The sequence below is a fragment of the Dioscorea cayenensis genome, chromosome 17 (genome assembly GCF_009730915.1).
Source record: "Dioscorea cayenensis subsp. rotundata cultivar TDr96_F1 chromosome 17, TDr96_F1_v2_PseudoChromosome.rev07_lg8_w22 25.fasta, whole genome shotgun sequence".
In the NCBI taxonomy this organism is placed as follows: Eukaryota; Viridiplantae; Streptophyta; class Magnoliopsida; order Dioscoreales; family Dioscoreaceae; genus Dioscorea; species Dioscorea cayenensis.
In genome coordinates, this window is record NC_052487.1 from 19,181,715 (window position 1) to 19,242,662 (window position 60,948).

Sequence of the window (60,948 nt, forward strand, 5' to 3'; positions counted from 1 at the left end):
TTTTTGGCTTTATTGCAACACTTGGATGATGGATTTTTTTTTTTTTTTGGGTAGAGAAATACTATGAAGAAACCATGTGAATGAGATATTTAAAGCTCTTTTGATCTGTTTTATCTCAGCAGTCATATCTTGTCAATGAATTCAAGAGTTTGTTTCTAAATCTCTATGTTTATCTACTAAATTCATGTTTGTGCAAGAAGAATATGTTGCTTCTTATAATTCAGAACTGGTTATTAGTCTTTGCGGTTCGAATTATACAAATTACTTGATTTATTAAATATTGGGAAAAAAATCATATAAATCAAATGTTTAAATTGGGTATGAATATGTATTTTTTCTCTAAGTATTTTGAAGATTAAAAAATAATGTTTAAAATTTTCTCCAAATTTTGAAAATAATGAGTTACTAACCATGACCATAAATTCGATTTTTATACTCATTTTGATTTTCTCAATTTAATTTTTTTATTAAAGAAAATTATTTTATTTTATTTTAAATTGTATTTTTATAAATTTAATATTTTTTGGACAAACCATATCAGAGACGTGTATAAATATGGAGTTATTACTTCAACATATTTGTGCCATCATCCTATATAAGTTGAGGTTTGAAGATTTAAACATATGACTTAATACCAATAAATTAAGAAATGTTCGGTTAAATTTAATATGTTAAATTTTCAAAATAAATTTTTTTAATAATTAAAAGGTAAATATATTATTTATTACATCAATAACTATACCTGCAGGTTGAACCAGTCAAAATGGTTAAATCGTGAATAATTGAAGGTCCATTTATTTTACTACTTACAATTTTATCTCAATTTCTCAATGAAATTATGACTGCATTTATTTTTCACTGCTGAGCTGTTATTTGCTTGTTTTTTTTCAAGAAAGTTCTGCAGTTAATATGGTTGTGTTGCATGTGATATATTTAGTACATGTCTTTATCCATTAGCGATTAAATTGTTACCATGATCTTCAGCATGTCATCAATTACATGTATAGACAATGGGTAAATTTTTCATGTGATAACCGTGTTATGTATGATTTTTATTTTGGTCATTATGTTTTAATTTGTATTTTTTTAATTATTAGATATTAATTTATTTTCACCGGGAGGTCATTTGGGGGTTTCTGGTCAATTTGAAATGACGTGGCAGCCAGAAATGCCACATCGCTTTATTTTAATATTTTCTCTCATCCCAACTAGAGAGAGCAGATCAGCCGGATGTTAACTTAGCTTATTTAATCGGAAAATAAAGTAAGTGACGTGGCATTTTTGGCTGCCACATCTTTTAAAATTGGCCAAAAAACCTCAAGTAACCTCCCGGTGAAAATAAATCTATATCTAATAACCAGAAAGATACAATACAAATTGGAATACATTGACCAAAATAAAAATAAGCCATAACACGGTGACCACATTAAAAATTTACCCTATAGACAATATACTATGCTTTAATTCTAATTGTGTTTGGTTGTTGATAGGTTTAATTGCAAATATTGTGACACCCTTGCAACTAATGTTCCAAAAATAGAACATGGGGCCCAACAGGAACCTTAAGCTAATTTTTCAAATTTAAAATTTATTTCAAACTGAATTTAAATTTGGGTCAATTTTCTCAATTTGAAGTTATAATTAAAATCAAGCTAAATTTGAGTTGATTTCTCATTATGAAATTATACTGATTCAAACTTGATTAATGATTAAAAAAATTGAGCTAAACTAGAGTTTAACTTAATTATAGAAAACTAACTCAAACTTGAGTTAATTTATCAGTCTCAAAATAATTGAATTTGAATTGATTTCTTATTTCTTTTAAAAATAATTCTAGAACCGATTTGATCGATGATCCAAAAAATTAAGTTAAACTAGAGTTTAATTAACTTAATTATAGGAAACCAACTCAAATTTGAGTTAGTTTATTAGCCTCAAAATATAGGTTTTTTGTTTTTTTTTTATAAAATGAACAAACTATGTGTCAAGGACATAGTGAATTTTTTAATTATATCATACCTACATGCTCACCTTATACAATAAAGATTTCAATCTCAGCTCTCACCCACTAGCAGTGGATTTTAGTGCCCCCTTGCTAGTACATGTCTTGATCCATTAACAATTAAATTGTTACCATGATCTGTAGCATGTCATCAATTACATGTATAGACAATACACTACACTTGAATTCTAATTGTGTTTGGTTGTTGATAGGTTTAATTGCAAATATTGTGACACCCTTGCAACTAATGTTCCAAAAATAGGACATGGGACCCAACCAGAACCTTAAGCTAATTTCTCAAATTTATAATTTATTTCAAACTGAATTCAAATTTGGGTTAATTTTCTCAATCTGAAGTTATAATTAAAATCAAACTGAATTTGAGTTAATTTCTTATTTATGGAAAAAATAATTTTAAGACCGATTCAAACTTGATCGATAATTAAAAAAATTGAGCCAAACCAGAAGTTAACTTAATTATAGAAAACCAACTCAAACTTGAGTTAGTTTATTAGTCTCAAAATAATTGAATTGAATTGATTTCGCATTTTTTAAAAATAATTTTAGAACCGATTTAATTGATGATCCAAAAAATTGAGCCAAATTAAAGTTTAACTTAATTATAGGAAACCAACTCAAATTTAAGTTAGTTTATTAGCCTCAAAATATAGGTTTTTTGTTTTTTTTATAAAATGGACAAACCATGTGTTATGGTGAATTTTTTTATTATATCATACGTACATGCTCACTTTATACAATAAGATTTTGACCTCAGCTCTCACCCACTAGCAGGGGATCCTAGTGCCAAGAGATTATTGCATCATTGATATTTTTCTCGATATTAAAATTACTCAAATATTAATTTCAAATAAAGCTTGATAAATGATGATAATAACCCTGGAAAATGATCCTGCCTTAATTTGCGGCTCATTATAGATTCTTAATATTAATCACTGAAGCATTTCAACATCAAACAGCAACCATGAAAGGGAAATTTCTCCACAGTTTTGTTTCCATTATATATATATATATATATATCGAATGGATTAAAAGAGTGAGTTAATGGTTGTTGCCCCCTAACAACCATCACAAGCTCATTAATGTTCTGAAACCACCACTGTGTCAAAACTCCCAACTAACCCCTGCCATGTCACAGCTATTCATAGTTCAATGCATGCAATAACTTGCTTAGCTAGCCCTGGGCTAACTGTCATCTAGGGTTGATTGCTTAGGGCATTCTGCCATATATAATTATACATGAAGACATGATATCTGTGGATGTGTAACTCTTCAATAGGGATATTTGTTGATGATGGTTGGATCTTCATCATCTAAACCTAATATTTATACAGACATGGTGTAGAGTTACTATATTTGATCATATATTTAGTACTGTTTGTAATTATTATTTATCATTTAATACCGTATATTAATGGACTGTAGTCATTGAATGAATTCATTAATATATGAAGACATGTATCTGTGGATGTTTGTAACTCTCAGTAGGTATATTTGTTGATGATGGTTGGTTCTTCATCAAAGCCTAATATTTATATAGATACTGTATAAAGTTACTATATTTGATCATAATTTAGTACTATTTGTAATTATTATTTATTATTTAATACCGTATATTAATGAATTGTAGTTATTGAATGTAAATTCAATGACTACGATAAACATCCCCAATGATTTTTCTTTATTTATATATAATATTTATTTTTATATTATTTTGAAGATGATAAAAATATGATGAAAATTACCTTTCTCCCTTGTACATTTCCGTGTAATGAAATATATAACTATTTATCAATGCCCCTAGTTAATAGAATTTAGTTGTTTATTTATATTATAGGCAAATAAAAAGGAAAATTAAAATCATATTATAAGTTTATGTTTTATATATTTCTCAATCCTTTTGTGTTTTTGTCTCCTATGGCTATTTGAGTTTATAACAAATTAGAATTTAGAGTTTGGTGGATAATTTTTAGTGAACACATGAAAATCGAAAACCAACCATTTTTTTTTAAATAATTTATTTTAAAATAAACCATTTTAATTTTCATTACGAAACTATATACATTATCTTGATTTTCCACTCTCTTATACCACTATAAATATTTATCCCATACTTTACCTAAGTGGGTGATTAGAATTTAGGGTTTATAGTTTAAAATTTATTGTTTAGGATTTAATGAAACACATGAAAACCAAACACAAGCACAAATAAACTAGAATTTTTTAGGGGTTGATGTTTAAGCTATAATGAAGTACATGAAAACGAAATAAACAAAAACTTAGGGTTTATTAGTGTTTAGGGTTTAAGTTTTAAAAAAGCATTTGAAACCCAAATTAAAAAGAAAAAAAAAATGTTTTATGAAACATATGAAACCAAATATAAGCACAAATAAGTTATAATTTGTTACAGTTTAAGCTTTGATGAAGCACATGAAAACCAAATAAGCATGCATTTAGGGTTTAATAAAACACATGACCAAAACCAAACACAAGCCCCAATAAATTAACTAGAGTTTATTTGGGTTTAGGGTTTAAGCTTTAATGAAGCACATGAAAACCACATAAACAAGAACTTAGGATTTAATGAGACATATGATTAAAACTAAACACAAGCACAAATAAACTAGAAGTACTTATTGGGATTTAGAGTTTAAACTTTAATGAAACACACGAAAACCAAATAAACAAGCATTTAGGGTTTAATGAAACACATGAAAACCAAATAGAAGTACAAATAAATTAAACTAGAATTTAGTAGGTTTTAGGATTTAAGCTTTAATTAATGAAGCACATGAGACCCAAACAACCAAGAATTTAGCCTTTAAGAAACATATGATCAAAACCAAATATATATAAGCACAAATAAGCTAGAATTTATTAGGGTTTAGAGTCTAAGCTTTAATATATGAACCTCATGAAAACTAAATAAAGCAAGAATTTAGAGTTTAATGAAACACATGAAAACCAAATTAACACAAGAGCAAATAAATTAACTAGAATTTATTAGGGTTTAGTGTCTAAGCTTTACTGTAACACATAAATACACACACAAAAAACATGGCACCTTGAAATGTTCCCCATTTAGGTTGATGCAATGTGGAATCACTATTCACAAGACCAGCAAGCCAGCAAGCCAGCCATAACTCCTCAAACCCTTTCAAACACTCTCATTCATGGATGAGACCCTACCACCCCCAACTGCCATCTCCTCTCTCTCCATTCTCCATTAATATAAGCTTTCCAAACCATCTTCATTTCATGATCACTAACACTTCATATCTCCCTAGCTAGCTAGTTCCAAAAACAAAACAAATGGCCAACAATATTATTCCATCCTTTCTCTTCATGATCAATATCATCACCATAATCTTCTTCTTCACTTGTTTTCCATTATCTTCTCAAGCAGCTCTTGATGTTGAAGGGATGTTTGTGTTTGGGAGCTCATTAGTTGATAATGGAAATAACAATTACTTAAGGAACTCTAGTGCTAGAGCTAATTATGTTCCTTATGGGATTGACTTCCCTTTAGGACCTTCTGGCAGGTTCTCTAATGGAAGGAACCCTATTGATGTTCTTGGAGAGCTTCTTAAACTTCCTTCTTTTATACCACCTTTCTCTGATCCTGCTACTAATGGCCATAGGATTTCTCATGGTGTCAACTTTGCCTCTGGTGGTTCTGGCATTTTAGATGAAACTGGCTCCATCACTGTAAGTACTTCTAATTAGTTTAATTAAATTTTTATTATAAATTCATTTTTGTTACCACTCTTGATTACTAGTGGAGTTATTAAAGTCTTGTTTATAGTTCTCTTAAGATAGTGAAAATTAATCTTTTAGTGATTTTTTTAATAATTGACTGAATTGATTTATTTTGACTTGTTTGGCAAAGATATATATATATTTTTTTTAATTTGATTAGTTCAGTTAAGATTCCTTTTTAAAGAAAAGTTTGTTATTTGGTTCATTATGGTTTTTCATAGTAAGATAAATGATAATATAAATTATTTTTTCTTTAAACTTTTGTGTTTTGTGTTTTTAATATATTTATATTGATAGATTTTTATTTATATTGTTTTATTTCAATAATAAGATTTTTTACCATATATATATATATATATATATTTATATTTATATTTACTTTTATTATGATGATATAGGTTAGTGAAATTGGTCTGGCTGGTTTTGTGTTTTATATAATTATAATTTTTTAATTATATAATTTTCAAACAAGCGAAATAAACCAATCACAATCGAAACACTCCCTATAATAATAACTTAGAATTAAATGCACATATAATTAACAAAGCCAAATAAGTAGCTCATATGCCCCTTACTAATTTATTTAAAAAAGCATGCAACACATAACAAACAATAAGTAACTCTTGTACTAACTCTCTCTCTCATTAGAAATAATTGGCTTTAATAGTTTCATATCATGCAAATATCTAAGCTTTTCTCTTTTAATAAGTTTGACTTCTTCAATTCGGTTCATTAATCAATCTAACACTTATCATGATATCAAAGTTAATTAACTTATCATAATTAGAAAATTAATTAATATGATTTATAAATTTTTTTTGTTACTAAACATGATTAATCTATTTAAATATAATTAATAGGGGGAAGTGACAAGCATGAACCAACAAATAAGGAACTTTGAGAAGGTTACACTTGCAGAGATGGGAGGCCTTTTTGATTTGAAGAAAAACTCTGACTATTTATCAAAGTACTTGTTCATTGTGGGAACTGGAGGAAATGACTACTTTTTAAACTACTTCACTTCCAAGAAGAAGACTACTACTCTTCTCAAGTTCACTCACACTCTCATTGCTACTTTATCTTGCCAACTCAAGGTAATATATTCTTGTAATTTTTAAAACATTTATATTTTGTAAAACTATATATGTTTTTTTTACTTTATTATTCGGATCTCTTATGCAAGTATATTTATAAGGATATGCAAGGAATTACAAACTTGTATAGGGACTTGGAAATTTAAAAAAACAAACACGTAAAGGGTTTAATTAAGAGCATGTTGCTAAAATTCATTAAACGTGAGAAACCACACCTCTAATCTAGTGGTAATTCATCACAAAATACTCAAGGGAGTGCCCAAGGGTTGAAAACCCTACTCCGATAGGTACTATTTATCAACACCGTTCACACACTCGTATATTAGGGTCATTACTACTTATAAGTATTGTTTATTGTATATTAAGATTTAGTACTATTTATATATTAGCACTATTTGTTATTGTTAGTGTAGGGCCCTCTGTGTGAAGAACAGTGTTGTCTTTTTTCTAGAGTTGTATGATAGGGAGATTTATCATTAGGGAGTTGTTATACCAACATAATTGGCGTACTTCTATACATGTCTATCCTTTTAACAACACTTGTAATCTTTGTTAAAAAAAAACACTCACACTAAAGTCATTAATTAATTAATAATAAGTAAAAACAAACTCCAACTCGTTAATCTGATCTATAATAAATAAACATTTTTATAAATTAATAATTTGAAAATGCATGCAGAGATTATATGATTTAGGAGCAAGAAAGTTTGTATTGTTTTCAATTCAAGCCATGGGATGCATTCCAGCAGTGAGAGACAACCATAGAGTTAGCATTAATGGGAGCTGTGTAGAAGCCATGAATGAAGCTGCCATTCTCTTCAACAACCATCTCAAAGCCTTGGTCATCAAATTACCAAACTCTTCCATGCCTCATGCTTCAATGATCTTCATCAACTCCTACAAAATTATTAATGACATCATCACCAATCCAAAACAACATGGTACTTCTCTTTTAACTCTCATTAAATTAATGATTAATATAATGCAAAATTAATTTATATTGAGTGAGTTTGATTGTTTTGGTTAATGTTTAGGTTTTAAAGAAACAAGCAAAGCATGCTGTGATTTACCATCAAATGGGATACTTTGTAGAAGAGGAGGAAAAGCATGCAGAGACAGGAATAGCCATGTTTTCTTTGATGGTCTTCATCCCACTGATGCTGTTAATCAAAGGATTGCTTACAAAGCTTATGCTTCTAACCTTAAGACTGAAGCTTATCCCACCAATGTTAAAAACTTAGTCCATATGTATAACTCACAATAAAATCCAAGCATATTAATTAACTAGGACTTAATTAATATGATATATATATTCTAAGTTTCCTCTGTAATTTTCTTTTAATGGTATATAGCTAGCTAGTACTTTATCTTTATTGGAGTCTTTTGTAAGTGCTTTTCTCAAGGCACATGTTAGAATTAGAGCGAAGAGTTTTGTAAGTATACTATTAAATAAGTATATATAAAGTGTTAACTTTGTCTATTTAGAAATTAAATTATTTTCTAGATTTAATTACCATATAGATTCTATGTACTTTCTATCTTTTTAATTTTTTTAATATTTTAAAATACAATTAAGTCATCAATTAATTTATTGTGTAAATAATCAAGTGTTAAATGTCAAAAAATATTATAAAACTTAATTATACTTAAAAATATTATCATAAATTAAAATAATTTAATTTGATTAAATACAAAAATTTAATTATACTTAAAAATATTATAAAAAATAAAAAATAAAAAATACACAATTATAAAAACTTGTAAAACCATTAAACCTATTTTCTCCATAGCTTGAATTCACATCCTAACCAGCTATTCATTGCTCTATTTAGAATAGTGGTATATATATATTGAGTACCTACACTTATTAAATAGGTATTATCACACCAAATTAACACGTGTCATTCATGCAACACACATACTCACACGTGCCATGCACACGTAGCACATTTCCCATGCAAAGTTGGCAAAACCCTTTCCTCTCTCTTTATACTCTTCAACACATACATCTCTGATCTCTTTTTATCTAAAGAATGGCTGAGAAGCAGCATAGATATGCAAAGAGACAAATAACAACACCATGGACACGCACACGCCAAACGTTCAAGTTCATAACCGCAGGAGCAACTGGGGCGATGCTGCTCTTTCTGGCCGGGCTGACGGCGACGGTGACGGTGATGTCTTTGGTGATGGCCACGCCGGTGATGGTTATCTTCAGGCCGGTTCTGGTCCCCGAGGTGGGTGTGCCGGCGTTTTACTTGGAAAAAACTAATTGAATAATTTGAAATAAAAGTAGGGAGTAATTAACTTAATTTCTCTTGGGTCATGGACTCATGTTTGTGATATATTATTTAAATAAATAAGGAAACTTTGAATTATTTATATGATGTTTTTTCTGATCCCCTAAAAAGTGTATATATTTGTCACGTCCCAGCCCCACAGCCGGGCCCGCGGATAGATCGGCCGCATCCAATGGGATTGGGCTCCACTGGGTGCAAGGCCTCAGCTAAAAACCTGGTCAGAGTCAACCCTAACAAGCAGATATGAACAAAAACACAAAAGACAACATGGATACTTGGAAATTTAAAATACTACAAGTACTGGACTTTTAGCAGACCCTCTACGAATACAAATACAACCCAACAGTTCGCAAATTACAAATACAATCAAAATACAAGTCTTACACTCACAAGCAGGTAACAACAAGATACTGATAACGCAGACAATACGACTCTCTGACACCCCCTGCACTCCAACTTGATCTTCTCCTCGCAAACATGAATACACAGAGTGCATGAGCCACAGGGCCCAGAGGGATCGCAGAAAAACAACATGTATAGCGGATATTGCGTAATAATAGCTCATGCTTCATACAGTAATACGAAAATACGTGAATACTCGGAATAATCCAAAAAACACGAAAAACACGCTAAATACATCTCCATGGCTAATAATCAAATCAACAAAGACGAGGCTCGGGATCTTCGACTGTAAGTCTGAATGTAACGTAACGAATATCAACAATCAGTAGCTGGGATCTTCGACCAGCAATGGGGGTAGCGCATTTACTACGTAAAAACATGTGCACATGGCTAGGGACTTACTCCTCCTAATCGAGGCGAGTCGAAATGGAGATGTACTAAAAACTCCCGCAAATACGGAATACTGACATGAGGAATTCATCAATAAGTAATGCAAATAAGAAAAATAAATAAATAAACATAAATACCACGCAAATAAATAAATAAATAAAATTATTAAACAATGCAATAATTAAATAATAATTATTGCGTAAATCTAGTATCACACAAAGTCGAGAGCCTACACTGGCTCCGAGCTACTGAGTTGGGTTCACCAAGTCCCGCGAACCACGTCCTGTATGGATCTACCCGCAGTAACTATACTTAGATTACAACTTTAGATCGGGCCTAAACTTACAACTAACACCCAAAGAATGAATATGAAAAGAAGATAATAATCTAATTTTAGAACATCGACTTTACCACTTAACTTAATAATGCAAAATAACTTAACAAAACCAAGCATTTAAACCATGCTTTAAAATAACATGCTTTAAATAACATGAAACCAGCCAAATACCTACCCTAATCACCAAAATGAAATTCAGAGAAAATAAATAATTAAATATATAAACATATATATATATATTTCCATATTCTATGGTAATAAACCAGAACATTTTGCATCAATATTTAACACACAAATATAATATATAGTTTCAGAACATCATGCATTAATATATACACATATACCAACTAACTAAAAGCATGATTAAAAGATGCTATACTTACAAGGTGGATAGGTTAAACATAGATAAAGAACACAATTACCATTAAGCATAGCAGGACACAAGATTCATGTTGTTAATCCCCCAACCAAAGTTTCAGAATGCTTATGCATATTTCAAAATATACATGAACATCTAAACATGGTGGCATGCATACAATACAAGTTCACATCAATTTAATCATTAGAGGCAACATGTTTACTAAACATCTGCTAAGCATGGTCAAAGCCAGTAATTAAACAAATAAGATTCACCAACCGACAACAAATTAAAAACTAAAAGAAAAAATCTCATGGTGACTTAATTACATACACCAAGACTTCAGAATATACATGCACAATATATATATATATTTAAATTAGACTAAACAAGAAGCATGTTTGCAGGATGTCAGGTTTACATATTTGTATCAATTAATATATAAATTAGACTAAGATAACATGCTTACAGCATTTTCAGAGCACCTACACAAGTATAAATAATAAACTATACAATGATTGCATGCTTACAAGAAGAATGAAATACAACACACTGAGATATTCATGCATAAGTGAATATGTGAACAAAACAACCAAATCAATGCCTTAAAATTACACAAGCATGGACAGAGATGTTCATGGCTTGCCAAACTAGAACAAACATCAAGACAACTACAAAAAACATGGATTCACCTACCTCTAATCTCTCCGAGGATCCGCCGGTGAAGAGAATCTCCCTCCAACTCCAAGCTTTAAGAGAAGAAAAAGCTGGAATTTCGGCCTCCTGAAGATGCCAATCAGCAAGCAAGCAAGCTTGAGTTGCTCCCCTTAAAACTAAACAAAACACCACAAGCCAATAATTCACTCATCAAGATCCGGTTTTTAAGGGCAAAGAGACAAACAATGGGGGCCCGCTCACCAACAACTCAGTCAACCAGTCAAAGTTGAAGAAAATGAAATTTTACAAACCTTACAATATTATAATTTATAAAGTGGTAAACTGGATAACCGTATGACATTTGTGTAAAGGAGGGCAAAGTTTGAATCTTTCCCCATATAATACAATACTGTATATTTGGGCTCACTACCCGTATGCACACTATTGTTTATATATTATATATTATTTAAACATATTGTTTACTATCTACAGGTCTGGGTGCAGTTTTTTTGAGATTTTTTTGTGAGATTTTTTTTGTGAGACAGAAACAGTGGTTTCATCCTTCTAAGTGATTTTAGAAGAGTGTAATTTCTTTATAGGTGTATAGTTTTTATTAGGAGAAACAGTGGTTTTATCTTTCTAACTGGTATGGTCTTTTTAGAAAAAGTAGTTGCATTTTTTTTTTCAAGTTATAAGATAAGAAATTTTCTTAAAAGATTTATAAGCTATCAAAATTGGTATATTTTCATATTTCTATATATATCTCTGTATTTTCAGATATATCTGTTTTTTAACAATCTTTTTAAGGGTGGGGTGCTTTTTAACCATCTCTTAAATAAAGTGCTTGTCTATTAGTCAAAAAAATATATTATAATATATATAATATATATACATGAATTCATCACGCATATGCATTAAAAGTAATGAAATTTTTATTTACATAAAATTTCAGCATACAACACCTTCAATTAAATTATTTAAGAGTGATAAAACTTCATCTTAATGTGCTCATGTAATCAGATACTATAATTTCACATACAAAATAACAACTTTTAAGTGGTTTCACCCTTTTAAGTTATAAGGTAAGAAATTTTTTTTAAAAATCTATAAATCATCACTTTCATATATGTCTATTCTTTTAATAATCTCTTTCATATATGTCTGTTCTTTTAACAATCTCTGTGCTTTTAACAAATTTTTTTAACAATTCTCTTAAATAGGATGCTTGCTTATTAGTCAATATATATAATATACATATTATAAAGTTTATAATATATATATACATGAATTCATCATGTATATGCACTTAAAAGTAATGAAATTTTTATGTACATAAAATCTCAGCATACAACACCTTCAATTAAATTATTTAAGGGTGATAAAACTTCATCTTAATGTGTTCATGTTATCAGACACTATAATTTCACACACACAATATAACAACTTGATGATGATGAAGAATTGAGATTAGTACATATGTATATAGACAAAGTTGATGCTACCTTTGGTTTATTACATTGATTGAGATGCTCAACACAGGATAAATAGAATGAATGAATACTCAGGACATCATGGGTCACATTAATTTGAGATGATTATTAAGAGAAGATAATAAAAGAGAAAAATAAAAATAAAAGGGAAGATGAGTTAAGAAGATCCTCCTATCAATCCATCCATCTCTTAAATGTCCCAAACTGTTCTTGTTGTTGGCCAAAGTTTGTGAAACTTCCAGTTGCCCCCATTCATCTTGGAGATTTTTTCTTAGCTAAAATGGAGAATCAGAAAAATAGTACATTAATTTCTTTGTCAAGAAAATAAGGTTAATGAACTGCAGCAAAGTAAGGAATTCCATCAAGTTCTTAATTGGTACAATTTATCTACAACATGAGAAAATAGTGAGTGCCATTACTCAATCTAAACACAAATTAGTTGTTAGAGAGATGAGAATAATAACATACATTTATATATATATATATATATATATAGGCTACCAAGATCACCTTTTGTTTTAATCATTTAAAACAAATATGTTCATTTTGATTATTTTGACCTCTTCACCTGATGTGTGTGGAACAAACAAAGAGACCATATTTAAGCAAAAATAAGCAGGATAAGGGTGAAACAGTTAATTATGTGTGTGCCATTCATCAGGATATCTTCAAATATGCCTTAAAAAAATATATATTGTTGCTAAAAGATTTGATGAAAGTAAGGAAGAAAGATAAAGGTATTGAATTTGTAAAGAACTTACGAGAAGTTATATTTAAAGTCAATGAGTCCCCGACTTAATGAATCAGCCCAAATTGCAGACTTAATCTGAGAAGTATCCTTTTTTGGTGTTGGCTTTGATACTGGTGATGAAACCTGTTCTGAATTGTCCATAACTTTTGTTGAAGAATTCTGAGTATGCTCTGAAGACACAGGATCAGAATGAGCAGTGAAGACACCAAATAGATCAGATTCTTCCGAGTTATTCAGGGGAACTGCAACAAAAGGATCGAAAATATTTGCAGTTTCCAATTTGGATGACTCATTATTCTTAGTAAACACATCGGGATTGGATGCTGCGAAAAAGTCTATGTTTTGGTTGACAGCATTGTTGAAATCAGACTGACAGGCAAAGAAATCAACATTTCCCTGCAATAACATGTACAAACATACAGAGTCAAGCCCAAAAAGAGTAATGTATAAGAACTATTGTCCTAACATATGCAAAGGGAAACCAACCTTTTATTTCTGCATCAAATTTGTTGAGAGAATTGGATTTCAGTTGGAAAACATTAAAGAAATTAAATTTTTAAGTGATAAAAACTCGATAACTTCTTGATCCAATCGATGGGAAATCTGTAGCATATAAGAAGAAAAGAAAAAAAACAGGCACAATTGTCTTTCAGAAACCTGTCACATACCTGACTATGAGAAACACTTGCTGCTTCTGATTGAGGAGAGGCTGATATAAAAGTTGCTTCTGCAAAGAGATCAACTTCAAGTGTGGCAACATTTCTGACAGAGGTTGTTTCTTTTGGAATAGCAGCAGATGCATCCATGAGATCGCCAATCATGCTTTGTGCAAATAAGTCCACCTGGTTGCTATTTGAGCTAGTTGATGCTGCAAATTCAGTGGGATGAGATACAAATATCTCTGGATAAGGATATTATAATTTGTATGACATTGTCATGCACCGAGTTAGCAGTGCCACACCTATTACTCACCAGATGCAGAATATCCACGAGGGTCAAAGTCATCAAAATCATCCTCATTACTGCTTGGTTGTGTGCTTGAGCTTTTAGGAGTTAGAGTTGGTTTAATCGATGGTTTTAATATTATGGATGGTAAAGAATCTTGATCCCTGTTGAAAAAAATGCATGATTAAAAGCATAGGAAACAATGGCTGCACCTGTATGCAAATATCAGGTTCAGAAACAATGTTACAATTGCAACCACTATTTCAATTGTACCTTTCTGCAACAGAGAAACAAGTCTTCACTACCAAGAATTAATTCTTGGAACACAGAACAAAAAATGCAGTCCAGCAGTTTAAAATAAACAAATAATTATAAAGTTGTAGCTTTACACTACCTTGTGATAAACAGTATTCTATCTCAAGGTAAGGTACCGAGTTTACAATTATCTTAATTTACAGTTGCATGCAGGCATTTAGATGAAAGAACATATTCCTTTATGACAATGGTCTTTATTGCTATTTATAAGACCAGGATTCCTTGTTTCAAGGATTTATCCTATGAGCAAATATAAGTGGATTTGGCTACTACTAGACATTTCATGCAGCAACCAGGACAAACCAAATTCATGATTAATTAAATCAAGAAACAAAGTAAGAAAGTTAATCAGACATACCTCACGCGGCCACTAACTACCTTTTTCACTTTAATCCCTTCATTTTCTTTGGACAAGCTACTATTTGACTTGTTTTCGCCATCTTTCTTGTGATAATTTGATACAGGATAACCATATCGATCTCTATCAGGAGAACTACCTTTGAAAGATCCAGTTTCTTTACTGCCACTTGCCCCTCCATGGTAAGTACCATAAAAGCCATCGCTACCATATGATGCTGAACTTGACTTGTATGTTATTCCAGTTGAGGACAGTCCAAAATATCTGTAAAAGTCACCATCTTAAAAAAGGTTAAATCATTTTGTCTGTGTCGGGCTATATTTTTCAGATTCATAAAGCAAAACGTTATCATCAAAGACAAATAAACTCACTTTTCACGGTTAGCAGTAGCTTTGTCCCTGGCTGCTTGTATCCTTTCCCTATCATCCAAAAGAGCTAGAATGGTTTCTACCTTCTTTCTCACATTGATTCCAACATCCTTTCCATTGGGTTCAACATATTCAAAACCTGAAATTGACTTTTAAGCATATAAAATATATTAAGGAAAAATTTTGCAACATTAAACAAACTACTTTAAGTGTTTCATAGATAGATGGTTTACTGAAATTTGATAGCTATGCTCGAGAATGTCATTAAGTGCACTTTCTGAACCATTTGCCACTAAGTACTCAATGACAGACAGTGCCTGAAATGAATTCAAGACACAAGTAAAAGGCCATGGCTTAAAGTTATATATTTGCAAATTGCAATTGATAGAGAAAAGCAAGTATGTTATGAATTCAAAACATCATACTTTGTAAACATGTCGCCAATTCTGGCCAGTATCCATCAATCTATTCCATAGGACATTCATGACCAGTTGACATTCAGTGCTGCATGGAAATTCAAAATGAGGATTATAAGAGAAACCTTATCTATTTCCACAGAAAGCATAAGTTGAATAATTGTAATATATCCACAGATGGGTTTCAGCTATATGTTACAATTTTTTGGTGGCCTGAGCAATTTCAGACAAAGCAGTTCCATGAGGACCCCAAGGTTCATCACTGGTTGCATCCAGCACCTACAATTTACAAAATGTATACAAAAAATAAGACAAATAAATTGGGAAGAAAAATGAATTCTATTTAATGAAGCTACTCTAACTTCAAGCAAGACATAATTTATTGAGTGAAAACTATAATGAAGCAATCAAATCAAAGTTGCCCAAAGAAATAGCACAGAATGAAAACTATGCCTCAAGAAATACAAAAAAACCTACATGATCATTGATACCAAAAAACCATGTAAATGCTAACAATGTCTGAGATGGCCATCCTAGAAATATCTTCAGCTGTTAGCTCATATAACACAATCAAGTCATTTTTCTCGAAAACAAACCCATGGGGTAGGGTTGTAAGCAGGATGTCTTGATTGGGTTAAGCCTAGCTAGAGTTCTCAATGTTGTTTGCTTGAGACTGTCTTGAATCAAAAAAAAAATTCATTGATCCTGAAACATGATGGAAAATCTAAACAAACATCGCCTTCTATCTCACATTGTAAAATTCACAACACAGAATGAACCGATACTAGTCGTAATTGGGGAAGGGTTGGTGGTGGTATATCAACTAGAGGGAAGCTTCTCCCATAGGCAATGTGAGACTATGGTCCTGAGCCACTGCGTCCCAATACCCCCGGGCCCACAGCGGATGTGGGACCCAAGATCTTAGCTATAACTCTGATACTATATTAAGACAGGGACCCACCACCCTAACTTCTCCATAACCCAAGTTGCAGGGAAGGGTTAGTGGTGGTATATCAACTAGAGGGAAGAGTTTCCCACAAGCGATATGGACCTATGGTCCTGAGCCACTGCGTCCCAACAATAATAACCAAAATTCTAAAATTTCATATCAAAGTAAATCCATAAACCAAAAAACATGATCCAAAGTCGATCCAAAGCCTAAATAAAAGTCTTCTATCTCACATTATCAAATTCACAACACAACTACCCAAATTCAGAGACTTCATATCAAAGTAAATCCATAGACTCTAAAACATGATCCAAAACCTAAACAAGCGTCTCCTTCTATCTCACATTATAAAATTCACAACAATAAAATATCAATCCTATTCATAATAACCCAAATTCAGCATCGCAATATTCAACAAAATCCATATGCCCTAAACATGATAAAAAATCTATAAAGGCATCTCTTTCTATCCCACATTATTAAATACACGAGACACAAAGCCAATACTATTCACATTAACCCAAATTCAGATTTTTTTTCATATTAAACAAAATCCATATAACCAAAACATGATCAAAATATTGCAGTTCATCTCAAATTATCTAATTGACAGCAAATAAATAATAAAGAACCACAAAAAAATCAAACCTTTTGCTCAATCTCCGGGACTTTGAGGACCTTCAAATTCACCTCCCTCTTTCTGCAACACAACATAACCAAAATAAAAAAAACTCAGCATTAAACCCAAAATCAAAGACGCGAAGGATCATACTCACATCTCCCGCACTGCTTGATCCCAAACCTTCATGAAATCCATTGACGAAGCTTCTGAAACGAATCGAAACGCTACCGAGATTTCTCTGGGACGATGGAACGAAAAGAAGAGGCAACGATCAGGTGTGCCTAGGGACCGAATCAGTGCGCCACGTGTAAGATTGGCGCTGCTTCAATCGAACGGTTAGGGTTTGATCAGGTGTGCCTAGGGATCTGATTCAGTTTGTGGGCCCACCCTAATTTCATTTGTTGGGCTTATGCTAAAAAAACAAAGGAGAGATTATGTTAAAGAGGGTTTTTCTTATTTGTACTTTAACTCAATGTTTTAATAATCGGGCTAGTTGTCGACTCTGTTAGACAATCGGTTTCTGTTCAACCGGTTGAACTAGTTACACCTGCTGGTTCAACCGGATTTAATATTTTTTAAATAAATAAATATTTAATATTTAAAAATTAAAAAAATAAATAAATAATAATTTAAAAAATAATAAAAAGATACAAAATTATATATTGCAAAGTTAATTTATTCACAAAGTCTCAACTTTACATCAAATTGAATTTTTCAAAATACAAATTGTTTATTAGATTTTTCCCATATGATGTTCGTTTGAATCATGGAAATATTGTTACTAAACTTGACCCCAAGATTAGCCTTCAATATCTTCAATCATAATCTTCAATCATCCATCCATGCTTGGATCTTCAAATCTTCAATCAAATCTTCAGTGATCTTCAATCAATCTCCCATATATGATTTGTCTACTTGAATAGCTTCATCCAGAATTAGCCTTCTTACTATCTTTTACTCCATAATGATCTTCTATTTTTACCAACAATAGATTATTCCTCTCTTTCAAAACTAGATCTCTCATAAAAGGAGTTTTACCAAATATATGATTTATTATCCCGGATCTTAACTAGATAAAATCACACCTAAGATAAAACTTACCTTTTTGATGAGATCCATTTACCTTGATCTTCCTTCCAAAAATAGTTCTTTTCAAAAATGGTCCATTGAGAGAACTTTCTCTAAACATAGTCTCCAATATGATCTTCTAAGTCTGATATCTTCATATGACATGTTACCATGCTTTAGCCACAACATCATCCTAGTCATTTCTCCTTTTTGCTAAGTCATCATAGCCACGTCATCTTTCATTGCCATGTCACCCCTTGGCATTTGTCATATAATACCAACTTAAGTCTTCAAACCTAACAGACAAGAAAGAGAAGAGACGGAGACAGGACCTTTGAAAGGGAGGAAAAGGAGATTGACGAAGGCAGAGATGAGTGCAAAGATGGAGAAGAGGATAGAAGGAAGGCCAAAGAAAGAAGGAGAATAAATTAATCGACAACAAAAGTATGATCTTCTTCCTCGTTAGAACACATGTATCTAGATGATGAATCGATGAAATATGTAGGGATGAATAATGCATATATTGTTGTGGCTTTGCTGGTTTATATTACACTTGACGTTTATGTACCATGCATGCATCCATTGTTGACCCGTTTATGATATATGTAATCTAAGTTGCATGACTTTCTTATTCTTTGAGTATACTGACTTTGCTTTGAAATCACTCATGTCATGTAAACGTAGGACCCCTCATCTTTTATGAAATAAAGATGTATTTTAATCTTCTCTCTCCTTACCCCACTTAGTTAGTAATAGACATGGGGTTGTTAATATTAATCATAAATGAATGATGGCTCTCATCTCTTAGTACATCTATAGGATTTATTTATGCTGCAAATTGCTATGTAGCTCATGCTTCAAATGTGATAGTGTTTGTCAGCAATGCTTTCATTCTTTTAGAGATGTTTGCTTTCATAAAAAAATTAATGATGTACAAAAATATCATGAGAGGGGTTAAAATATAAAAAAAAAATGAGATTTAGTGAAAATCGAGGGTATTTTTATACATTTACAGGCCCACTTCTACAAACTCATGCTGAGTCCAATGTAATGGTAGAGAGCTCTCTTCGAGAGTTTTCTCATTACCTCTTGAGACTCGCTTGAGCGAGTGGAGAATATTTTCAAGACCACGAATCTCATGTTGCGGCCAATGTAGTGGTAAAGAGCTTTTGATGTAGAGTTTCCTCATTACCTCTTGAGACTCTCTTGAGTGAGTGGAAAATATTTTCAAGATCACAAATCTCATGTTGAGCCCAATGTAGTGATAGAGAACTCTCATTGTAGAGTTTCCTCATTACCTCTTGAGACTCTCTTGAGTTGGTAAAAAATATTTTGAAGACCACAAATCTCATGTTGAGGCCAATGCAATGGTAGAGAGCTCTCATTGTAGAGTTTCCTCATTACCTCTTGAGACTGGCTTGAGTGAGTGGACAATATTTTGAAAACCACGAATCTCATGTGGAGGCCAATGTAGTGTAAGAGAGCTCTCATTGTAGAGTTTTCTCATTACCTCTTGAGACTCTCTTGAGCTGAGTGGAAAAATATATTGAAGACTATCAACTCATGTCGAGGTCCAATCTAGTGGTAGAGAACCCCCATAATAAGAGTTTCTTCATTACCTATTGAGACACTCTTGACAAAAAATAAAGGAAAAAATATTTGAGTGAGTAAAAAAACCTTCTTAAGTAAAATCTCTTATGATCTGCATGGATAAATAGTGGTCTTTCTAGAGCAAAGAAAATTACTGAATGATGCTCACACCTCACATATCAAGGGAAAAAAGAGCTCTCTCAAGTTGACTAAAAAAAGGTCCACTAGTAAAAAAAGTTCCCTAAGTGATGTCTTAAAAAAAGATTTCCCGAGTACAAAAAAAAGCTTTGAGCAGTAAAAAAAAATGTTTCAAGTGAATTGACAGAAGAAGAAAGCTTCCTTGATAATGATAAAGGAAGAAGGAAGAGGCTTTCACAAAGCGTGAGACACTAGAGCCTTCAAATTCTAAAGCTAAAAAAAATCAAGCTTTTGATTCACAAACAACTAGGGATTACCACTCAAAATCCACAAAATATTCTTTAAAAAAAAAAATCAAAACAATCAAGTTAGTGATTGAATCATATGAATGGTCATGACCTAGAGATGCACAAGCTAAGGCTCAAAAGCATAGGAGAGTCGAGGCTTGAAAATTTTAAATGATGAGACAAATGAGTTCAGGAATCTCGAGACATCAAAAGTCAAAGAGTCAAAGAGTTTCATGAGTCGAAGACTGAAAGTTTCACAAGCATGAAATGCCGGAGTTTTCAAAAGTCTAAATCAAATGAAATCGAGTTTGTGATTCACAAACACAGAGAAATCACAACTTGAAATCCAATTGATATTCAAGATACAAGCAAGAAAAATAAGACCAAGGTTAACAAAGTCAAAGAAGACATCCTCAGCGTGATCTTAGGTGAAAAGTTGGGATAAAACAAAGTCAAAATAGACTCAAATTATGTAAAGCTAGAAAGAGTTTAGGGAAGTAGAATTATGAGAGTTAGAGTTTCCTAATCTTTATATTTTTAATTAAATTTATGTAATTGATCAAATTAATTTCTCTCATGTTTTGTTGCTTCTCATTCACACTTTGTTCTTATTCGGAGGTTCTCTGCATTAGTTTAGAGTAATTAACATTAGAGGCTTGACTCTTATGAAAGTCATGAACTCACAATCCCATGAAGTCTAAAAAAAAAATTAAAATTTGATTTGTGATCCATGATTTTTTAACCGGACAATCTTAATTAAAGGCCGGGTAAAAAAAAAAAGAGCCCACACAAATATACAAAGATATAACTATACAACAAATATTCAAAAATAAAGAATTAAATAAAATATAAGTATACAAGTAAACACACTACAACAAAAGACACTTATTGTGACATTTTTTGGCAAATGTCACTGCAAACCATTAAAATGACTTTTTAGCGATAATTGTAATAAATGTTTGTATGCTTTTATTTATTCCTACATTTATAATGGCATTTTTACTTATAGTCACAAAAGGTTTTTATTTTGTGATATTTTTGAAGATTTTAGCGATATTAAAAGAAATGTCAATACAATATTATTTGTTAAGACGCTTGTTATGACTTATGTAACAAATGTCATAATCCAATATGACTTTAATTGCATCAATTTATTATGATATATTTGAAAACAACATTTTAAGTTAGGATATGTATATATTTATATTAAAAAATATGAACGATAATTTAAAATTAAAAACAATATTAAAGGAAAAAAAAAAGCATAAATATTTTAATTTTCAAAAGTACCAAAAATTAGGCGGCAATTTTTTTATGAGCGCCATAACCTACACGGCTTATAGATTCATGATCTATATATATGACAAGAAAAACCCCACTAATAGTGCAAAATGGTCAAAAATAAAGTTCTTGTCATGACATAAAGTAAGTATTTCGATTTTTCTTTATTTCATAATATTTTTAGCATTGTTTTTCTTGCAATATTATTTAAATATTTAACGTGTTATTCATTTTGGTAAATGACTAATAATTGATTAATTTTTTAATTAGTTTTTATTATGAAAACAAGTATGAGAATTTAATTAATCTAATCCTAGGAGTTGAGAATATTAAAAGAAGAAGAAGATTGAATTTAATTGGGATGAGATCTCCAAAACATCCCCTTTTTGTTGAAAATTAAAATATGTTTTGGTTATTCTCCTTGCCGACAGCAATGATGGGTGGTCATGACATGGATGCGAGGCTTCAATCCTTGAAATTGCCTTTTAGTTTTTTTTTTTTTATTTAATCCTAGTTTTGTTGAAGTTTTACAATTTGTCTCTTTTTTTTTATAGGGTTCTTGCTATACTTAAGGGGGCACACATATAGTTTTGGTGAAGTTTTACAATTTGCCCTTATATAATTTTTATTTCTTATAGTGTTCTTGTTACAATTATGGCTCACGCATAGCTTTGTTGAAGTTTTATATTTCATCCTTTTATTCCAAGTTAAATTATTTAAAGGTTATTATTATGGTTATGACACACATATACATAAACTGAGACAAATTATATATTCTCCTTCAATATAAAAATAGCTTATTTTTATTATTTTTTTTTATGCAAATTGCATATGCTCCACATGTTTTTATTTTTTATTTGTATTTCAAACTTGTATTATTGATTCTAATATATCATACATGTTTATATTTAATTTAACTTTTACTGTTATATTACCTTTATTTTATTAAATGTTAAAATTTTTGTAGGCGGAAGATGCTACAAGTAGTCCTCATTCTCAATTAGCCACTCCATTTCATTTTAGCGGCTGGTACAATTTTATAATATCATCTTATTATATTTTTAAATTATTAATTATTAATTGATTTAGATAGGCACTGATGTATTTGTATATTTTATTTTACGGATAAGAGATCACTATGATAAATTTAAAGCTATGGATAATATTTGAAAGTTATTTTTTAAAGATTTGTAGATCATGTTGACATTGTTTTAATTATTTTTAGATTTTTAAAATTATAAATTGTATTTTTTTTCTTTATTAATTGATTTAGATAGACACTAATGTATTTGTTTATTTTATTTTGCAAATAAGAGATCATCATGACAAATTTAAAGACAATTATACGGATTGAAGCTTTAGCTTTATTATAATGTTTGAATATTTATAGATCATGTTGACATTATTTTAATTAGTGTTTTAGTGCTACGTGGGATTTTTAAATTTTTGATGAATAATTTTTATTAATATTTTGTTAAATTATGCAAATTAATTTTATAGAATTTAAATTATATCTCATATCTTATTTAATTAAATCATATATAAATATTGTTTAAATTAATATTGTGAAAATTATACAATATTCTTATACCAACATTTATAAATGACATTTAATTTTAAAATTAGATAAGATGAATAACTTTTACCAATATTTACAAATATCGACTTAAATTGGTATTCATGTATATATATATATATATATATATATATATATATATATATATATATATATATATATATATATAATTGTTATTTTATTAAACCAATGTTTACAAAAAGTCGATATAAGTAATTTAAGAGATCTTTAACAAATGTTATTATATAACCTCTATAACAACAATTATAAATATTTCAATATTTCAAAACTAATGTGATAAAAACTTGTGGCGACATCTACAAATGTTATAAAAATAATAATAATAAAAAAGTGTTAAGCCATATACAAATGTTGGAATAAAATCCATATTGAGACTATTTACAAATGTTGGGAAAATATCACAATAAATGTTGGAATATATAGGTACCGAAGTTTCTTGGAAATGTCACAACAAAGTATACCGACTGTTGCAATTGTGACATATAATCTACATTTGTTACAAAAGTCGATAGAGTTATTCCAATTATTTTTTACTATTTTACAACATATGTCAAACGTCACAAAAATTCTATTTTGTTGTAATGACAACAACAACAACAACAAAAAAAACAATAAAAAATGAGGAATTTAGACCGAGTTTATCATAATAAATCATAATATCTTGAATTAATGAGGATGTAAGGCCATCTCCAACCCAAAACTCTATATTTAGCGCTTCAGTACTCAAAAATACAGCTTCTACAGTGAAAGTTTCTTCAACCATCATCTCTATTTTAAACTCTAAAATAGAATATTCTATGAATATTCTTTTTTATTTCACAATTTATATATTCATACTATCCACAAATTTAATCATCTTTAAATCTTTTGCACTTTTAACCAATGAATTATTTAAAATATGATTTTAATTTTTATAATTATTATAAATATTTATTAAATATAAAATAAAATTCAATTGGTTAAAAATGCAAATACAAAAACAAATATTACATTAATTATTTAATAAAAATATAACATACAAACAAGCACCATTGGTAAAAACAACACATTATTGGAAACTAGAGTAACACATAATCTGAAAAGATAATGTCATGACATCTAGACAAATTTCTCGAAAGCATGCATTTGACTATTTATCGTCAGAATCTGAAAATCCCACGCCAGAATCGCATGCACCGGAATCTCCTGGATGATAGTGTTGGTGGCTCACCTTCTGAACGCCCAATCGGACAGAAGAAAGCCAAACTGAAGAAAAAAATGGATGACGAAGTGGCAACTTCTCTTAGTCGTCTAAAAGATGATAACTCTAAGATTATGGAGATGTTAGAGAAGACTAATGCTGATCGACAAATGTTCATAGAAATGCAGAATAAAAATCTTGCTTTTCAACAAATGAAATATGAGGACAAAAATCTTGATGCAGATTTGAATTCTATCATCGATCCAATATTTGTGCTTGTATACAAGCACAACAATAAGAAATTTTACGTAAAAAGAGGGCATTTTCAACAACCACCTCCTTCCCGGATCTAATATGTTTAATGACATCTTCGGCAATATTGGTGGAAGTGGCGATAACATGCCGGACTATTAGCCCATCTACTTTAAACTTTATTTTGGGTGTTGTAGTTTTTTTTAATATATCGCTAATAGTATATGTTTTAAGATTATTTTCTATGTTTTTATCTTATCGTTTATGTAATTTTCGTTAATTTAATGAATTTGTAATTCGTAAATTATTTTCTTTAATTTGATATGTCTTTATTAATTAAAAAATATAAAATTAAATTATAACTTTATAAAATTAAATTATAAAGTTATAAATATAAATTGTAAAGAAATACAACTAAAATTCAAAAAGAATTAAAAACAGAAAATCAAAACCGAAAATCAAAACAAAAATAAAAAATAAAATAAAACATATAAATTTAAAAAATTAAAAGCAAAATTAAAAATAAAATTAAAAAAGAATTAAAAAAACTGAAAATCAAAACCGAAAATCAAAACAGAAATAAAAAATAAAATAAAAAATGAAAATAACGTTGCTACAGTGGCGCGCAGGATAGCGCGCCTCTGTAGCAGAATCTCATTTTGGCGCCCAAAATAACGCTTGGTTGGAGAATTTGGGGGCCAAATCCAACCCAGAGCGTCAAATGTGACGTTGGGTTGGAGATGCCCTAAGTTAATCATAATGAATTAATGATAATAAATCATAATATCTTGACAATTGACATCTTGCTTTCTAGTTTTTGACTTTTTTGCCTTTTTGGAATTTGAATCGAGTTTATTAACTTTATTTAAGTGTTTAATTTTAAAATAAATAAACCAATTAGATAATTTAAATTTTAAATTAATAAATCAGCCAATCCGGTTATTTAGTGCTTTGTGTGACTAATATGACCGGGTTTTCAGCCGGTTCCTGTTGAATCGGTTGAACTGCCAGGTCCGGTCCGGTTTTTAAATCATTGTTTTAACAAAGGAAATAAATAAATATAACTTACGTTCATTTCCGGAAGACTCAGGATCAAAATCTACCTAAAGTGAAGGCACGGTGTGTTGAGCTTATGGATTCACTCTACATTGATGTACGTCTCTGACTATAAATTTTAAATAAAAGTGCTTGTCGCCTAGTGTCAAAAATAAATAAATAAATAAATAAACATATCAATCGATTTCAGCTTAGTTTTTAGCTTACATAAACTCATCTAATTAATAAACGAATTAAACTCGAGATAAAATTTCAGGTTTGATAAATAATTAGTTTGCCGAGTAAAATTTACTAGGATGTGATTGCATAAAAATAAATTACAAGTTGGGTGTAGTTGTATTATATTTATAAAAATATGTTTTTTTATTATTTGATCCAAAAAAAAATGGGAAAAAATAGTTATTATTCTTTTTTTAACAAATTGTTATAAAATTTTTATGTTATTGAATAAGGATCATAGTGTAGATTTTAATTTTATTTTAAGAGAAGCTTACTAAAATTTGTAAACTATTAAATAAGAATCATATTGTAAATTTTTATGAAATTTTACTTAACTAGATAAAGACTAAATATTTATTTTATTTTATTTTTATGAGACGCTTAAATTAAATTTTCCTTCAAAATTTCAAACCTTATAAAACCAATTTCATTCACTAATATTCTTTGTAACTTAAGTTTAGAACATAATATTCTACTAGGCATTTTTCCCGGTCTCGCATCGAAGATTTTAAAATTTTGTGAGGAGTTCTAAAACAATATCATATATAAAATAATATAATTAAACAACTCCTACCATATAAACTATTTTATATCTTGGATTTTAAAGGTTTTATGGACATTTATTATATAAATAATTATGTGTAATTAATGTTTTTCAATTATTAATATTATAAGTAATAAAAATAAAAATTTAAATGTTATTAAAAAAATTTAAAATTGTTCCTTGAAACGCTCTCACGAGTAGATTATACATCTACTTTAATAGTATGTATAGATGTATAGATAATAGCATATAAATAGTCTCGTCTCAATTGATTATTATTATTAATTTAAATTTAAATTTATTTATTTTATTTTATTTTTACAAAGGAACCAACACTACTTCATTTAAGAGGTTGTCAGGGACAAATAGGTATAATAGTGTAGTTCACCAGTTATGGTGGTTTATCAATCATCTAAAAATTTATTAAACTGGCCAAGCGTTACGTGGTGCAATGAAAATCCTGTCATGTGCGGGCTCAGAAAAATTTTCAGGAACTAAACCGAGTTAATAAATTTTATTGCCAGACAATCCTCGAGGAGGATACACCACCTCCCACAAGGTCCTATTGGACCTATTTAAATAGTAAATGGATCCGGTGATAATGATGAACAGTATTATTATAATACCACTACAATACTATATTATGACAATTAATGTCGTTGGGCTACCGGTGGCTTGTCTTAATTAATTAAAATTTTCTATTAACTTAAGTTTTTGAGATCGAGTCAAATTCGTTAATATATAAAAAGGCATCTATTTCATATTTAATTAAAAAACAAAGTTTTTTCATTTTCTTTTCTTGAAAGCTAATTTAAACAACTATTTTTTTTATCATTAAAATTAACCAAAGATCATCATAAGTAGGTATTCATAGCTAAGTTGTGACGTACATGATTGACAATTCTTAATTAGAACATAAATTAACCATATAATTAGTTAACCTCCATGGACACGCTTCAACTTAGTGCCATTTTAAAACCTTAATTATATCAGCAAAACTAATTGAAATTCAAATCAAATTAAAGAAGAAAAGATCAAATCAAAGAGAAATATTTACCCACAAATTAAAACCTATATATAAACTCTCTTTACCATATAATCACATTTCTTTCGACTTGGTCATATATTGAACAAGTTGTTTAATTGATCAGTAGAGTTAATATTAATTACTTCTAACTTTTTACTATATTTTAATTTGGTTGAAAGAAGACAGCCAATTTTAACTAATCTTCGAAATCATTATATCATGATGTACATCAAAATAATATAATTAATTTGAAATTATTTAAACTTTGACTCAGTTGGATGAAGATGTAATATTTAATAAAGACATGCATGACTTATTGTCATGGAACACAAAATATTTGAAATAGTTAGGAACTCATTCGACGTAGAGATTTTTTATAGTTACATTGTTTTCTACTTATATTTAACATCAATTTATGAGGATTTGAAAATACATTCATGTTGTACAGATTCTTGGTTCTAATCTTAAGTTTCCTCTAATTTATTGACATTTTTCAACTTAGATCAGATCAAAGTAGGATTCAGTCTATTGCTTATTAAATTCATTGATGAAGGCCTTTGTTTAACATTGGAGGAGCATGTCTAGAAGACAAGATTAATTTTAATGTTATAAATCACAAATAGAAACAACTGGCATCATTAAGGGTTTATATGGTTTAATTATAGTTTTTTATGGTATATCAACTATAACTTAGGCGGTTAATTGCTTATAAATATCACTTCTCATCAAGATCATAGACATTGTGATAAATTAAGGTTGAAAATGGCTCAAAACGTACCACAAGAGAGTTTTAATATCCTTGCTAGTGTTTAGAAAAGCTTCTGTTTCAATAATGTTAAAGGATTCACTTATTTATTTATTGTGCGTGTATATATATAAATAAATAGAGACACAAAGGTTAAGTACATAGCTCATGAAAGATTAAAGGTCAATATACTGTTTTTCTTGTGGTAAAAAGGTCAATAACGTTTTTTCTTGCGCCAAAAATGCAATGATGTGGTATGTACATCATAATCATCCACTAAATATAAACATCAGAAGTCAAGTACAATTAGAAATTTTGCACAAACACTAAGTATAGTTCATGAATATGTTAAGGTTCTATATTACTTTTCATGTGTATTAAGTGTGTGGCAATTAAGGACATCATGATCATCCACCAAATTTATGAACATCAAGAGTTCCACAATTTGAAAATCTATTCTAGCGTGTTTGACCAGGGATATTTATTTCAAAACTCCAAAGAAATTTTCAAGTTATCCGTACGTGCCATTTTAATAAATTTAATTATATAAATAATCAAATTGTATTAATATTAATAAAAATTAAAATTTTACTTAAACAAATAATTTTCACTTCAAATCTTTGTGTATGTTTAAAAAAACAATAACTACAAGAGGTTTGTCCCTTACAAAATTTTTAGTACATCACCATGAACTAGTATAGAGTTCATAACTTCTTAAACACTACTGAGTCATATATATATATATATATATATATATATATTAGAAATTAAAATTTTAATTTAAAACATTTGTTTCAATTAATTAGTTAAATGAAAATTTGGTCGATTATTTTAGACCAACTAAACACAAATTATGGTTGGTATCATTCCTACATTTTAATTCATGTACATTAGAAGATATAAAAAAAATACAATAATATTGGTAAACTTCATAAATATATATAGATAAACATCTTCTTCCTCGTCATGGTATGATTTTTTTTTTTCATTTTAAAAAAAAAATAAAACAAACCATATAGATATTGAGTTACCATAAGAGTCGAATTTGGAACTCTTCGTAGGTATCATTAGGGTATGAATGCTTTGGCTCTCATGACATATTTTGATTTAAATTAATTTAAAAATATACTAATATGGATAAGGTTTTCTATAAAATTTAACCCAAAAAAAAAAGAAATTTCTATATATTATGTCACTGATTAGTCATATATATACTTTTCTTGTTCAACTCTCTCTTTCTCTCTCTCATGCAAGTTTTATGAACTCTGAGCCACATCATGCAAGTACACATCCAACCCGTACAAAGAACAAGTCTTCATCACATGCAAGACATGGATGTAAATCTAGTACCATTCCCTTTCACATAAAACTGAAATTAATTAATCTCATGAGTCATGATTTCATACAATGAGAAAAACCATACAAATCTAAATGTCAGGCTCTAAAGCCACCTGCTTAACCCTAAAAACCTCCTTCTAATTACCTTTCAATGATGATAACAGAAAGTTTAACCAATTACATATATATATTTATATATACTTTAACTAGACTTTGTATAATATATAAGTTTCATTAATTGTCAGCTATGAATGGGTCACACTTTGGAGCATGTCTGTCATGGGAGGTCCGAGAATGTCCATAAGTTGGTAAGAGTTGGTAACCATGGACCACCATCACCCATAACTTGATCCTGAGTTTGATCATAGCCATCACTGAAAAACCCTAATTCAAACAGCATTGCTTCCACCTCTCCATCTCCATTGTACCCTGACCAGTAGTTTCCATTATTCAAGCCATTAGTGTTTTCAGTATGTTGTTCAGCAGATGATGAAGAATCAGTAGATACTTCAGAACTTGTTTGTGTTGTCAGATTATAAGGCACTAATGATTCTGTTGTTTTTGTTGTTGTTGTTGTTGTTGTTGTTGTTGTAGTTGAAGGACTTGTTGATTGATAATTATCTATTGCCATCATCTTCTTTTTCAACTTTGTGTTCCAGTAATTCTTCACATCATTGTCTGTCCTTCCTGGTAAGTGTGATGCAATTACTGACCACCTAACCAATTATAAAACAAACATGATCAACATATATATATCATATATATATATATATATATATATATATATATCAATTAACATCACATATATATATACTGTTAAATTATGAATTACCTGCTACCAATGTTCTTATAGAGAGTGCAAATGATGGTATCTTCTTCCTCAGTGTAGCCTCCATGCTTGATGTCTGGCCTGAGATAGTTCAGCCACCTTAGACGACAACTTTTGCCACATCTTCTAAGCCCTGAAAACAAAGATAAAAATGATTCAATTCATGGTTACCAATAACCACAAACATTAATTTGTACATGCTTATATGATATATATATATATACCTGCTTTGGAAGGCAAAGAAATCCAGTTGCCACCAGTGCCGTGTTTTTGAATATAGTTTCTAAGAAGCATGTCTTCATCTGGAGACCAAGGTCCTCTCTTGACATTGGCTCTATCACAGCATGGAGCTCTTCCCATGATCAGATTGATTATGAAGTGATCACTGATCAAATATTGCTGGCTAGCAAGGCATATAAATAGCTGAGGAGATGAAGATAGATATTTGGAAAATGATGGGCTTATAAAAGACAAGAGATAAAGGTTTGAAGGACGTCATAGTTACACATGATCAGTTTGGCTATGTCTTTGCTTTTCATGCGAGAGCATTGAACAAATTAAGACAATATTGAGAATTGGTCATGGCCGGAAGGATGTTTCCTATGCACATGAATTTTGTGAAGACTTTATCATTTTAATCAGATAGACAAGTGATCATCAAGTACAGCCATGAATGACTTGGTCTCTGGTAAAGCTCAACTTGTGATACTAGCTAGTATGGACATGTGGCTTTATGTGCACATTTATTCATAGGGATTTAATTTGTTATTTTTGTTTGATGAAATTAGTTTAATTAGTGCCGGCATGTATTATGAATTCGGTTCGCATGATATTAATTCAAAAGGCTTGATTATAATTGTCAAAGAATACTTATAGATATACTACTACTATCATTGTATTAGGACCAATATCGTATTATTAATTACTCGAATATATGTTATTTTGCCAATGACCTACTTAATTAGTTTATTGGCACAAGTCCCCGTATAAAGTGTTTATATTCTTACTGCAGAGGTGAGTTCAAATCTCAGCTCATGTAAAGTAATTAAAGGACATAAATAGATTAAGATATTAGTTCTACGTCTAGACACATCTTTTAATGTGATTTATTTATTTTGCAAATATATATATATAGTTTTTATACATCGGTAAGTGACGTAGTTGTATTCAAAATTGTTTCTAATATGGAGAGAAAAGGTCATTTTTAAGAGTTAGGTGATTAATTAATTGATGCCATATATATCAAGAATTGTCTAATTAGAAGACTAACATTTTTGAGATTGATCAATTGCTTGTAGCTAGCCTCTCAAAAGGTGCAATGTGACTAGTCATGGCTCAACAATCAATCCTAATAAAAGATTAATACTATTCAACTATGCTGACTTTCTTCCTTTTGAAAGATCTCAATTATATATATATATATATATATATATATTTTTGGAAAGAGGAGCGGGGCGAACCCACTAAAGACCCAGAGACGTGCACAAGCCTCGGTGGAATAAATGGGGATGGGGTCGCGCTCACATGGGCGCTGGAACCACCCATACACAACCACTATTCACAACTCCCAGAAATGTGCCCTCAGCCGAGAATCGAACTCTCACCACTCAGTGAGAGCTCTATCGGTGACCCGTGTACCAATAGACCCAAAGGTCATTGGTATCTCAATTATATCTTTGACAAAGAGCTTGAGAGCATTGATGCATTGTTGTCATTTAGGTAGAAGTGGCGTTGAAATTGTAAAGTGCTTCCTATGAAGCCAATAGTTTTATGTTAGTTTTTGTGATTATTAAGTGATTGTACCATCATATTCATATATGATATTATTGTTAGAAATAATACTTATTTTTAAGTGTTGTAAGATTTCAACGTAATAAAATGATAATATATTAGGAAAACTCTGGTGAGATGACTATTGGTACAGGTTTAGATTGATCTTTGATGTATGAGGAGGGGGGGGTCTGGGGGAGGGGGAACTGATACAAAAAATGAAAATGGTTCTTGCAAATTAAATTATTTCAAAGTTATAAATATTTGATATTAATTATTATGAATTTGATAATGTGGTTGTATTTCCATAATTAATATCAATAGCCTTATAATTTAGCTCCAATTGACCAGGAGCATTTTGAATTTTCAACTGTATTACTTGAATGATGCATTCAAATATTTATTGCACTTTGTTTCAATCAACTATACCCTTACAACTTACTAGTCATCTTTTATTCACCTAACTTGACAAGTGACTCCCTAAGATAAATAAATGGAACTAAAAAGACATTAAAAAACTCTATAAAAAAAAGAAGAAATTTTAACTATAAATTTTTCAAATTATGAGAAGAAAATTTTATATATATATATAATCTTTCCATTTTCTTTGACTCTACATGTTAATTTATTACTTCATTTTTTTTAAAAAAGCGATAAACATCAGAACCCAGAGACGTGCACGTGTGGGGAGCAAGGCTCAACGCCGACCCACGTGCCCTCACCTTGTGTAAGACATGAGATTCGATTCCAGGTCCTCCCTGAAATAAACGCCTTACATAAAGAACCCGATATCAATTGACCCAAAGGCGTTGGTTATTACTTCATATGACTCAATTGAAATTTATAGAAAAACATGAGGGTTTAAAAGATAATTTAACAGAAAATAAATTTAATGAATTTATAACCAAAATTCCACTGGGCCGAAGCCCAAACCTTTAGCCCGCTCCTTTGACCGGCTCACCGGTTTTCCCGGTTATCTTATCCCTTTTTTTTCTTATTTTAATTTTAAGAAAAAAAAAACGAATAATAAATAAATAAATAAATAAATAATTAATTAATTAAAAAAAAATAAAAAAAATAGGACCAGGTTGGCAATGCTGTTGGTTCTTCTTCTCCTCCCTTCTCTGTTTGAAGCTCTTCGTCTTCGTCTCCATCGTCGTCGTCGTCGTTGTCGTCGCCGGAGAAGATGAGCGTGATCGATCTCCTGACGCGCGTAGATGCGATCTGCAAGAAGTACGAAAAGTATGACGTCGAGAAGCACCGAGGAGATGCATCAAGCACCGGTGGCGATGATGCCTTCGCGCGGCTCTACGCCTCCGTCGAGTCCGACATTGATGCTGCGCTTGAGGTATCACTTTGAATTCATCGCTGGTTTTTAAATCGATTCCCGTTGCGTGATCCGGGTTGGTTGATTTTGCTTGTAGAAATCGGAGAGGGCGCAGCAGGATAAGAATCGTGCGGCGGTTGTGGCGATGAACGCGGAAATCCGGAGAACTAAAGCGCGGTTGGCGGAGGAGGTGCCCAAATTGCAGAGATTGGCACTTAAGAAGGTTTGGATTGCTCTTCATTTGTGTTTTTTTTTGGTATTGGTTGGCATTTGGATTCATTGTTATATAATTAGCTTAGGCATTGTAGAATGTGCTCCAGAGATTCATTGTGAAGTCTTTTTTTTATTGATTCTGAATAAATGATAGGCAATTGTAAAGAGAAGGTTGAATTTTTCCTGATAATTAACTAAGTGATCCGGCTTGTTGCATGATAAGCTCTAATTTGAAAGAATTATATTCGTTGCGTATCTTATGATCCAGAAAGAGTAATTTGTATCCAATGTACATGGTTTTTAAACTTGGGAGCCACTGATGCTTTGAGGATTTGACTGAGAAGGAAGAGTATCAATGACAAATTACTGGCTAGTTTGGTTAGCTACACTTCATAATACTATTTCCTTCAACTTACATAATAATTGGATGATCACTGAAAAGAAAAAGTGCATTTTTTTGCTGTTTAACATTGATACTCTGATACAATATTTCAGTTTTGTATTTTGCACACTGCCCAAAGGATGCAGGATATGCTCTGATGTGTAAGGGCTGTATTACGAGCTGTTTTTTGGGAAATGTTTTGCAGCTTTTCGCTTAAAAAGTAAGAAACAAGAGGAAAAGAATTATGGGTATCATGGCAGTGAGATTGACAAAAAGCTCACTGAGTTGGTTGATTCCTACATAATTGTGGTAGAATTATAGATGGTTGCCTAAGTTGTGATTTTTTTGACTGGATGTTTTTGTCTTCAGGATATTCAACTATTTTAACTGTTCTAAGTGATTATGTATGTATACAAGAAGAGAGTCAAATTAGGAATTCTCTAAGTTCCATTCTGATGGGTACTAAATGCTGATGTACACTATCACAGGTCAAAGGACTTTCTAGAGAAGAACTTGCAGCACGGAGCGATTTGGTTCTTGCATTGCCAGATAGGATTCAATCCATTCCGGATGGGAGTACAACTGGAATAAAACAAACTGGAGGATGGACTGCTTCTGGATCTCGCACAGAAATTAGATTTGATTCCACAGGTAACTGCCATTTTGTAATCTATGTTTCCATTTTATACAATTCAATGCATTTTTTTCATCTGTTGAATGTTAGAGACACATCTGTGGCTGTCACTGTTGGGGTTTCCGCATATCGCACATGTGGAATTGTTTGCATATTCTACTTATGTGATGTTTTCATTATGCAAAATGGGCATCATTCAAATTACTGGGATTTCCCCATTAGCATAACCTCTATTGTCGTTTGCCATCATCACCCTGATTATGCTAGCATTTCGAGTTTGTACTTTTTTCACTTATGGTCATCTACTTTCTTGATCAAGTTTTAAATAGGAAGGCATTTATATGACTCTTGACTTCTTTTCATGACTATGGAAGGCCATCCAACATTTCTTAGAGTTTGATGTGTACCTTCAAAAGGAATTATTCTCCTTTTTGGAGTTGGAGTTTCAGATATCGAGCTGTGGAAAAATTATTGCTTGATGTTTATTCATTTCTGAAGTATCCATGACTCTCTAAATTTTCTTCACTCAAAATATTCAGATGGAAACTTTGATAATGAATACTTTCAGCAAACTGAAGAATCAAACCAGTTCCGTCAGGAGTATGAAATGCGGAAAATAAAACAGGTAAGCGTTATTTTGTATTTCTGAACGTGCCATTGATTTGTTATTAATTTGGTCTCATTTTGCCATTGATTTGTTTTTTGGTATCATTTTTGTTTTATCCTGGGAAGTATCTTGGCATGATTTAGTCTATATTGCAAAAGATGACTGTGAACAAAATGTTACACTAGGTTGCGTCTTAAAAAAAAATAGATTGTAAACCATCTCCAAACTTATGTTCAATTATGTAAATGCTAACCAGATTGCTCATTTCAAAAGCTAGGGAATGTAAAATTCATTTGGGGACCAAGTTTATACTTTTAATCCTTTAAATATTTTTCTATTCTTTGATGTTAGGTCAGTGCTAATATTTGCTTTAAAATTGGAGTAAGAAATATAGGATTCAATAAAATTTCCAAGAACAGTAGCCCTTCATGTATATAATCTGTATGTTCTCAAGTTGGATGAAGCCTATGATCTGAAAATCATCTCTTCATGGAGCAATGAACCTGGGTTGGCAGCATTTAGAGAAAGTGACATTACTTGGTGGATTTTGGGAGTCTATGTTTCCTATATAATGATGAATTATTCGACTCATGGACTACTGTAGCTTTAAATGTTTTGTGAACTGACATTCTCAATTGCAGGATCAAGGTTTAGATGTCATAGCTGAAGGATTAGATACCCTAAAGAACATGGCCCATGACATGAATGAGGTTGGTTATTTCTTTTACTTTTTTGCTATTTCATTGCTAGAAACTCATGCTCGATCTTCTTCGTAATTGTGCAGGAGTTGGATAGGCAAGTCCCTTTAATTGATGAGATTGACAGCAAGGTCAAATCTTCTGCCTTTTTCATGGGATCCTTAATACTAGAAATGTTGTCGACTTTGTTCATTTAATGGTTTGATTTTATGAATTCCAGGTGGACAAGGCTACTTCTGATCTTAAAAATACTAATGTGAGACTTAAGGAAACTGTTAACCAGGTACATGATTAAATAATTATTCAACCCACAAGCCATTAAACTAATTAAACTTAGGTTTCTTTACTGCCATCTCTACTGACTGTTGGTTCTCTTCTTATTTCAGCTGAGATCTAGTCGCAACTTCTGCATTGATATTATCCTGCTCTGTATTATTCTTGGAATTGCTGCTTATCTGTATAAGTAAGTTTTTACCCTTGATTTCCTCTTATCATACCACTCACAAACACACACTCACATGCAGACATTGCAATCTTATCTTAAATTTAAGTTAATATGCCTGTTCAGAAATGATCTCTTGGTGGGCACATGCACACATCACCCTTCGTATACAGATTTAGATATGATACTCTGATTATAGGCCGAGACAATCCAACAGCATTGACATCAACTTTTATTACTTTTAACGACTTTTCCTTACAAGTTCTATTAGAAATATAGTACCATATCGGTTGTGTGATAGAAGTGTAATGGGTTTATATATAGGTATAGGGGGCCACTAAGTCTTTGAGACTTTTTGGTGTAAGACCCCTAAGCCCATATAGAGCCCATATAGGGCCCACTAGTACCAAAATATAAAATCTAACAAGTTCTTTAGCTGCTAAGCCTACTATATATTATTCCGTGACCTCTTTCTAATATTTACAGTGTGTTGAAGAAATAAACCTCCTGAAGATTGTCTTTACCAGCTTGATCATCGGCTCCTGGTGCTGTCCACTAATCTGTACAATGTTTTATATCATCTTTTTCTTTTTATTTAATGATACTGAAAGATTCCTGTGGATTGTATTGGGCTATCAGTAGATGCACTTTATGCTATTGGTTTGTGTTTCTTGGCTTTTGTAATCCTCTACATTACATAATCCAGGCCACTTGTTGTAATTGATTCATGTTGTTGAAAGACTCTGGGTCTTTTATTTCTATTACCTCACCAATAATTTCAACATTTGTGATCATGAATTATGCTTGTGTTAACAACTTGAATTCAATTTTTTATTTTGTTGATTTAAGCTTGAGACTGGGAAAATTTATCATGTGAATTCATGCCCTTGTGTTCTAATTCCAAGTTGTGGAATATTTTCTTGAAAATTTGTCATTATAAACATCACTTAGCAATAGCAAATGAGAGATTAGTACCCAAGTGATACTGTAACAATTTGTTCACTTCAAATGTGCCTTCCATGAGATCTCTGGTGAGTTGAAATACAATCATCAACTAGTTTCTTGCCCCAACCCTGAAAGTGCACTATTGGTCATGAACTCTAAATGGATTCAATATGGGCTTTAGGAGCCAAGAAGAATACTTTTGGAACAGTCCCTAAACTATGAAAAAGTGAGCAGCTATGCAAAGATCAAGTAAGATTTTTTTTTGGTGACCAAAATGAATGTATGGGTATGGTTCAATGACCGAAGTGCACTTACATCAAATTTATATAGACAAGCGGGAAGGCCCAAAATACCTCCAGTCAAAGTAGTGTGATTGTATCCCTCGCCAAAAGAAAGATATCAGCAAACCTCTCTTGCAATATTTTACTACCCATTCATTTTTATGTAATACTAAGCCCATCCTGTATCTTTACTATCCTTTACTATCCTTTACCATCTGTCTTTATGCCTATTTTTTTCCTGAACTGATTGATTTCCGTTCCACTTTTCACAACTCAGAAGCATAACAAACAGGAAGATAATGAGTTTCATGGTTTTAGTTAACTTAAGAGATGATTCATCTTGCATGATATTATATTCAATTTTCTGGGTGCATCTCGTTATGTTCATATTGATTCTCCAAAATTATTTAAGGCTGTAAGATAAGTGGCATTTCACATTTGATTCAAATGTTGCTTGTGTTGAACCTAAACTCACATAATTGTTTTCATATGACATCCCTAGCAGGTCTTTTGTTATCTTTTGCTTGTGAAGATATTAGGTTTTGATCAATTATGTAACCAAATATCTCAAAGTCACTGCCAATCAATATCACAAGATAAGCATAAGTATAGGCATAGTCATAGACATAGGCATTCACCATTGTATAACATATTAACAATCAAGTTATTTTCCTGCTCATATTGAAAGAGGAAGGCAAAACCTCTTCCTGTAGTTTTCATTGTTTCCATTTTGTCCAAATGGATGTTCTACAGCAGCAACGGGAGAATGTTCGATGAATGATCATCACCGAGGTAACTAAATTTTTTTTGTTCTCTATTACTTTCTGCCGAAGAAGAGTATTGTTGAACATTGATATCTACTTTATCTTTGAACCTTGCCTTGTACCTACACTATTTTTCTACATGTATACTGGTGTAATATGTTGTTGAATTAGGAAAGGCTTGCTGTTGCTTTAGTCTCATGCTTTTCTGCAGCAGTAACGCATACCAAGGACTTGTGTGCATGGCCCATGATGAACAGCCTTCAGTAGACTTACTAGTACAACCATCAATTGGATCACAGGTAAAATTCCATATGGATTAGTCAAAATGGTGAAATATAATATATGGTTCATGACCTTCCTAGCAAATAGCAATGCCAGCATGAGGTAGGACAGGAGATTATGATAGCATTAAGGGTGGTGGTAGCAGTAATGCAGGGTAGGGTTGATGTTGATGTTGCACTAATTAAGATGCCTACACACTTTTCTCCTAACTTTTAGTCATGTCATCCTTATCCTCTACTGCTTGCTATTAACCAGTTCGGAGGTCACATTTCCATGACAACAATAATTCACCAACTCTGTTTTCTGTGTCTTTTATATCTTTTGCATCTGTCCTCTGTTTTTGGCCATATATGATCAATGCATTGATATTCAAAATATCACATTCATCTTGTGTGAAGGAATGTGCAAATGCCAAATGAATGACTTCAATTAAATGCATTCAATGTTGAATTTTTGGAAGGATTGTGCTTTGAATGACTGAAATAAATGCTATTGCTAGTCTCCTCCAATTCAATCAACATTGTATGTCCAATCTATGCATGCTTTGTTCTGCAGATCATGTTTGTCCTGATTCTCCTGTCAATGAAACCTTGGATTAAGAGTTTTAATTACTGGAAAATTGAATTATCTTGGTCTCTATCACAACGTTACATCTGATTAGATTTTTGCTGGAATACTGAAACAGTTTTTAAATTTCAGTCTCTCTCAGACTTTGGAACAATCCAAGGAAAAGTGGACAAGATCACCAGAAATTTCTTCTTAGATTTCATTTCTCCAGCCATTTATTACCATCAATCCAAATCAAGTAAGACTCTAATTTCTTACTGTTTTGGTGACAATTAAACAAATGCTTCTAATGCTAATTCTATTCCTTCTTTTGAGAACTGTTTTTCCTCAAATTACATATATAAATGTGGTTCTCTAGGACACAAACATTGACCTAATGTATCTTAGTCAAGGTACCTATATTGTAGGACAGCTTTAATCAAGGTAGGTCTTCTGATCTATAGTGAAACTAGTTTGGATAAAGTTTATGAAAATATTGTCAAAAGATAGCCATTACCTTTCTTTTTTTTTTTTTTTAAAATTTCATTCTTAGAACACCACTTACTTGGATTTCATTGATGATATTAGCAATGTTTTAATTAATTATACAAAGTATGTAGTTGCTTTGTAGTTGGATTTGAGTGAATGAATGATGTGGTTGATTTATATATATATACATAAAAATTTTGAATACTGACATTGTGTATTATCTAAGTCTGTTGATGTTCCATGTCTCACACATGCATGTTGCTCTCAATCTCAAGGACCACCAAACACATGTATAGTCTTACCTTCTTTCTCTCTTTTTAAAAATTTTTGTGTTTCTTTTAAATATAGATAATTATTTAAGTTCATACTTATGTAGTACATAGAGATGAGGATTAGGCTTTTTATATGTTCTTCTTTGTACTTGAATGTAAGAAAAAAAAAATCAAAGTGAAATAATTATGGCATTTTCCATGGACCAAATTACATGTTCAAGCTACGAAGTGCTTAGTCATCATTAAAGGATGATTAACTTATTTATGAAAGGAATAAATAAGGACTAATGAGGATTAGGTGGAAGAACAAGCATCATCGTTTTAAGTGGTTTAGGCAAGAAGCCAAGAACTCATTAAGCTTAATCATGTTCATTAGGCTTTTCTTACCTTAATTAATTGCCTTAAACTTTCATAATAAGGAAACATTATGATTGAGAACCCATCTTACTCAGCTTGTGATTGGTTTAAATAATAGAGAAAATGAACACACTCCAAGCAAATAAGAAAAGAGACAATTCCAAATGTTTTATTGTGTTAATTAATAAGAATTTTCCGTTTATATTTTCATAAAATTTGTAAATTAGTTTATTATCTTATATAAACAATTATAAACATTTAGTAGAAATACATAAGTAAATATGATTTTTTATGAGAGTGTATTAGCAATTTATACCATTTTTTTAAATAGAAGAACCAAAACAGCAAAATTATGACATAGTTTTGTAATTGTTTAAAATTTAAATACATATTTATTCAAATAAAATCAAAGTAATTTATTACGTAACTATTTAATAAATGAAACGATATCAAGGAAATTTACATAAATACTCTCATTAGTAATACTTTCAAATATTTACTTTTACTCCATTTTTTTATTCTATATTTAAATTAAGGATCATCATTATTATTATGGATGGCAATGGGGCGGGGGTGGGGCACGCCTCTACCATCCCCTCCCGTCCCGTCTTTTTTTTTATTATTCATAAATTGCCCAACACACCCTGTCATATCCCGCTCATAGTTACAAATAAATAACTAAAATTCTTTAAAATATTTTTAAATATATTTTTTTCTATAAAACATATACTCATAAAAACAAACTCATAAAAAATTTATTGAAATTTTAAAAAAAAATCATTTACCCCTACACAGGGCTACACTATATATTATTTATAATAAATTAAATTAATAGTGGGGCGAGACGAGTCATGGAAAAACCAAACTCGTCTCTCCCTACCCAAAAGTGGGAGCGGGTCGGATCAGGTTAGAAGAAATAGATCAGTTCAGTTTTTGCCATCTCTAATCATTATTATACATATATAAACATATCAGACATGTCTTTCTTTTAAATCATAATTTGTAGTAGTTATGATGTTTTAGATTAAGTGGTAAATAAGTACATGGAGGCCCCCTCATACAGTTGAGTAGCAACCTAACCAGTTGTGTAAGGAAATCTGAACACTAACTATTTGAATCTAAAAATGTGTATTTCTAATTCAAAAACATGTAAGACACTGTAGTCCTTTGTAAGAAATCATATTTTTCAAATCTTATTTTAAGAGTTAATTATTAAGTAATTTTGATGAGAATATCTTCAATTTCTTTTTGTTTGAGAAGACAGTAATGCAGTTGGAAGGTAATATTTTCACGTCTTGCATTACTGACTATTATTTTATCAAAAAAAAAATATTTATTAAGTGCCAAATAAATTAAAGTTTATAACATATTTACTAATGCAAGTATGAAAATTCGTTAATAATAAATATTTGTTATTATTAAAAATTTTGATATAAAAATATTTAATTTTATTAATATATAATTTATTTTTAATAAAAAGTAATAATTAAATCAAGCTTAATTATTTTAAATAAGTTTAATTTTTTTTCTCCAATTTAATTATTTAATATTAAAAAAATTAATCTCAAATATTTTTCCCCCAACAAAATATTTGATTTTTTTTAAAAAAAAATTGTTGAAAGATTGACATATTGGGAATTATATTGAACTAAAGAGGTATAATAGGGAAAAAAAATTAACCGCATACTCTTTGAACGTAAGATTACCACTTCTTCAAATAGTAATAATATTTTCAGTAATATTAGTTAAGTTATAACATTTCAGAAATATAATATTCCCATTATAAATAACCAAATGAAGTAACATAACATTATCTAGTACTCACTCTTATCCCTAACTAAATGTCATCTTACTTTAAATGATATCTACAAGAATTATAAGTTTAAAACACTTGATTTCTATGTCAGAGTTCTAATCTTGTAGTTATATTGGGAGTCACATGTTGTATAAAATAAAAAATAAAAATAAAAATTATTGAAAAAATAAATACAAAATAGAGACCTGCTGCGGAGCAAATGTCCAAGGGATCCGTTGGTCACATTGTAAATTTGCAAGGATCCTTGAGTCATTTTGCTTTAGTTTTAAAGAATAAAAGTACAATTGGATAAGCAATTCATTAAAACAAATTGAATTCCATTGGAGGCAAATTTATTCTATGGATGGTTGTTAAATAAAAGTAATATGTATGTTGTCCTTTTGAGACAAAACTATTGCCCCTATATTCCTAGAGTCTAGACGAGTTAAAAATTGTTAATTTACTTTGTTTTTATGTATATTCTTTGTCCGAAATGAAAGCTTTAGTCTCGGATGATATGGACATTTCTTTGATTTGAGTACAATTCTTGATTAACAATAAGTTAATGCTTGATGAAAAGTAGCCTCTCTTATTTTTGAAATAATTACAAAGATTTTAAAAATTATGTGAAATTATGAAAAACCAATAACTTTTTCACTGTATTGATAAACCTCATAAACAATTCGGAGACCATTTTGAATATTATTAGTTCACTTGAGATAATGGGTATATACATGTATTCTATTCCATATCTGTGATGTTCTTGGCATGTGCTTTTACCCATATATTAATAAAAAAAATTATTAAAAAAAACTCAAAACTTAAAATGATGAAGTAAATGGACCAAAATACATTATTAAATATCTCGAGCATTAGTTTATATAAAAATTAACAAAACAGTTATAAAGAATGTCTACAATTCATTAAAATCAATAAAAAAATTCCTCACCCAACAAAATAACTCAATGAAAAGAATTTTGTTTTTTTTTTTCTCCAAAGTTTTCATTTCAAAGTTCTTTTACAATGATATAAAAAAAGAGTGAAACTATATTTTTATTTACTTTCTTTCCTCATTTTATTAACATTCTTGGATCATTTTTACCCCTCTATTTCACTCTCTTATTTCTATTCATAATTTCCATTTTCAATCCTAATAATTTTTCCCAATGAATTAAATATAGTTTTATCAGCCAATAAGGTCCCATCAAGTGCTAATTTCTTAATCAAGGGCTAAGCTATAAGATAAGCACTCCCAACCCACTTGTCCTTAAATGTCCCAATAAGATTAACCCATAATGAAGGAACCTCTCTTTCCTTTTTTTAAGGGCACTCTTCTTTGAGTATTCAATAGCAAAGGACAAACACCCACTAAAACCACCCTTTCTTTTTTCTAATATACCTTGAGTGAGTTACTAGTGATGAAGCCAACATTAAACAGTGATTAGTGCCATCTAAACCATGATCTAAGACAACATATTAAATTCTAATTAGTGATTAAGAAATTTGATAAAGACTTTGTCTAATGATGCATTCAAAGAAACATTTGTTTAATGTTAAAACAAGAGAAGTTTGTAGGGGTGGCGCACTACAAGACACACCGCTCCATGCACGTCGATTGTGCCACTTAGCCCCTGCTTTCATCGTTTAAGTATCTATCAATTAAGCCAAGTCACTGTCTATCATTTAACTATTATTATTAATAAAACCATTGCTTGTAAATGGTCTTCATATGCGTTGCCATGTAATAAAACCATTGTTTGTAAATGGTCTTCATATGCGTTGCCATGAAGACATTAAATACCAATTAAAATCTTTGAGTATATATATATATATATATTATATCTTTATTTAGTTCAAACCAGTGACCATAGATTTGATTCACTCTAAATTGGATTTTAATTGATAATGAAAATAAAACACTAACAATTGCTTGACCTATTAAAATATTGGGTTACTTTAGTAAGGTATTCATTTTATAAAAGTCCCAAAATTAAAACCTATTCAAAACAGAGACAATATATTGTTAAAGTTTCTAACTTACTCACACTTCACATTTATATTCGTCCCTAACTTAAATTTTGACTTAGTCACACTCCACATTTATACCCATTCTTAACTTAAATTTTAAATAGGAGTACTTATCATTTAATAAAAAAAAATTAAGAAAAAAATAAAAACAAGGCTGATGTGTGTTATTTATTTAGTTTATCTATTATTAGATTGCTAGGTTATTATAATCACTATCTTTAACACCTAGTATGTGTCTTTTTAATGATATAGTTTTATATTCAATCTTGGAATAAAATAAATTCCAACATCACATTAATATATATTTAATTATTATCAATATTAAATAATTATTTCCAATATAAATCCCAACAATTTGACATCACATTCATATATATTTAATTATTATCAAAATAGTAAATAATTATTTGCAATACTCAAATCTCCACAACTACATATTCTTGCTCTCTTAATTCATTCAAGTAAAATTTAATTTAATTTAACCAACCAAATAACAAAGCCATCACAATGATAAACATAAAAAAATAAAAACAACAAAAAAACATTAAGAATACAATTTTTTTTTATTTAACTTGATTTAACTTAAAATAGGGCAGAATTACAAAGATGCAATCAATGTTGAAAAAAATATATTTTTATTATTTATTTATCTAGATTAAATGGGACCCATACGAAACCATCAAAATCAAATACACAGCCCGCGGATATTTTTCACCCAATCCCGAAACGCTCGGGAAACGCCAAAAAAACAACATTTGTACTACATCAAAATTAGAGGGAAACGGGAAACGGTATTAAAGATCTAAATTGCTCGACATGTCTTTCCAATTCCGGAAATACCCCCACATTAGTTCCATGTCACCCGTCCGAGTCCCTTTTATATTCCCGACATGTCCCCTTTCTCCATCTTCGACTCTACTCACTTCGACACAGTGACACTACCTTCCATTCTATTATCATCTTTTATTTAATTAATACATAAATAAATAAATATAAATATAAAACAAACACATTTTTTTATGATAATAATAATAATGATGATAACATAAACAAGAGTTACAAATAATAACATTGAAATGCAGGGTTGGAATTGAAAAATTAGATGTAGAGAGCTCTTACATCTTCATCGAAATATTTACACAAAAACCGGAATATTTTTATCTAATTTTTTTTTAAGGTGAAACAAACCTTCAAAATAGAGCAAACACGTGGAAGACGACGTCCCAAACAACAGCTTCTGCTTCTTCTCCTTCGTTGAGATATTTACAGAAAAGACCCTGAGATTTTAAGATATTCACATTGACCCAAAAAAATCATCGAAATTAAGAGTACCAGGTTCTTGCCGGCGGTGATCACTGGAGAAGATCGGAAACCCAGGCGACGTCCGGCGAGGAGTTCTCCGGCTTCTCCAGGCCGCTTTCCTTGCTGAGCCTTTCGAACATCTTGGCTCGTAGAGCTCGGCCGGATTCCACCCTCTCGACGGGCTGGTTATCTTCGGGTTCCCATCGGTCGAGCCAGCTGCCGGCGCCGTTGATGGTGGAGCTCGTCGGAGTAGATGTTGCTGATCTTGGAGAGCCGAATGAGCATCCTCCTCCCACTGGGAAACCCCAGGAGTTGGGATGATGACTTCGCTTTGCTGAGCTGCAACTGCCTCAAGGATGCGAGCACCTCGTTCACGGATCCACCCAACGGGGCACGACGCAGTGATGGGGCGCTGGGTGACATCGGAGGGGAGTCCGACGGCGGAGACAAAGGAGGTGAGGTTAGGGTTGAGGTTGGGGACGAGGAGAAGATGTTCTTAGGGAAGTAAGCATCAAGAACATGGTGACGAAGTGGAGATCCATCGTAGGAATCAACGGGGGTTTTGGGGCTGGGTACCTGAGACTGCGGGAGAACACGGAGCTGCTCCGGCGTGTGAGCGAAGAAGCACACGCGACGTCGACAAGCCGTGCCGTCCTTGCATGGCTGAGTCCGGTACCTCGCCGGATGAAGCCAGCACTCGAACACGCCGTGTGCGTACTCGCAAGCATCGCCGCGCTTGCAGCTTCCCTTGCGGAACTCCGGACACGCAGTGCCGGAGTAGTGGTACTTCCGGGGATCACGGCGGCGAGCCTTCTCTCCGGGATGCGCGTAGGGACACTCAGTCCAGTCGTGTGAACGGCCGCGCGCGCATCGGCGTACCTTGAACTCGTACATCCGGAACTCGTCGCACGAGTAGGCGTCGAGCGGTGCGTCGATGTCGTCGTCATCGTCGAAGGCGTCGTTGGAGGGAAGGTATCGCTGGAGCGCGGCGAGGGTGGAGTCGCCGAGAAGGAAGCCCTCGCCGGCGAGGGCATGGTTGAAACCAACGCCGTCCGTTGGATCATCAAACATCGGCCACGGAGGAACGTGGATCGTCGGATTGGTGTGCCTCCCTTCGCCCATCATCATCATCATTTCTAGGGTTTGGACGTGAGTGTTGTGAAGGTGATGGCAAGGCGAATATAAACTGAAGCACCGAACCAGGGTTAGGGTTGGATTAACTAGAGTTAGTGTAACTAAGGTTAAAAAATAAACGCCGTTAAGATTGAAGCGGTGGGATAACAGGGGGGAAGGCTGAGGTGGTGAGGACACGTGGCGGTTGCAGAGGGGGGGATGTCAGGCATGCGCATGGAGAGGCGGTCCTATTAGCAGCCACGTTTCACTGGACACTCCGGTAAAATCCAAAGGCGGTGTACGAGGGCTCGTATTTGGATCCGAATCCGATTCGGTCCGGATCGGGTCCGGTTTGATCGGCCCGATGCGATGTCTCGGGATATGGTTTCCAGCGGATCACGAGGCGTGATTTTTGTTTTTGTAATTATTGATGCGTTCTATTAAAGTGCAGAGGGATTAGGATAACGATCGGGGGGTGGTGGACCCATCCAGGCCGTTCTTTCTTGATCGTACGGTTATGAAGTGGTCAGGCGTCAAATCAAACAAGACTGGGGCCCATTGCATTGAGTGGCATTCACTCCCGTGGCCGTGCCTGTGAATCCAAGATATCGCGGACCCCAACCCGGGTACGAATAAGTGCTCGCCACGTAGTGGGTTTAGGATAGGGATGGGGGATAATTTATCTGGTCCGTAGGTTGTGGGCATAGGGGGTATGAATGCGAGTTTGTACGGATAAGAACACGTGGCCAGCGCATTAGTTAAAAGGGACGGGAGGGTTAGTTGCGGACGTACACGTGGCTTTCTCTTTGAAAAAGTGGACACGTGGCGCGGTGGAGTGTCTCGTGATTCGCGACAAAGGGGTCTCATTTGATTCAGCTGCGGCTGACGATGGGCTTTCTTGGCGGAGTTTGGACACCAGGTGGTGAGTTTAAGTGATGTGAGGGATGGTGATGTAACCGTCATGGCATAGCATGCCGGTGATGCACCCGACTCACATTCCTATCATTCCATTTAATTTTTTTTTAATTCTTTTTAATTAATTTTTTAAAATATTATTTTTACCTGAGGGTGACCATTCTCAACCCAAAACTCTATATTTTTTTTAATTTGATATGTCTTTATTAATTAAAAAATATATAATTAAATCATAGCTTATTAATTTAATTAAATTATAAAGTTATAAATATAATTTTAAAGAAATAAAAATAAATTTTAAAAAGAATTAAAAAAATAGAAATAAAAAATAGAAATTTTAAAAATTAAAAGCAAATATTAAAAACTAAATTAAAAAAATTTAAAAAAACAGAAAATCAAAACCGAAAAATCAAAAAAATAAAAATAATATAAAATATAAATTTTAAAAATTAAAAGCAAAATTAAAAACTAAATTAAAAAAATTAAAAAAACAGAAAATCAAAACCGAAAATCAAAACAAAAATAAAAAATAAAATATAAAATATAAAATATAAATTTTAAAAATTAAAAGCAAAATTAAAAAAAATTAAAAAAACTGAAAATTAAAACTGAAATTGAAAACAGAAATAAAAAATAAAATTAATATTAAAATAACGTGGCTATAATGACGCGCAATATCCTGTGTGCACTGTAGCTAAATCTTATTTTGGTGCATAAAATGACGCTTGGTTGGAGATTTTTCTGCTCTAAATCCAACCCAAAGAGTCAAATGTGACGCTAAGTTGGAGATGCCCTTAAAACTATAAGCATCATAAAGTTAAAGTCGGATGATATTTTACCTTATTAGGAAAAATAAAAATAAGATGTCCAAAACCACTTATTTCGAAATGGTTAACGGCATCAAAATAAATCTTTTTGTGTAACGTGTCAAATAGTAAGGGTTCGAGACCTTGTTCATGAGTGATGTCGCAACTCACTTACATACTATAAAAACAGTCATTTGTCACTTTTTTTAAAAAAAAATAAAAATAAAAAATAAGATATTTAAAAAGTTTTACAAAAAAGGCCTTTGTCTTGGGCACTTGAGTTGTATATGGAGTAAAATTTAATCGATTATATAAATGTTTAATCATAATCTAATTTTTTTTTTTATTTTTAGTTAAAAGTATGTAGATTAGACCATTAATTCTCAATTCATATACACATTCATATATAAAGCTGGTCAGTTTCATAAATAAAGAAAACTTTAATTATGTAAAATAAAAGACATAATTTAGTTAAAAATATTAACTTCTGTCCACGTGCGCTCTTTAAAATAATTTATTTTAAAAAAATAGTAATTGTTATTAATTAATTTTAGTTTTAAGTGAGTTTTAGATTAAATAATAAAATAAATAAATAAATAAAGTTAAGGAATAGGGATGGTCCTGGACGAGGCCCGAGATTTTTAACTATTTATAGGAAGCCCAGATTTGATAAGTATGGTCTACACCGTGTAGGTCATGCAATTAAGTGCTTGATTAAAACTAGTTCAAATAAATTATTAATAAATCTCTTTATTTAAATTATTTGTTTTTTTAATATATTAAAAAATATAGTAAAATCATTCCATGAAAATCATAAAATAATTAAGCAGTTTTCATCGATTTATTAAACCTCTTTGGTTTGGATAGATAAATTCTCTTTACTTAAAATCAAATATTATGAAATTTTTTGGGTTGACTTGTGAATTTTATATATCAAGCTAAACCCAAATCATTTTCAGGTTGCTTGCTTGCTTGAACAAGCTTAATATTCTGGCTAAATTTTTTTTCTTTCATAGCATATCATTGCTTGGGATTTGAAGAAGAAAACCATTAAATGAAACTTTAGCTTGTTATAGGTTTGAGTTATTATATTAAACCATATGAGTTTGATTAAAAACTTTAAATTAATTTTGTTGAAAAAATGGAGCATTTTAAAACAACTTAAATAAAAGTTATTAATTTTTAAATATCTCCAAAGTTTTAACTCCTTGATTGAGGGTTTATTTACTTTGAAATCATATGAAGTAAAAAAAAAATGACATAAAAAATGATATTTTTTTGAAATAATTGAAAAATAATAATAATACATGTAGTTCTAAAAAATACACGTAACAAGGTTTTATATGTTACTAACTTTTCTTATTCTAGTAAAAAAATAATAATAATTTAAATATAAATAAAATAGTTAATGAATATGGGCGGTGAGAGATGTTTTTTTTTTTTCCTTTTTTAAGCATTGCATGGAAGCAAAGATCATGAGTTCAAAAAGCTGTGGACTAACCATTGGTATATATCCATGCTTTGTGATTGAGAGATTTTGAGTTTGAGTCATTCAGATTACAATTTATTTTTTAAATCCCTATAAAAATTCTGTGTCATGAATATTTTATTTTTTTTTCAAGGTTATATAAAAAAAGAGTTTATCTCTAAAAATTCAGTTAAATCCATTGTAATTTATATATTTTTTTACTCATTTATTTTTTACTTTGTTGTTTATCAATTTTATAAAAAAAAAAATTCAAAAGTCCACTCCGCACAAAGAAAAGAGTGAAAATAATAAATGTAGGCATTTACTCGAAAATCATTAAAACCTCACATGAAAAATGGCCCACTAAATCTCACATAATTACGTAGAGATAGTTGAAAGATGAGTTTGTGATGCTCTTGCTTGCCACCTTCTTTTGTTTACCTTTCATTTTTGAAGGCACAACACAATGTGGAACCACGTGCTAAGTTTCTCTTTACTATTCATTAAGGTAATGTTTCATGAGTTGACACCCCAACCACTACAATTAGGGATGAAAGGTAGACAAGGAAATCCTAACCAAAATTATATTGGTTTCAACATTATTTATCATATATATTTCACATATAATAATAAAACATAGTATATTGTTAAAATATATAAGTCTTGGATAAATTATTTTATTTTATTTTTAAATTTTTTTAAAAACATAGACCGATGATGCAAAAACATCCCTTTTTATAGGCTTTGTTAAAATTATCATCCCTATTTCTGATATTGATATTCATATTATATTTTAAAACAGCATGTTTTGAAAAAACTCTATTTAATTAAATATAATATTACAATCGAAAATGAGTTTCCAAATAATCTGGGTTAAGTATATATATATTATGTGGATTTCAGTCTAATGTTTGAAGTTTATTAGTTTCTAACTCCTCATGTTTATTTTTAATGAAATACTTAGCATAAAAACAGTAATAATGATTCACTGGATCCCTAAATATATTTGAACAATCATTTGGAAATAATTCAAAACTTATGAAATTTCTCAATTGTTCTAAACAAATATGAAAAATTATAAGTTTTTATTTTTTTTAAAAAAAAAGATGACAAGCGCATGTCTTTATGATGCGTGAATTAATTGTGATATCACCCATTAGTTAATTCTTCAAATGAAAGATTCGAACCATCACCACTCGTATGTCACACGAGATACTTTATTTTGATACTAATAATCACTTGAATCAAGTGATTTTGGCAAAAAATTATAACTCAACTCTGATCAAATTCGGCACAGTTTTAAACACTGTTAATTCGGTCCACTTCCCAAATTCCATTTGTTACTTGCACATTTATAAAGTGATAGGTAAAATTGTTTTAGTGGGAGATGCCATGCCTTGGCTTTGCTTTTTTTTGTTTCGAGTTTGAAGGGATTTAAAGAGAATGTGGAAAATGTGCTTAGATTTTATACTCTTAAGAACAAGGTATGAACAAAGGTTTGGCCTTGTGATCAAGTAAAGCAGTTGACAACCCAACCACAAGTAAAGGAAGTCATTGCCCTCCCATCAAGAGTTAACTTTATCACTTTCTTAAATTACATTATCATTCTCAAGACAACAAGAATAGTGCATTGAGAAACCTTCTTTACAATTTTTCTATCAGAAAAATATTAAATTGTCTTGTCAATATAACTCAATGACAAGATGTAGGAGTGCCAAACAGATTATATGTATGTGGTACAACCCACTTATTTTAAAAACATAAATAGAAAACTTTCATTATTTGAATTAAATTTTTTTTTATAACAAAATAGTGATAATATATTTTTGACGTAAACTCATGTTTGTCACATGAGCCTGGCATCTTCAAATGAGAGTGAATAATTGAATATTTACTTTCCGTGTTCTATGCACACTCCTGACTCTGTGATTTATCTAATTTATCAAAACTAGATATAAAAGTTCTATAGAGGAATTAATGATTTATAAGTTTATTGACATTGAAGTCTTTAATACATAAGCGTGATTATAAGTTCGATTCTATGCCCCCACAATATAATAATATGTGATGCAATTAAAAAAACTTTCACTCAGCTAACTTATATTTATAAATGAAAAATAAATAAAATAAAACCTCACTCAAGTGTAGTATATTAATGTGAATAATTACTTAACCGGTAGTGGTCCATTATGTACTAGATATGTGAAGTGAAAGGAGCTCCCTAGCAAAATTTGTGTGTAATTACGGTAATAAACCCTCAAAATTTGCCATATTCTTAACTTTTTAATTATTTAAACTAAAAGGGGCTAAATCGTCAAATTTCCCCTTTAAATATAGGCTATAAAATAAAGTACAGGTCTTGCAGTTCATTGATTATCCCGAAAATTATTTAAAATTCAAAGGGCTAAATTGCAAAACAGCCCTTGAAACACGACAAAATCTTGATGAGAATAATGCCAAAAGACTCCCTCCCTCTCATGCCGTAGTCTGTTATCGTACTCCGCCTACGTGGCACCCCTGGTCAACTCTCCGACCTTTGATGGGCCCCATCGGAGAAGCATCTCCGGCTCTTATTCTTCTCCCTTTTATGGCGGTGGCGATGATCCTGTTCACTTTCTAGCTTCTCCTTCTCCCTCTCCTCATCCTCTCCGCTGCTCGCCGTCACCGGCGCCGACGCCGGGAGTAATCTCCGGTGATGGGGGGTTGTTCGGTGGTTCGTGGATCTGCTGTGCTGTTGTTCTTGGTTTCTGTTTGTTCTTCTCGCGGAGGTCGCTCTTGTGTTTGCTGTTGATGAAGAGCGGCGTAACGTGACGGATAGCTTCGCGGACATCATCGATCGAGCGCTGCAGAAGGAGTTTCCTGAAAGCGAGCAGAATGGTGGGTGGGATTCGTCTGCTTTTAGATCTGTGGTTCTTTGATATTTTTTTTTCATGGTTAATGCTATTCTCAGTTTGTTGCAATGTAGGTGAGGATGAGGAGAGGGATTTTAGGGGCTGATGTTGGAGTTAGTTAGGGTTTGGGAAATTTTTAGGGTTTGTGGAGAAATCAAAGAGAGATCCGTGGGTTTTAGCTTGGTTTATGGTGATTTTGTTTTGAAAAATGAATTCTGGTTTCAGGCAACTGAGAGATCTGAGTGAGAGTGTTTGATTATCGGGAGTGACAGTGGTGTTTAGTGGATGGAAATCTTTTGTTCGCATTTTAGTTTATTAGCTCTGTTCATTGTGGAGCGCTTCTTGAGCAGATGAAGAATTTGTTGAGATTTGTATTATTAATATAATTCTTATTCATTTTGTCTGGCAGAGACTGAGTCGGGGAACTTCAACAGCAGTGTTGCTGAGAATCAGGTTTGCATCAGTAAATTAAAGAATGACTAAAATTATATTTTTGACCTGTAAATTGCATATGAAAGGGTGATGTTGTTATAGGGTGGATGCTGTGTCTTTAATGTTATTTATGCTCAGCAGTTCTCCAGTGTATTGCTGTATTGCTTTGTGCCTTGATGTAGTTCTTCCTTGCTGTAGGAAATCTTAACTTTTAAGAACCAGTTGTCCTCCTGCAGTCTCGTTATTAATTTTTATGTATTGAGAAACTTATGAAGAAGTGCAAATTGAAGTCAGTTTTCGAAGTAACTTTCATGGATTCATTTTATGCATATTTTCCCTTCTGTAGGCTGTTCTTGAGACCGTTGCTCGAGTTACAACAAAGAAAAATGAGACCAAAGAAGATAAGTATGTTCATTTTCTTTAGTTTCAAATATTTACAAACTCTATTGATTGGGTCTTCAGTTTTGTCTAAATTCTCTATTTGATATTCTTTTATCTTTTTATACAGGTCATTCCAACTCCATGATGTGTTCAATTTGGATAATGAGAATAGGGCAGATGACATGCCCACCCTAATAGATCGCAAGGTGCATATACAAGGAATTTTTTTTTTTTTTTTCCAGATAGTTTTTTAATAGTTGATATATGGTTTCCTTAACATTAGCTTACTTCTTTGAAAGTTAACAAGTAACGGAAATATCACCTACTTTTTTGGTGCAGGATAATGTCTTTATTATATCAAACCCAAAGTCAAAATATCCTATGCTGCAGTTGGACCTGAGGTGGTCTCTAGAACTTATGGTCCTTTTTCTTTTTTTCTTTTTGTGGCTTGGCTCCAGCCACATATAATCAAGTGACGATTCTTTTCCTGCAGGTTGATATCTGATCTTGTAGTGGTGATTGTCTCTGCAACCTGCGGTGGCATTGCCTTTGCCTGTGCAGGACAACCTGTATGAGTTGGAGAACAGTTTATTTATCTATAGAATGCATTGATCAGAAGAATGAATGAATACATCTCCAGTGCTTTTGTTGATTGCTAACTTATTTGACCTTTTCCTTTTTTCCAGGTGATTACTGGTTATTTGCTAGCAGGTTCTATTATTGGACCTGGAGGTTTTAGCTTTGTCAGTGAGATGGTTCAAGTAAGGTGCTTTTACTTTTGTAGCTGATATAAGTTTGAGTTAAGTTGAAAACTCTGCAATTAGGTTATTGTGTTTTCGGTTAGGTTGACCACAATATTTTCACCATCAGGTGAAGAGTTGAATGAACTTTTCATGGTTGAGAATCAACTTTATACCGATTGATTAAATCATTTTAATATAATTTCATGGATATTACCTTAGTTTATGTGGCCTACCTGCAAGTCCAATTATTATGTAAAAATTTGTTATTGCTGTGCAACACTTTATGCATAGACGATCAGCTTATTTATGCAATAAGTGAGGACTTTGATGGTCATCATCTTTTGGGATTTATTCCCTCAGGCTTGGAGTGTATGCAAAATGTGAATGCAGCTGTGCCGTAGAATGCATGTCAAATTCTTCTTTTTCTTTAGAGCCCTACCTTGATAGAAACTAAAATTAAAGCTAGAGAAATTCCATCAAATTGAGTTACATGTCCTGCCTCTCTGACCAAGCAAGAAGGCTCAAGGGAGGTTATTAATTTAGGTTTATAGTGATAATAGTCATTGAAGGAAATATTGCCATGGTGTAACTCAATGAGCCTCTTCCATCGTCACTGTTGTAAACACCTTTGGATTCTGATGCTCAGAAGAAATGTTGAGTTTGTGGTTACTGGTTAGAATGGGTAGCTGGAATGGACTGATTTTATTGTTGCCAAACATTCTTGTTCTAAAAGTTTGTTCTATTCAGCTTTTTGTCGGGTATAATTATTAATAAATATGCTACTTCAATTTTCATGCCAGAAGTTTGTGTTTTTATATCTCTAATACGATTGTGAGTGCTTTGTGATGCATCCATTATTACTCCTATTTAGATTTATGAGGATTTCAGTAGACAATAGTTGCATAACAAGGCTCACAATATGCATAATTAATATCTAATATTGACACTTCATGTCATTCCCGAACTCAAAGGAGTCATTTGTCTTTATCTGATTACTCTAAACTGCCTATTTTAATATTTTCTCCTTTTTTTCATTCTTGTCTGCATCTTTGCTTGCAGGTTGAGACCGTGGCTCAGTTTGGGGTTATATTTCTTCTTTTTGCACTGGGATTGGAGTTCTCTACAACGAAGGTTTACCCCAAATTCCAAATGAACTTCCCTTTATTTCGTTAACCATGCAATTCCCTGGCATTTCAACAAGTTGTTTGTCATATGTGTTGTTTGAACAAATCATATGCAGCTCCGCGTTGTTCGTGCAGTTGCTGTTCTTGGTGGACTACTACAAATTTTTCTGTTCATGTGCTTGTGTGGTATAACTGCTTCGGTATGTTCCAGAGTGTCTTTTATGATGCTGTCTCTTTTTCTTTTTGGAACTAGGATGAGGTCCTGGGATTTGCAGCTTTAGCAGTTTCTAAATCCCAAGTGTCCTGTATCAAATGAGAGAAATAATTGAAGTGCTCCTATACCTTTGGTTGGCACTTACATTTTCTGTTTGGAGCTGAGAATAGATCTCTTTTCCTGACAATCAGCTCATATTGCTTCGACAAGTCATGGTGCCGTGCGTGTATATATATACATGCATATATCTTTGTATTTAAATGAAGTTGAACCTGATTCTTCTTAAGTTATACTCATTTAAGAAAAATGTAGCAGCTTTTGGTACTTCTTTGTTACTACATGTGTGTATCTATAATGTGGTGCTCAGAACTTTAAGGTCATAAATAGGTCACTTTGATATTGTACATATTCAACTACAAGTGCAGATTGTAATAAATACATATAGTGGTGTCTAAGATTATATAGGAGTGAAGCGTATGCAATTCGAAAAAGTAAGTTCTAATCATAGGACCATAATAGAAGACAACACAAACATTTATTTGGGTTGTTAAGAGCATGGTAATTTAGATGCTAAAATGCTTTTGATGAACTGTTGTCAAAGTTGAACACCATTTTCTGCCTGTCATGCTATGGAGGCACTGAGGAGGTCCATGAAGCATCAAAACGGTTGAACAGCTTAAATACCTTGATTTCAATGTCAGTTCAAGAATCAACTGAGTCATGTAGAGAAGCATGTGCACAATATTGATCTGCTCATGTGTCTATCTGATGGTGTTTGAGATTCTGTATGGTTTGTGGATTGTATTTTAAATGATGTATTAAATCTGTCATAATGAACTGTTTAGACTGCTTAATTTAGCTGACTACTATATTAATTGAATCCTTGTTCTTATTTCTTGAGCCAGTTGTTCATTCAAGTATTATCTCTACATTGCTACACAATGCTTAGCTTATGCACATGCTTATGTACTGGTCTGTGTATTGGCATTAGACATGTGATGTACCTCCCTCAGTCTTACTGATATGGTGATTTATGTTGTTTGCAGTTATGTGGGGGCAAGCCTTCAGAAGGAGTATTTGTTGGGGCATTTTTGTCAATGTCATCAACTGCTGTGGTGAGTTAGTCTATTTTGTGATTATTTGGACATTTTTACACATTGGATGAAAGGTAGCCCAAACTGCCATGTTGTTTGATCATTATGCCACCATTGTTTATCACTTCATCCCTAATAATTTTTTTTTTATAAATTGTCTTTTTTTTATTGAAGTATTTTAAGTTTCAACTGATTTCATTATGATAAGATAAAATTATTGATTCTCCCCATATTCACAGATATTATTTGCGCTTTCCCTTAAAATTCTGCAATGTTTTTTGCTAGTGTGGTAGGTCTCTAATTTTTTTTGTTCAAACTTTGTCTCCATATGATAAATGATAAGAGTCAATCTTTTGGAGTTTCTTGATGGCATGCTTAATTATTTCTGTAGGTTTTGAAGTTTCTAATGGAGAAAAACTGTATCAATTCTCTTCATGGCCAGGTTACGGTCGGCACACTGATTCTTCAGGTAGTCTTGTGATCCTCTTCTTCTGATACGGATGTTTTTTCACTGGACTAGCATTTTGTTGTGAATCTCTATGGCTTTCAAAATTGGCTGTGTTCTGTTAAGAAAACAAGCATCCTTCTTCCAAGATAATTAGATTATTGAGATAAGATTTTAGTTTATTCTGAGTAACGGTATCTCTGGGTCCAGGATTGTGCTGTTGGCTTGCTTTTTGCTCTACTTCCAGTTTTGGGCGGTACTTCAGGTGTATTTCAAGGAGTAATATCAATGTCGAAGTCGTAAGTAAAGCCTTCATGAATGCATTATATGGTTATTCTAGTGATTGTTTGTTAGTAGTGGTATGTAAAGTGTCACTGCAAATACTTATTCTACTGTTAGTGTGATTGTTTTCGTTATTTTTGTAGTTGACATATGATTGGCATTTTATGCCAATGTCTCTGTTATGGACTGAAGTATTTGTGTCTATTGAACAATTCTCTATCAGGTTGATTGTGTTGTGTACTTTCTTGGCTATCCTTTCAATACTATGCCGAACTTGTGTGCCTTGGTTTCTTAAGCTGATGATCAGCCTTTCATCTCAGGTATATATTTTTTTATTTATGTTCAAATCTCAAGTGATGATTACCATAATAATCCTCAAGAGTTCAATTTGTAACTCTAGTCATATTATATTAATGTGCTTGCTACTATAAATGTGCAGACCAATGAACTCTATCAGTTGGCGGCAGTTGCATTTTGCTTACTTGTTGCATGGGTGTGTTCTATCTCTCTAATAAATTGTTGTTATCTTTTCTTTCTTGAGCATCTTTTTCTAGTTTTAAGCATTGGATGTGCTGGCAAATATGTAGGATGCCTGAAGTTTATGAGGCAAAGCCTGTGTAACTTGAATTTATTGTGGGGATTATTCATGAACACTCTGTGATGTGAAAAGACACTGCTATTTTTCTGTGCTTGTTTCCCTGACTCAGACATTTTGATCATCTCAGTGTAGTGACAAATTGGGCTTAAGCCTTGAACTGGGATCATTTGCTGCAGGAGTAATGATATCAACCACTGATCTCGCACAGCACACCCTAGAACAAGTAAGGCCATTCTCCATTATCGTGATAGAACAGATATGGGTTCTGTTCTACCACTATCTTCCTTCCCTGGTCTTGTTTATTGTTAATCAATTAAATATTATTCATTCTTCCTTTTGCTGCCTGTTTAATTTTGTTATAAAAAATAATCTACTTCCAATCCTTTTTCCCCCTTTTCGGGTCATTGAATTAGCCAACCAATCATTTTTTAGCCAAAACAATTCTAGATAATAATTTATGCCATGTTCTCTTATTTCAGGTTTGTTCTTTCTGCAGATTGAACCCATTCGGAATTTTTTTGCCGCCCTCTTTCTTGCCAGCATAGGGATGCTGATTCACATCCATTTTCTCTGGAACCATGTTGATATATTGCTTGCTGCTGTAATTTTGGTGATCATTATAAAGACAATAGTCCTTACCGCTGTTGTCAAAGGATTTGGCTACACAAACAAGACTTCCATTCTTGTATGAGTGATCTTTGAGTTTGTGCTTTCTATTTTGTAAGCATAACTCTTCTCTATTTACCAGAACTAAAACTCATTATGCATGCTCAGGTTGGTATGTCTCTGGCCCAGATTGGGGAGTTTGCTTTTGTCCTTTTGAGCCGGGCTTCAAATCTTCATCTTGTTCAGGTGATTTCTTGCTACTATAATTTATCAATCTAATTTGTCCTTCATAAGAGTTCCACTATCTTTTTGCTAAGTCAAAACTTCTTTTTGTGAAACCAAAACCTTATGTGTCAATGGAGATTCTTTGTTATATTTGACTCGGTGTCTTTCTTCTAGCTTAAAACTTCCAATTCTTGCATGCTTATTAACTTTATATGTGCTCATATATATATATATATATATATATAAATTCATAACCTAGTGTGGAGATTCCCGTTAGTCTGTGTCCTTGCGATGGTGAAAAAGATGCACTTGGATTACTGGCCAATATCCTCTTTGCAGCACATTACTTATCTGCTATCTACAATTTCATTTTATAAATTCTGAAGTCTGTCGTCTATCTTATTTTTTATTGCTTTTCACAGGGCAAACTGTACCTTCTATTGCTGGGGACAACCGCTCTGAGTTTGGTATTGAATTAATAAAGCTTTCATTTACTATTTTCAATGTATGTGATCGTAGAAGGTGTTGACACCAAATTTTAGTTAGGGCAATGATAGGATCAAATAGGCTGGATAAAGATAACTGATTTAGTTGCATTTTTCACTATAACCTGACATGCCCATCTCATCTTGGTTTAAAAATAATTGAAGGAGAAGCTTCTGCGAGTTTTGTTACTTAAATATCTACATCTTGTTTCCATCATGTGTTCTTGGTCATAAGAGATTAATGTGCAGGTGACCACTCCATTGCTCTTTAAGTTGATTCCGGCAGTAATTCATCTTGGAGTTCTGTTGCGGTGGTTCTCACCTGATAATGGAAATGAGGTATCTCTTTTATGGCCTAAAATCACTGTCTTCCTTATTTGCATCAGGGATGCTCAGAGTTTATGGAATTTAAAAGCTTATGATGTTACTCTTCAGATCAGTTTTAAGACTGATATCCTTCGGTCAGACAGCACAAAGCGCATTACATTGCTGGTACAAGGGTCTCATGATTCATGAAAATATTTGACAAGTGTACATGAACCAGTGTCGAATAGTGAGTTTTTGCTGATGCCTTATTCATATTATGGGAGGCCGGTATACAAGCAAGAAAAAATCGAGGTTTGACTGCTGACATCCTTAAAGTGGAGAGAAGCCTTTGCTTTCTTCATCTTCATGCCTTTCGGGTTGGTGACCTAATCATGTTCAAAGAGAGATGATATCCAAAGCTAGTAGTATCAACTCTGGTCTGGCCATCATCCTTCCATGCAATCCATAGTGCCGGTTTTACTCATTGGATTTTCAGCCTTCTGTTTTGTTTTCCTTACAGATTGTTTATAGTTGGAACACACTCCATAGTAATTGAACAAAATTGTAGAGCATATGCCAATTTGTTTGTTCTTTTAAATGATCTATCAATTGCACAAAATTTGATAGAAAGGTCCCATTATGAGCTTGTTCTCTTTCACATCATCTCACATGCTCTTATGATTTTCTGATCTTTTTGTTTGAATCCGCATCTGTTGTTTGTTTGATGCTGCGAGTGTTTTACGTATGTATTCATGTCGTGAAGTTGGTTACGGGTCCAAATTAATTTATTATTTATAAACTCGTTTATTAGGGAGAAAATTTTCAGGTCACATTCCTCCATATTTTATTTGTTTTCCTGCCCAATTGTGATGTTACTCTTTCTATTTAATTTCTGGTGCGTAAAATTTTCACGCTTAATGAAACTTACCGTTTTTGTAAGATGACATCTTCTACATTGAATTAGTTCCTTTCTGTTATAAACAAATATTTTAATGGATGCCTAC

At 31.8% G+C, this 60,948-nt stretch overlaps 7 protein-coding genes across 7 annotated transcripts in view; 4 read left to right on the forward strand and 3 right to left on the reverse strand.

Moving 5' to 3' along the window:
* LOC120280016 (54S ribosomal protein L37, mitochondrial) overlaps positions 1 to 160 on the forward strand; it is a 2,345-nt gene extending 2,185 nt beyond the window's left edge. The window contains exon 2 of the mRNA XM_039286716.1: positions 1 to 160. This exon is cut by the window's left edge and continues 422 nt beyond it. The gene's annotated coding sequence lies outside the window, so the exon portion shown is untranslated.
* Positions 161 to 5,266: 5,106 nt separating this feature from the next.
* LOC120280135 (GDSL esterase/lipase At1g29670-like) lies at positions 5,267 to 8,299 on the forward strand. The gene is made up of 4 exons (XM_039286880.1): positions 5,267 to 5,728; positions 6,640 to 6,873; positions 7,553 to 7,814; positions 7,908 to 8,299. The coding sequence occupies exons 1-4, from the start codon at positions 5,333 to 5,335 to the stop codon at positions 8,135 to 8,137; spliced, it is 1,122 nt and encodes a 373-aa protein (XP_039142814.1). The 5' UTR covers positions 5,267 to 5,332; the 3' UTR covers positions 8,138 to 8,299.
* Positions 8,300 to 12,765: 4,466 nt separating this feature from the next.
* On the reverse strand, positions 12,766 to 17,782 carry LOC120280142 (clathrin interactor EPSIN 1-like). The gene is made up of 11 exons (XM_039286883.1): positions 17,686 to 17,782; positions 17,558 to 17,609; positions 16,160 to 16,239; positions 15,970 to 16,048; positions 15,778 to 15,861; positions 15,548 to 15,693; positions 15,177 to 15,440; positions 14,531 to 14,667; positions 14,227 to 14,426; positions 13,569 to 13,954; positions 12,766 to 13,082 (listed from the first exon to the last, which is right to left on the reverse strand). The coding sequence occupies exons 1-11, from the start codon at positions 17,724 to 17,726 to the stop codon at positions 13,079 to 13,081; spliced, it is 1,473 nt and encodes a 490-aa protein (XP_039142817.1). The 5' UTR covers positions 17,727 to 17,782; the 3' UTR covers positions 12,766 to 13,078.
* A 12,090-nt stretch (positions 17,783 to 29,872) lies between these two features.
* Positions 29,873 to 31,054, reverse strand: LOC120280899 (transcription factor RAX2-like). Its single transcript, XM_039287869.1, has 3 exons — positions 30,907 to 31,054; positions 30,686 to 30,815; positions 29,873 to 30,569 (listed from the first exon to the last, which is right to left on the reverse strand). Exons 1-3 carry the CDS (start codon positions 31,040 to 31,042, stop codon positions 30,131 to 30,133), a joined length of 705 nt encoding a protein of 234 aa, XP_039143803.1. The 5' UTR covers positions 31,043 to 31,054; the 3' UTR covers positions 29,873 to 30,130.
* A 2,499-nt stretch (positions 31,055 to 33,553) lies between these two features.
* Positions 33,554 to 37,537, forward strand: LOC120280151 (syntaxin-71-like). Its single transcript, XM_039286893.1, has 9 exons — positions 33,554 to 33,800; positions 33,877 to 34,002; positions 34,863 to 35,025; positions 35,548 to 35,633; positions 36,257 to 36,325; positions 36,400 to 36,444; positions 36,534 to 36,596; positions 36,700 to 36,776; positions 37,242 to 37,537. Exons 1-9 carry the CDS (start codon positions 33,639 to 33,641, stop codon positions 37,255 to 37,257), a joined length of 807 nt encoding a protein of 268 aa, XP_039142827.1. The 5' UTR covers positions 33,554 to 33,638; the 3' UTR covers positions 37,258 to 37,537.
* Positions 37,538 to 45,577: 8,040 nt separating this feature from the next.
* On the reverse strand, positions 45,578 to 46,960 carry LOC120281362 (zinc finger CCCH domain-containing protein 2-like). The gene is given in 2 exon segments (XM_039288208.1): positions 45,578 to 46,134; positions 46,136 to 46,960. Coding segments are annotated over 2 exon segments (1,083 nt in total). The 5' UTR covers positions 46,951 to 46,960; the 3' UTR covers positions 45,578 to 45,866.
* Positions 46,961 to 52,814: 5,854 nt separating this feature from the next.
* Positions 52,815 to 60,602, forward strand: LOC120280506 (K(+) efflux antiporter 4-like; the record flags this gene model as incomplete). Its single annotated transcript, XM_039287364.1, has 20 exons — positions 52,815 to 52,995; positions 53,419 to 53,462; positions 53,788 to 53,846; positions 53,950 to 54,028; positions 54,162 to 54,223; positions 54,316 to 54,391; positions 54,509 to 54,583; positions 55,625 to 55,696; positions 55,806 to 55,889; positions 56,950 to 57,018; positions 57,389 to 57,466; positions 57,653 to 57,741; positions 57,948 to 58,044; positions 58,164 to 58,217; positions 58,450 to 58,545; positions 58,819 to 59,007; positions 59,097 to 59,174; positions 59,576 to 59,620; positions 59,888 to 59,977; positions 60,074 to 60,602. Coding segments are annotated over 20 exons (1,698 nt in total), but the record flags the coding sequence as incomplete, so codon positions are not given.
* Positions 60,603 to 60,948: the final 346 nt, after the last annotated feature.

Bases quoted from the DNA above. Each gene is read 5' to 3' on its own strand.
- LOC120280151 (XM_039286893.1), top strand. From the start codon at position 33,639: ATGAGCGTGATCGATCTCCTGACGCGCGTAGATGCGATCTGCAAGAAG. The intron at 36,326-36,399 runs GTTGGTTATTTC...GTAATTGTGCAG, and splicing joins TGGCCCATGACATGAATGAG to GAGTTGGATAGGCAAGTCCC. The intron at 36,597-36,699 runs GTACATGATTAA...TTCTTATTTCAG, and splicing joins TTAAGGAAACTGTTAACCAG to CTGAGATCTAGTCGCAACTT.
- LOC120280135 (XM_039286880.1), top strand. From the start codon at position 5,333: ATGGCCAACAATATTATTCCATCCTTTCTCTTCATGATCAATATCATC. The intron at 5,729-6,639 runs GTAAGTACTTCT...TATAATTAATAG, and splicing joins ATGAAACTGGCTCCATCACT to GGGGAAGTGACAAGCATGAA. The intron at 6,874-7,552 runs GTAATATATTCT...AAATGCATGCAG, and splicing joins CTTTATCTTGCCAACTCAAG to AGATTATATGATTTAGGAGC.
- LOC120280142 (XM_039286883.1), bottom strand. From the start codon at position 17,726: ATGGATTTCATGAAGGTTTGGGATCAAGCAGTGCGGGAGAT. The intron at 16,240-17,557 runs GTTTGATTTTTT...TGTAAATTGTAG, and splicing joins TCCCGGAGATTGAGCAAAAG to GTGCTGGATGCAACCAGTGA. The intron at 14,427-14,530 runs GTGAGTAATAGG...CTGAATTTGCAG, and splicing joins TCGTGGATATTCTGCATCTG to CATCAACTAGCTCAAATAGC.
- LOC120280899 (XM_039287869.1), bottom strand. From the start codon at position 31,042: ATGGGAAGAGCTCCATGCTGTGATAGAGCCAATGTCAAGAGAGGACCT. The intron at 30,816-30,906 runs GTATATATATAT...CTTTGTTTTCAG, and splicing joins TTCTTTGCCTTCCAAAGCAG to GGCTTAGAAGATGTGGCAAA. The intron at 30,570-30,685 runs GTAATTCATAAT...ATAATTGGTTAG, and splicing joins TATAAGAACATTGGTAGCAG to GTGGTCAGTAATTGCATCAC.